The sequence below is a fragment of the Xiphophorus couchianus genome, chromosome 3 (assembly GCF_001444195.1).
Source record: "Xiphophorus couchianus chromosome 3, X_couchianus-1.0, whole genome shotgun sequence".
NCBI classification, from domain to species: domain Eukaryota; kingdom Metazoa; phylum Chordata; class Actinopteri; order Cyprinodontiformes; family Poeciliidae; genus Xiphophorus; species Xiphophorus couchianus.
Genome location: NC_040230.1, coordinates 24,008,067 through 24,079,299, shown reverse-complemented (window position 1 = coordinate 24,079,299; position 71,233 = coordinate 24,008,067). Strand labels below are relative to the sequence as shown.

At 39.5% G+C, this 71,233-nt stretch overlaps 3 protein-coding genes across 5 annotated transcripts; 2 read left to right on the top strand and 1 right to left on the bottom strand.

The window, feature by feature from the left end:
* Positions 1-1,924: 1,924 nt before the first annotated feature.
* ncam3 (neural cell adhesion molecule 3) lies at positions 1,925-10,658 on the top strand. Its single transcript, XM_028009180.1, has 17 exons — positions 1,925-2,119; positions 2,478-2,555; positions 2,671-2,868; positions 2,972-3,109; positions 4,314-4,457; positions 4,575-4,692; positions 5,852-6,006; positions 6,092-6,225; positions 6,940-7,072; positions 7,175-7,342; positions 7,448-7,567; positions 7,950-7,952; positions 8,081-8,208; positions 8,296-8,464; positions 8,563-8,755; positions 8,842-8,970; positions 9,376-10,658. The coding sequence occupies exons 1-17, from the start codon at positions 2,044-2,046 to the stop codon at positions 9,401-9,403; spliced, it is 2,112 nt and encodes a 703-aa protein (XP_027864981.1). The 5' UTR covers positions 1,925-2,043; the 3' UTR covers positions 9,404-10,658.
* Positions 10,659-25,831: 15,173 nt separating this feature from the next.
* Positions 25,832-49,827, top strand: mroh1 (maestro heat-like repeat family member 1). 3 transcript variants are annotated; one of them, XM_028012719.1, is made up of 45 exons: positions 25,832-25,982; positions 27,101-27,211; positions 27,449-27,594; positions 28,809-28,940; positions 29,043-29,205; positions 30,081-30,179; positions 30,395-30,546; positions 30,971-31,111; positions 31,209-31,301; positions 32,285-32,363; positions 32,723-32,836; positions 32,931-33,004; positions 33,466-33,588; positions 33,987-34,097; positions 34,189-34,333; positions 34,745-34,785; positions 35,120-35,261; positions 35,371-35,423; positions 35,561-35,668; positions 36,475-36,594; positions 36,679-36,801; positions 36,886-37,032; positions 37,695-37,721; positions 38,847-38,969; positions 39,075-39,154; positions 39,874-40,015; positions 40,143-40,238; positions 40,542-40,646; positions 40,863-40,998; positions 41,086-41,198; positions 41,641-41,793; positions 41,891-41,947; positions 42,844-42,941; positions 43,078-43,243; positions 43,414-43,583; positions 44,361-44,498; positions 44,691-44,805; positions 45,021-45,167; positions 45,252-45,318; positions 45,404-45,525; positions 46,268-46,417; positions 46,508-46,642; positions 46,839-46,941; positions 47,820-47,885; positions 47,970-49,827. In XM_028012719.1, the coding sequence occupies exons 2-45, from the start codon at positions 27,190-27,192 to the stop codon at positions 48,044-48,046; spliced, it is 4,914 nt and encodes a 1,637-aa protein (XP_027868520.1). In that variant the 5' UTR covers positions 25,832-25,982; positions 27,101-27,189; the 3' UTR covers positions 48,047-49,827. The 3 variants fall into 3 exon arrangements, with proteins under 3 accessions (XP_027868520.1, XP_027868522.1, XP_027868521.1); XM_028012720.1 differs by having other exon boundaries at positions 25,839-25,982; positions 27,107-27,211; XM_028012721.1 differs by lacking the exon at positions 37,695-37,721.
* Positions 49,828-59,792: 9,965 nt separating this feature from the next.
* On the bottom strand, positions 59,793-63,188 carry ccka (cholecystokinin a). Its single transcript, XM_028013633.1, has 4 exons — positions 63,101-63,188; positions 61,372-61,451; positions 60,971-61,154; positions 59,793-60,527 (listed from the first exon to the last, which is right to left on the bottom strand). Exons 2-4 carry the CDS (start codon positions 61,447-61,449, stop codon positions 60,394-60,396), a joined length of 396 nt encoding a protein of 131 aa, XP_027869434.1. The 5' UTR covers positions 61,450-61,451; positions 63,101-63,188; the 3' UTR covers positions 59,793-60,393.
* Positions 63,189-71,233: the final 8,045 nt, after the last annotated feature.

Sequence of the window (71,233 nt, the reverse complement as noted above, 5' to 3'; positions counted from 1 at the left end):
TGGACCTCTGAGGAGCATAGTGATGGGACCATAAGGTGGAGATTGATTTTTTTGTTGTTGTTGTTGGCTAGAAAGGAAGGAGCTGTTCTAGCCGATGGAAAACTGGTGAAAGTGTCCAATAAAAAATGAGAACAGGTGGAGATTTGTCTTAGAAACAAACAACAAACCTAAACAAAAACAGCAGGAGTTGTGATGGAGTGGTTTAGACCAAAACGTCTTTTTGTTTTAGCATGGACCGTTCAAGGCTGATATGGATATAAGTCATCCTGTTTAGGATGAGACAGCTGAAACAATTAATAACAAAATGCTTTATTTTATTATTTTATTTAAAAGGCCAAGACAGCGTTTTGAAGACTCTCAGGAACTGAGAGTGAGCTTACACAGAGAAAACAGACTCTTTATGTCTTCCAGCATAAGGCGAAGTTTTACTTTCTCATCAGCATTACACAAAGAATGTCTTGTCCACTTGTACTTTAAGTTACCAAAGTTCAGACTGCTCAGAGCTCCCCTTTCTAAATGAGTCCACAGCTCTCAAAGCACAAAAGCTTAAAGTTCACGATTCTCCATCCAACACAAGACTTAGACCAAAATCCAACTGAGCACGATAAGTTTATAGATGCTCTTTATGACCTATTTTGAAAGGAAGAATGGGGGGAAAAATAAATTTCTAGATGTATAAAGCTGGCTGATAAACCCCAGGAGACTGGCTGCTGACTCAGTGGAGACTTTGTCTTGGTCTGTCACATAAAATCCCTATAAAATACACTCCATTCAGAAGAAGTATCATCAAACTGTGTAAATAAATACTTAATTGGATTGAACGCATTTGCAAGGTACTACACTGTTTGTTAGATGTGTGTAAATTTTTTTAGATGCTGCAACATGAAAGAAACTCTATATTTATTTTTGTACAGCAGTGGTGCTGTGACACATCCCAGAGTCATAACGGTGTCATATATTACAGCTAGGTCAGAGGTCATAGCTAAGCACATCAGGTTATGCACTGCTAAAAGATTTTGTATCATAAGAATAACAGACAAAAAAACATAAAACAGATTAAACCTTCGTTAGTACTGATAAAAGGGGAACAACCTCTGAGAACGTCACAGAACAGTAAGCTTTGTTTGCAGAGGAAAAATCTTGAGTTATGGCACCATTATTTGTTTGGGGTGAGAAAAATGCATTTGCTGAATTAAGCTCTGCTGCCGATTTTGTTCAGTATAAAGTATGAAACAAAGAAATTTTTTCTGTACGATGTGAATTTAAACCAGAAAAAAGTGCAATATTCAGATTTTGTTTTCCTAAATTTAAAACTTCAACTAAAAGGCGATCTCAATTCTGACTCCTGCTTTGATTTGATTTCAGTTTCACGGTTACAGCTGTTTGAAATTGTCTCCTGCATTTCTTAGGGGGAAATCATTGAAGTTTCCCAGCAGATTGCCAACATTTGGGAGCAACGTGGCAGTTTTGGCATACTCTCTGCGCGCTCGGCTACACGTGTTCAAGCGGATTTTCTGCCTTTTAAATGAAACAGGAAAAAAAAAAAAGCATCTTTCGTCATCTCTCCTTTCCCCTGAGGGCTGCCTGCCCCTGCTTTCATCCGGAAGCCTGGGGGTAAGAAACTCAGGAAGGGACAAAGAGGAAGAAAGGAAGGGATGAAGATGATGCCAAAAAAAAAAGGTGAAAGTAGCGAAAACGGATTTAGAAGCATATAATGAATAGGAAGACATAAAGACAAAAAAAAGATGTAGGAATGAAACGAGTAAGAGATGACGCCGTGCTTCATGAATGAGCATCAGAACTTTGGGTTGTAAGATAGGATGAGAGACAAGAGCATGCTTTCTACTTGCCCCCTCCCTTTCCCATTTCCTCCCTTTTCATCTGCCCCAGTGCCCCTATATAACCTCTGACACAGACCATGCCTCAGTCAAAGTTGTGTGCAGCAGCACAGGAAACTGCAGCTATCTCTCTGCCTTTGCGGCACCAATATTTGAGCTTCACTTGTTTGAGTTAGTTTTTATATCCAGTTGGAGTGCTGGACTGATGAGCTTCCACCAGGAGAAGATGCTGAACCAATTAGCCATCATCTTGCTGCTCTTGCCGCTGGTGCACAGCGCAGGTAAGAACCATAGGCATCACTGGCTGTGACTTTAGTACCGCTTTTTCTGTTGTGTTAATGTGTTTTGGCATGAAACAGACCTCTAAAAGACTGATTGTTTAGATGGATGAGGAGGTCATACATGTTAGCAGGAAATAATTCAGGAAACATCCAGTATGTAATTACACAGCGGTGAATGATAAGACTGCTAAACGCACCAGACGGATGCTACTCTTGATGAGCTAAATAGTCTCACTCATTGAGTCAGGATATTACTCGTTTTGAGTGAATTTGTGTGATGGAAAAAAAAAATTAATTAAGTTCAGTTTATTTAAACTTTTACACCCAATCTACAAAACAATGCTTTTCTTGTGTTCAGGTCAAGCTACAAAACTGGAAATCATTTTAAGTAAGCAGGACTTCCAGGTAGGAGAAGAGATGTTGCTGGTATGTAAAGGTAAGCAAAACTTTATTAGACTTCCAATCCGTCCGTCCAGCCGTAAAGCTCCTGATCCATTCTTAAAATAGATGTTCACTCGCTCTTTTCTGTCGTCCCATCCTGTCTCCTGCAGCCACAAAAGAGGGAGACATGACATGGCATAAGGGAGGAGAGGAGATTGATGATGAAGACATCGTCTCAAAGCTGGACTACACCACCTCCAAGCTGCTCATCAAGAAAGCCAGCCTGTCTGATGGGGGCACGTACACCTGCATGTTTGAGTCTGAAGATGGGCACAAGGTGGATGCTCAGTCAGTTATCTATGTCTACGGTAAGTCGCTGCACACACACGACAAGCTTGACCTTGTGGCATTTTCAGCGTTTAATTTCATTCAGATTGAGTATTTTTCTTTACCTGTGACGTGTTTTCTCAGAGGGTCCGTCATTCCATGGCACCACCACCTACCATGAGTTTCTGGAGGGAGCAAACGGGGTGGTGCCGTGTCTGGGGACCGGGCAGCCAGCGGTGGACATTGCGTGGCTTAAAGACGGAGAACTAATCCCTTCTACACGTAAGATCTATAGGACCATCACCTAGAAAACGTTTTACACCCCAAAAATATGCTTTGTGGTTAGTAATTTACAACCAACTCAGAATTCAAAATATCCTCTTATTGTTGTATTTCTTTAATCAATTTCTTTAATTGTTGTATTTCTTTAACTGCCATGCTGCTGTTTTTACAACATAACCTGAAAATCTCTTCGGTCAAGTAATCTAGAGCATCAGGCATGTTTGTTAAACAGGGGCTCCAACCCATGGAGGGAAATGAGTTTTCGCAATGAAACTCATTGTTCTTCTTAAAAATAAAAATGACACTTTCCTCATAACTTCAGCATGACATATGTACCGCTGTTTAGGTAGAAAAATAAAAATAAAATCAATGCCACTCACCAGTAGGGGGTGCTATGACAGACATCAGTGTGCTCTGAAATCTGAAAGCACTATTGAACAATAAATCAAGCTATCGGCACATTTATGCCTAAAGGTTGGAGTTTTTTTTGTTTGTTTTTTTTTTTTGCATCACAACACAGCATAAACCTTTAAATGAAGCCCATGCTCTAGAAAATGTACACATTTTATTTAGAGACGCAGCTGAAGAGAATAAAAACAGATCATTTTTGATCTTATGAAAAATGTGAACGTTTTTCCAGTTTAGTTTCAAACTTTTAAGAAACTTTAAGCTAAAGACACCCAGCATAAAAAACTTGAGTTTCTGTCAGACACAGACCGGCTCATCTGAGAATATTTAAAGAGACTTTATGTTTGTTTTTTAGAGAATATTGGAAAATGTTATTATGGCCTTAGTCGAATTATAATAATAGATGTTTTTGTGGATATTATTATCAATGAGGAGTGCAATTAATTTGAAACTGTTTACATTATGTTGGAAGTAAAATGCGAGGGCAGTTGCAGGTTTTGCACTGGGGGTAAAGTAAAACTTGCTGCCATTGTTCAGTACTTCCTTTTCCTTTTGCATCAGTCACCATTGAATGTTTCTGAATATACAATGTTGTGTCTAAAAACCTTCCCATCTCTCATATTATCTTAAAAATGATGTGTGCTACATTAAGACTCATAAGTCATACTGAAGTATGAAGTTTTGTTTTGCTTACTAGAGGAAGAGTCTGATCAACTTTGACCAGCTGCAGTAACGTGATTAAAAATAGGATGTGAATAAGCTGTTAATGTGAATTTGTCTGGCTCCTTTTCTTCAGCTGGAGTTCGTGTTCGTAAGATGTCCGACAACACGCTTCATATTGAGAAAGTGAAAAGGAGCGATGCCGGGACGTACATCTGTCAGGCCCAGATCAGAGGGAGAGCAATCTACAAGCAGCTTCCTGTTTCTGTTGTCGCCAACGGTTAGTCACTTCTTTATGGTATCCAAAGGCATACAGGACCATTACAAGTAACTCAGTCCTATTTCATTTTTCTTTCAATTTTTGTAACTTTGTTTAACAATATGTCTCCCACTGCAGCTCCTCCGACTGTGCATATCAGAGAAGAAGTGAAGAAAGTGATTGCTGGGCCTGAAACCAATGTGTCATTGCTGTGTTTGGTTGATGGTCTGCCAAAACCCAACATCACTTGGACTCTGTAAGCCACCATTTTCTTATATTACTATATATACATATAAAAATTACTTTGAATACTTGAAATTCACATGAATTCTTTAAAAGCCTAAGGCTTTGATTACAAGATTGTAGACATTTTTAAATGTCTAGTTGATATATTTCTACTAACAATTTGCTTTTATTTGTAAGGCGAAACCTTTTTTTTTTTTTTTCAAAAATCACCATCTTAAATGTACAATACTAGAAGCCTTGAACATTTACTTGCAATAGAAACAGTTTTAGACCGTTTGTACAAATTTCTGCGTTAGTCTCACTCACATGATCAAGTTAGGCTTAATTACTTATTTTAAGTTAAAACAATTTAAATTGGCTGCACAGTGGCGCAGTTGGTAGCACTGTTGCCTTGCAGCAAGAAGGTCCTGGGTTCGATTCCCGGCCGGGGTCTTTCTGCATGGAGTTTGCATGTTCTCCCTGTGCATGCGTGGGTTCTCTCCGGGTACTCCGGCTTCCTCCCACAGTCCAAAAACATGACTGTTAGGTTACTTGGTCTATCTAAATTCTCCCTAGGTGTGAGTGTGTGTGTGTGAATGGTTGTTTGTCCTGTATGTCTTTGTGTTGCCCTGCGACAGACTGGCGGCCTGTCCAGGGTGAACCCCGCCTCCCGCCTGGAACGTAGCTGGAGATGGGCACCAGCAACCCTCCCGACCCCATTAGGGACAAGGGTGAACAGAAAATGGATGGATGGATGGACAATTTAAATTCTTGACTCAGATTCTTGATTCTTGTTCATACAATTCGTCAGATTGTACGAACAAAATATCTGAAAATGCATTTTATCAAACATCGCACTGATTTCTGCTCACAAGATATGTTTGGAAGAGATATTTTTCCTCAACCATTGCAAACTATCAGTTGCACTGAAATCAACATTTGCCTTAAAAACATACAAAAGGCAGGTCAATGTAAGAAACTTCCATCTCAGCCACAACACAAGATACAAAAAGCATAAGTTAAGATGGGCCGAGTAAAGAAAAGGCAGTTTTTCTGTGTTAATATTCTGCGTCATTATTTACTTTTTTCTCAAATTTTCTGCCTCCGTCTGCTGGTTTTCTTGTCGCCTATACAGTCACTGACTCCACACAAACAGGACATGAAACCATTTTTTTATTTTTCATCCTAAGGCCTTTCGAGTTCGATCAGTCCCGCCACCTCTTCAACTCCGACCGCAGCCAGCTCACCATCCAGTCCGTCGTCAGGGCCGACTTCGGGGAGTACGTCTGCACGGCCAAAAACAAGATCGCTGAGAGCAGCGCTACGTTCATGCTGCATGTCTTTGGTTGGTTTTCACATTCCGTCAATTAGTTTCTCCCATTCTCATAGAGTGTACTGAAGCAAGATGATGATGCTTGTTTTACGTACAGAGTCTCCAGAGGTGTTTCTCTCAGAAGATCAGCACAGTGTGAATGTGGGTGAGCGTGTCTCTGTGTCCTGTAACGTGACTGGTCACCCGCAGCCTGAGCTACACTGGATCAACAAGCAAAACGGAGAAGAACTGGTAATGATGCTCAAACAGTGACTCTTAAATTGCGTACACAATACAATACAAAGTTTTGAGATGCAAAGATTAGACATGTATAAATAATTTTTGATTTTTTTTCTGCATAAACATAGTTCAGGTGAAAAACAAGCAGGAAAGAAGATGTCCTTAAAAACCCTTGATGCACAAACTTGAGCAAATATTTTGTTGACGCAGTTGTTAAATTTAATTTCAGTCTTCTTCAGTTCATATCGACCATCATTATAGTTAATCAAAGTAACCTGAGCGAAAGTTCAGCTGTCCATTTTTCTGATATTTGCTCATTTGCAACCCTTATCTTAAGCCATAGTTTGCAAAGAGGTTCCAAAGAATAAAAACTTAATCTAAACTGCTGTAACAAAGTTTTAGTTTAAGGTTATGTCCATAACCTGCCAAGCTATTCCACGTTTAACTTTCCCCCCCACTTCAAACAGATGTGTTTGTTTTTCATTTAAAATGTACGGGATAATTGTCCTGTACAATTATGCCGTAAGAAACAATTTATTAAAGCATTTGCCATGGCCTCATTATTTTACATCTCAGAAACTTTTCCACTGAGTGTGTATGCCTTCCAGGGTCTTTGTTACTTTTCAATTTGACCACCATGCAAAAATTTAAAAAAGTTTTTGCCTTTTATTGTAATTCCTCACCTTTAAGTACCTGTATTTTTAATGTTTGAACCCTCTCCGCCAGGATTCGACTGGTCATATCCAGGCAGTGGGTGGCATGCTGGAGATTGAAGAAGTGATGCCCTCCGATGGCGGACGCTACTCCTGCATGGCTGTCGGTATTTCTGGAAATGCTTCGAGAGATGTCGTAATTCAGAGTAAGGTTTCCACTTCACTCGGGCATGTTTCCCTCTCGGTGATCAACGTGTCTCTAGTTGACATTATTTCTGTGTTTTCTTGTCCTCCTGCTTGCCCTCCAGCCCAGCCCGGGCCGCCACATTACCTGACGGTCACCCCGGGTCCAACCTCTGTGCTCTTCACACTCAAAACCTTCCCCATCAACGGAGGAGCACCGATCAAAAGTTTTGTTCTGCAGTGGAAGAAAAGTGAAACCAATAAGTGGGAGGAGACCATTGTTGCAGCTTCAGGTGAAAATTTGTGCTTTTATTAAGGTTTTGTGGTTGTAATTCATGTTTCACCTGTAGTGATCTAGCTGTCTAGATAATCCCGAACCTTCTATGTGCTTTTTGTAGATATTTTGGCTATCACCAACCTCAAGCCGTACACCAAGTATACAGTTCGTATGGCAGCCTTAAATGATGTGGGACAGGGACAGTTCTCAGTGGAAAACACGGTTCGCACTGAGGGAAAACGTAAGTTTAATCTACTGCAACCAGCCATCAACTTCAATGTACTTTTATTGGATTTTATGGGATTGCCACCAGAAATCCTCTTGACTCTGATAACCCTGAATGCAAGTCGTTGTTATCGGAAATCGCCTAATTAGTAAATAGAGAAAAAAACATGTTAAAAAGTTGGTAGCTTGCTGGCTAGTGTTTGGACATAAAAAAAATAAAAATAAAAAAATTCGATGTTACTAACAGCAATGTTTCATCTTCGTTTTCATCTGCCATCCCTGGTTCTTCATGTCCATCTTTCATTGAAATCATCATCCTAACATCTTCATGTCGTCATTCTCTGCCGCCCACTGATTCCGCTCACATCACCTCCTAATCTGCTGTCCTCCCTTTGCAGAAGGTAAAGTTCCCATGCTCTTTAACAAAAATAAAAACCTGCAAATGAAATATATCCTAATTGTATAAATCCCAAAGTTTTGAGTTAATTGTTATAAGCTACAGCTAAATGGTTTCCCCTCCTGATTTTAGGTGAACCAGACAGTCCAGCTTTATCCACAAGTCAGGCAGTAGTGGAGGGAAACTCCTTCTCTGTTCCTCTTCAACAAATTGAAAACGGTGGCTCTCCTCTGCTGCACTTCAACGTCCAATACAAACAGGTGAGAGACGATGTGAGCTCAAGTCTACCTGTGTTATTTCCTTTCGTCCTTGTCATTAATTCGCTTGTTGTGCCCCTTTTTATCCAGGAAACAGAAGAGAGTGAGTGGGAAACACTGCAGCTTCCCTCTGATGTCAATTCTGTCATCCTGAAAGACCTCGCCTTCGGCTCAGACTATCACCTGGAAGTCAGAGCCATCAACTCTAATGGCTCCTCCGTCCCTGCAATGCTCAACTTCACAATTGCAGAACAGCCTGGTGTGTTGCCTCTCTTGTTCTACGTTACATGACACACGTTTTAAGTTAAAGATAATAATTAAATTGATCTTTGTAATGTTTTTCCTCTTTCCCCGCAGTGAGCAGCAAGATGACCAAAGGCACTGTGGTTGGCATCGTGATATTGATCTTCCTGCTGGTGTTCCTGGCAGTGGATGCCACCTGCTGCTACAGAAACCGCTGTGGTCTGCTTATGGCCGTCGCAGGGAAACTGTCCAGGTGGAAAGACCCAAGCCTCAAAAAGGTCGAGGAAGGAGAGGGGACAACTAACGGGTGAGCAGCAGTCTGGACGACAACCATCTCAGATTCTCTTTTGCGAAGAACCTTCTTCTAAATATTCCTGCATATTGTTCCAGCAGAGATGTAACACTGAAGGGTCTCTCCAAACCCAGAGACAGTATTCAGCAGTCAGAGGTTCAGACGGTCAGCAAAGAAGCCAGTCAACTCTCAGAGGTCACCTGCGACAAAGTTCCACTCACCAAAAATGAGTAAGTTTGTTCTCCCAAACGCCAACAAGTTGCATAAATACAGTATGAACGTTATGAAAAGTATTCATAGTCTTTTAACGTTTTGGTATTTTTAAATTTTGTTATTGAGTGTGATTCCATTACAAAGGAAAGTGATTCCAAACTAAATTAGTGGCATTGAATTTTAAAAATGGGTTTTTTTTTCTGTCTCTACTTAACAACCAATCATTTTAAATCCATCACAGTGAATTCCAACAAAAATACTTAGAAGTTTGTGATTGTAATGTGCTTAAATGTGAACAAGTTAAAGGTATAAATATCTTGGCACTGCAGGCTACAAAGCAGAAAAAAATTGGAATCATTTTGCAGTTTCAAATTGTGTTTTGTTTTTATCTTTAAACGCTATTGTTTTTTGTTTATCCACAGGAGATTACACCCCACAGCTAACCTGTGAGGCTTTCTAAACTAAAGAAGAGAAAAACAAAAGTTTGCTACATGTTGTACAGAGATCCAGAGCAGAAGTCAGTGGATCCCAGCTGCTGTGGGAGAAGTCAAGCACTCAGGAGGAAATGGACGGATTTGAACTGATGGTGATAAAACTGAGCTCATCCTGCACTACGTGCCGTTAGCCTGGCTGTTAGGCTCAGTTTTTACACTTGTTTGTTCTTTAACAGGGTAATAATGACGTCTGTGTTTTACAGGGTAATAGTTTTGTTACTGTCTAATCACTATAACTGCGTTTGTGAAAGAAAAACAGTAGCATTTACTTGGCACAACATACTGTATGTTCATTAGTTTCACAGACGGAACTATCGTTTTGTCTTTGATAACTTCTTTATTGCTAACATCATGTCGGTGAGTCCAGCAGGAGTCAGCAGAATGGATTAAATACCGTATTATTTAACTGTATGCTACTGAAAATGAATGTAAACAAACTCCTGATAATATTTATTATTTTCTAACGTTACATTTATAGAAGTTAATTTGTTTTATTTGGGTTTAGACACGTCCAACACCATCTTTAACTTTCTTGCCTCGATGTGCTGCTGAGCACTTTTCTATAAAAACGTCTTGGAAAGTCAGAAAGTTTGGCACTTGTAGTTAAAGAGAACTGCAAAAGTTTTAATTAGCCACTTACAAAATGTATTTTGTTTTCTATCAATGCTGCAATATTACCAACAATAGACCAGCAAATCAACAGAACAGTGTTTCGCTTTTCTTCTTGTTAATTATTCTAACAGTGTTTTTATTTTTAATTTTTACCACTGTACATTGTGTATACATTTTTTGTGTTTCATAGACAGCTTGATGGCTCATTATATGAATGTTTTCTGCATGTTTATTCAAATAATATCAAACGTGAAGAAAATCTTTTCCTTTTTCTTCTTTCATTTTTTAAATCAGTATTTTATCCCTACAAACAAAGTGTGTTGAGTGAAACATGGCAGTGGCAGCACTATAATGTGGGGATAATTTTGATTCTACTGGCCAGGAAAAGTTAGTGAGACTGAAGAGAGCAAGGCAGACGTAACCTGCAGCTGTGATAGCAGCGACAGGCAGCTCCAGCATCGTCTCAGGGGGGCTGAATAGTTTGTTTTTAGATTTTTGCTTGTAAAATGTTTGCAAACCCTGAGTTAGTTTTCCTTCATTTTCACAGTTGTGCACAGCTTTATGCCAGAGTGGCATTTAAAATAAATACACTGAAGTTACAACAGTTTCCTGCAAGGCAGTGCATGGCTCATTGTGCTGACCAGAAACGAAAGTAAGCAATCATTTCTACAATTAGCAAAATGTTGCAGTATATGTATAATATACATAGTTGGATTGTAGCGCCGAAGGTGGTGTGGATGAGACACAATTTTACATAAACTACAAACACTTAAAATCCTCTTTCCAAACACACTGAGCTCATGTTGGTCTTTTGAAGCAATAGCCTTGAATGTCCTGAGGAAAAAACTGATGCTTAACGTTTTTTGTCCTAAAACTAAACTTTATCCTTGTTTACAAACTGGGATAAACAATGAATTAAGTTTGTTTCTTTGAGTTTGGACTCTTTGAAATAGATAAAATCAGTTAAATAAATGATTACTAAGCTCTAACCAGATGTGGATCTGAACAAGCCGTGTCCTACTTCCCAACCTCAAAAAGAAATCCAAATGTGAAAACAAGAAATGAAGATGTGGTAACAACCGCAGCACAGGAATAATAACATCAGTTCAGCTACAGACATGACCAACCCCAGCATTAGGATGGTTTAATCTTGATGACTGATAATCCAAACTAATGCATTAATGAATGGTTGACATTTTCTCGTGTAAAAATACAACATTTAGTTATAACAGCCTATCGCTACACAGAAACCTCACTCAGCATTTCATAAAAGCACTTTGAGTTATCATTGTTTATGTTCCTATGTTGCGTTTATGTTCCTGAAAATATATTCTCAAAATCACCCAGTTTTCGTCGGTCTGCTCAGCCATTTTCAAAACACAGATGCGACAATCATACTCAGTGATTAAGAATGTCTTGATGAGTTTTGTCAGATTAAAAGTACCTTTTGAAAATAATAACCTTTAAGTAGCTGTTTGGCATACATTTCTGCTTTTTTAAACGTAAAATCTTTCATTGGTCTGAGGCAATGATCTAATTTTAAATGTCATGTTTTCATGAACTGTTAGAGGAAAATCATCACACTTAAGAAAATAAAGGATATCAAACATCCATATGTGTAATTAATCTACATAATGTGTTCAATTAGTGATAAAGTTCCTGAAATAAATGAACTTCAATAATATTAAAATTTACTGGATATAATCCGTATAGCCTAAAGTATTTAACATTAATTTAACACGTCACTAACTTTCAAAGTAAATATCTTTTGAAGATGAAATTGACATGACATAAAAGGCATAAAAGAAAATTAAACCCTATGATAAGAAAATGAAAAATATTTTTCTGTTCAAGGGACCAAAAACTGATCTGGTCTTAATTTAAATTGAACTTAAACTGAAGTGCCACAAATTACTGGCAAACTGTTCAGTTATTATATGCTGCTACTTTTATTATGTTTTATTATTATTATTATTATTATTATTATTATTATTATTATTATTATTATTATTATTATTATTACAACATGCTTAATAACACAACACGGAAGAAAAAAACTCATTTACTCAACAATGACCAGGAGAGGGCGACAAAACGCAGCTATCCTGGAAGAACCACATTAACTGGTCTTGTAATGCAATCACAGAACTAAACTCAAGAATAAAATCTCCATTGCAAATGTTTTGGGTAGGGTGTCACTTTATGCTGCAGTGGTAAGAGTAAACAGAAGATCTCTGAAAGGGGCGATTCATAAAAACACAGTGAAGAGGCTGAGATGGGGGTGTTAGAAAATGAGAAAAAATTTGAAAATAAATAAATAAGGTGAGATTAGACATAAAATTCGTTGGCTGATGATCTGTTTGGTGAATCATCCTTTTCACTGAGTTCAAATGTAAAAAAAATAATGTAATTATTAGATGTTGTTAAATGTTTTCCTTATGAACAGAGCAAGTAATTAAGGCAAGACATGATAAGTTGAAGAGGATCCTCCACACTCCCAGTTCAAAATAGATCAAGCAGATGGTTTAGAGCCAGTTTCTAAACGTGACTGATGTGTGTCTAACTTCTAGAAAAATACTTACTCTCTATAAAACCTATCAAAAACACTTGTATCAATTTATTTGTTTACGAGTATTCTCATAGGTAAAATTACACGTACGTATGAGTTGAAAAACAAGACAAATGCAAAACTTACATTTATGCATTTATTGACTTAAATTCACAAATTTAGATGTCTACACATGCATTTTTAATCGACAGTAGTCTTATCTCATACATAACTCCTGGTGTTTCCATAGCAACTGAAACAAACAAGAACCTGACAGAGGTCGTTTGACATCATCATGTCATGATGTTCTCATCGATGATGTCATAAAGGTTCAAATGATTATTATTATCATTTGGAATACAAGAATTCTCAGTTTGCTTTTCAACGTCGTTGGAGGTACAACACTTTGATAGAGAGACGATTTCGGACAGTGATATTAAAAACCATTTCAACTGCAGTCAAAATGATTTTAACTATCGGTTGGGGCCTTGGGTTTCTTGTCACGAAGGGAGTAGAGAAGTTGCTGGGATATCGAATTAAAGATGAAGACATTTCAGCAGAGAGCTCAACTGACGAAAGTACAAAACACCTTGATTTTGACATTGTCGCCAAAGACAATGTAAGAAAAAGTGATGTTTCAGCAGAGAGATCAGCTGAAGATGAACGACACAAATACTTTGGATTCGAAGATTTCTTTGAAGACTGTGTAAAACACCGTGTTGTTTCAGCAGAGAGCTCATCGGAAGATGAAGGATTTGAGAACTCTGGATTTGACATTGTCGCAGAAGACAATGTGAAAGTCGATGGAATTTCTGCAGAATTCGAAGGGGATAAGACAGGAAAGTACTTGGGTTTTGACATTTTTCCTGAAGATCAGGAGGACATTGAAGCTTCCTCTAAAGTTGAGGAAGTTGCCATCAATACACATTTGTCAGTCAACACATCTGGAGACATTGCTGCTTTGGAAAACGTCTGTCTTCCTGACAACAAAACGGAGCTGGAATTTGAAATCTACTCTGGGGACACAGAAATGAACATTGATGACACCCCAGAATACTTTGACGATTTTGTTGAACAAATGGCTGTGAAAGAAAGCTGTGACACCAAGAAAAATCTGATGAATTTTGAAAAAGTCTTTGAAAATCCATCAACAGAAGAAACCGCTTCAGTTGATGTAAACTCAATGGGTGAAATTAAAAATTACACAGACCACTTTGAGAACCTGGACACTAAAGATATGGATGATTCACCTAAGGAAGTTGACTCTGGAAGCAGAAATGCTGCAAATGTTGTGTCACATTTTGATGAAGTGTCTGAGTATTCTTCATCAGAAGAATGGTCTTCAGATGAAGAAAGCTCTATGGATGACATTGAAAATGACCCTGACCATTACGACAACATTTACGCTAAGGACGTTGATGCTTCCACTAAGGATGAGGAAGTTTGTTCTGGAAGCCCAAATGCAGAGGATATGTGGACAGAGTTTGGAGAAGTGTATAAGTTTTCTTCTTCAGAGGAATCGTCTTCTGAAGAAGAAAACTCAGAAGATGGAAATCAGAACGACACCGATGATTTAGACGTCATGGATGTAAATATTTACCCAGGAATGTACTTTTGCAAATTCTCCAACTCCTTTTTTAACAGCTGGATGAATGCCACAACACAAAGCACCATGAACTTGACTATTGTCAGAAGGTTTGTGGCTCAGTATCCTGAGGAGATTTCGGAACTTTTTGCAGATACACCATTGTTTGCGAGGTGTTTCTTTACAGCAATGTACCATCCAGGAAGAGACTTTCCTCCACATGAGATCTTTGCTGTTCAGAATGAACTCGTTGAAACTCTGAAGATTAAGGATGTAAAACATAAGGACAAGCCAGGAGTCCTTTTGTTTTATATGTTGCACTATCTGGCCCAGTGTGACATCTACACAAACTCTAAGCTGTATACAACTGACTACTGTGAACAATGTCAGAAGTGTTCACGAATTATTCGCAACCTTGGCCCTGTCATTCCTCTGCCAAAGGAACAACAAAATGACACCACATCAACTCTTCTGGAGAATTATTGGAGTGGAATGTCAGAAAGTTGCGACACCTGCAAGTCCAACAAAAAGAGGGATTGCTTTTTTAATGAAACTGATGTGATGACCCTGATTCTGCCATGGCCAGACAGTCCAGACGATATCAGACGACCTGTGATACCTGACCCAGTCCTTGAGGTTCCTGTAAAAAATGGAACACAGTTATATCATCTGTCCTCCGTCATTTGCCGAAGACAGGAAACTACTTCTGACACCAGCAGCTTTTATACATATCTGGTGTGTGGAGAACTGGTGTTTAAGGCGGAGGATGAGCGGGTATCACTGGAGAATATCGACTGTGGAGCTGACGTTTGCAGCAATGGGTATATCTACATCTACGAAAAAGCCACAGAAGGACGGGACGAATACAGTGTAGGGCTCAAAGTGACAACTGACCAACAACAAAGATAGTGCTTTAGATAAATTTTGAAGGAAGTGGGTGGAACATGGCCCACACAGAGTGGGACACGTCCCTGCCTCCATTATCAAGGAGTCTGGGACATGTCCAAGGATTATTATGGGCAACGCTAGATCAGCTCGACATTTAGGAGGAATTATAATGGGACATTTTTGAGGAATTATAATGGGACATTTTTGAGGAATTATAATGGGACATTTTTGAGGAATTATAATGGGACATTTGGGAGGAATTATAATGGGACATTTTTGAGGAATTATAATGGGACATTTGGGAAGAATTATAATGGGACATTTTTGAGGAATTATAATGGGACATTTGGGAGGATTTTTCCCAAATTTCCCATTATAATTCCTCCCAAATGTCCCATATTAATTCCTTTGGGAAGATTTAATATGGGACATTTGGGAGGAATTATAATGTGACATTTGGGAAGAAATAATATGCAACATTTGGGAGAAATTAATATGGGACATTTGGGATCAATTATAATGGGACATTTTTGAGGAATTATAATGGGACATTTGGGAAGAATTATAATGGGACATTTTTGAGGAATTATAATGGGAAATTTGGGAGGAATTTTCCCAAATTTCCCATTATAATTCCTCCCAAATGTCCCATATAAATTCCTTTGGGAGGATTTAATATGGGACATTTGGGAGGAATTATAATGGGACATATGGGAGGATTTTTCCCCAATTTCCCATTATAATTCCTTCCAAATGTCCCATATAAATTCCTTTGGGAGGATTTAATATGGGACATTTTTGAGGAATTATAATGGGACATATGGGAGGATTTTTCCCCAATTTCCCATTATAATTCCTTCCAAATGTCCCATATTAATTCCTTTCTGAGGATTTAATTTGGGACATTTGGGAGGAATTATAATGGGACATTTGGGAAGAAATAATATGCGACATTTCGGAGGAATTAATATTGGACATATGGGAGGAATTACAATGGGATAATTGGGAGGAATTAATATGGGACATTTGGGAGGGATTATAATGGGACTAATGTGGTGGAACGCGAGTTTTGCATCATGGATGTGCAACCAACAGAGCTGCAGCAACAGCGTGATGCTATCATGTCCACAAGGACCAGGCTCTGTGAGGAATGTTTCCAGGACCTTGTTGGATCTACACCACAAAGGATTAAGGCAAAATCCTTCGTGGAAGGAAAAAGGGGGTTCAACCCAGTGCTGGCAAGGTGTACCTAATAAAGTGGCCGGTGGTTGTACATACTAGTTTTTTGTTGTTGTTGTTGTTGTTTTTGACAGGAAGCAGAGAAGAAATGGGCAAAGATAGAGGGAGAGGACATGCAGCAGCAATCTTAACATCAGAAATCAGAGCCCAGACGGTTGCATCAAGGATCCCAATCTGTTTGTCTCACTTACAGGTTTCAGCTCATGAAAATATCGTAAGATCAAACTATTAGGTTTCAAAAATCTTTCCTCCAGATTGGCTCGCCTCTTAAGGAGAGGCGGGTCTGCTACTTCCTCTGCATCAATACAGGTGGTACATTTCAAGCAAGAACCCGATTAACCCAAAGTGAGGCTGGAATAAGCTCACAGTGAAACTAAAGATGCTGGGTTGTTTTACTGGAATATTTAAATATTGTATATGAACAGTGCCAGCTTAGATGTGAATGACGTGAGCCGCTTACCAAATAAAAGACTTCACACTGTTTTTGGTTAGGAAAAATTTTAAGGGTTAGAATATTTGCTCTTAACACAGGTGACTGTTGCTGGATCCTGCATCCTCCTTCATCAAAACAAAAAATAACTCAGTTTATGTAATACCCACTCTAAACTCAGCAGATGGTCCTTGCTGCAAGCTGATGCTTATGATATATTCCCTGATAGAAATACTTTTGGATGCATCAGTCAAATACAAACCTTTGCATCTTATTTCCATCAGCTCCCAGAAAAGAATAAGACATGTGGCACTGTGTCTTATTCTTTTTGTTTTGTTATTGCGTCAAGAGATGCAAATACTTTGTGTTTTGCAGAATAAAGGCTGTCATTCACTCCTCTGTTCTTCCTGTTTCAGAGTTATTACTTTTTGCTCACATTTTAACATCCATCCTTCGATGATCTTACATGTTTATCCCTGTTAGGGTCATGAGGGGTGCTGGTTCCTATCTCCAGCGGTCAATGGGCGAGAGGTGGGGTTCACCGTGGACAGGTCACCAGTCTGTCTCAGGGCAACACAGAGACAGACAGGATAAACAACTATGCACACACACACTCACACCTAGGGAGAACTTAGAGAGACAAGTCAGCCTGACAGGCAACCAAGCAGCTGCTAACTGCTCAACACATTTAAATATATTGACTTTATAGACAGACTGAACTTCAACGATTTAATTATTAAAATAATAAACTGCATCTCTAACTACATCACTGTCAACAGTGTTCATAATTTAATGTGAAAAGAAACAATTAATTTCAACACATAAAACAGTGGCTGAATAAAAACAGTTTTACCAGTCATTGGAAGTGGAAATATTCATTTCATAGGCGTGGAAGTGGCACAGGCTATGATGCAGCGTGTTGCAACACTGAATGATGCACCAGCTTCTGGTCAGCAGCTTTGAATCAATGACAAAATATAATAGCTGCTGAAGAAAAACAGCTTCTGCCTTTGTGTTTTGTTAATGTTTGTGTGATGTGGCCAGCTCATCTTCTCTTGATCCTTAAGAAGATGTTTTCTCCTCCCTTTAGTCTCTTACACTGAGCTGCTTCCTCTTCCTGATGCTGAGCTGCAGATTGTGCAACACCAAGCATTTTGTCTGTAGAACTTGATACTTTGTGCTTTTCCTCCAGTTGTGTGAAACACTTTATCTGGACATACATACAGGTGGACTACAAATTGAATAAGTCCATGGAAATGAGCATATTTATGAGTAATTTTTTTGGAGAGCACAGATTTAATTGAGATTTCCCTAGTGGGGTCATGAGGGGTGCTGGTGCCTATCTCCAGCTAACTTTTAAGGTGAGGCGAGAGAAAACCCTTTCCAGGGGTTCACCATGGAGGTCGTCAGTCTGTCGCAGGGCAACACAGAGACAGACAGGACAAACACCTTGTGAATTTAAGTCAATAAATACAAAACTTAAATTTATGCATTTATTGACTTAAATTCACAAATTTAGATGTCTACACATGCATTTTTAATTGACAGTAGTCTTAGCTCATACATAACTCCTTGTGTTTCCATAGCAACTAAAACAAACAAAGAACCTGACAGAGGTCGTTTGACATCATCATGTCATGATGTTCTCATCGATGATGTCATAAAGGTTCAAATGATTATTATTATCATTTGGAAAACAAGAATTCTCAGTTTGCTTTTCAACGTCGTTGGAGGTACAACACTTTGATAGAGAGACGATTTCGGACAGTGATTTTAGAAACCATTTCAACTGCAGTCAAAATGATTTTAACTATCGGTTGGGGCCTTGGGTTTCTTGTCACGAAGGGAGTAGAGAAGTTGCTGGGATATCGAATTAAAGATGAAGACATTTCAGCAGAGAGCTCAACTGACGAAAGTACAAAACACCTTGATTTTGACATTGTCGCCAAAGACAATGTAAGACAAAGTGATGTTTCAGCAGAGAGATCAGCTGAAGATGAACGACACAAATACTTTGGATTCGAAGATTTCTTTGAAGACTGTGTAAAACACCGTGTTGTTTCAGCAGAGAGCTCATCGGAAGATGAAGGATTTGAGTACTCTGGATTTGACATTGTTGCCAAAGACAATGAAAAACACAGTGATGCCTCAGCAGAGAGCTCATCTGAAGATGAAGGATTTAAATACTCTGGTTTTGACATTGTCGCTGAAGACAATGTGAAACACAGTGGTGTTTCTACACAGAGCTCATCTGAAGATGAAGGATTTAAGTACTCTGGATTTGACATTGTCGCCGAAGACAATGTGAAACACAGTGGTGTTTCTACACAGAGCTCATCTGAAGATGAAGGATTTAAGTACTCTGGATTTGACATTGTCGCTGAAGACAATGTGAAACACAGTGGTGTTTCTACACAGAGCTCATCTGAAGATGAAGGATTTAAGTACTCTGGATTTGACATTGTTGCCGAAGACAATGAAAAACACAGTGATGCCTCAGCAGAGAGCTCATCTGAAGAGTACTCTGGTTTTGACATTGTCGCCGAAGACAATGTGAAACACAGTGGTGTTTCTACACAGAGCTCATCTGAAAATGAAGGATTTGAGATTGGATTGGAAAATCTGAAGAATTTTGAAAAAGTCTTTGAATATCCATCAACAGAAGAAACCGCTTCAGTTGATGTAAACTCAATGGGTGAAATTAAAAATTACACAGACCACTTTGAGAACCTGGACACTAAAGATATGGATGATTGCCCCAAGGAAGTTGACTCTGGAAGCAGAAATGCTGCAAAGGTTGTGTCACATTTTGATGAAGTGTCTGAGTATTCTTCATCAGAAGAATGGTCTTCAGATGAAGAAAGCTCTATAGATGACATTGAAAATGACCCTGACCATTACGACAACATTTACGCTAAGGACGTTGATGCTTCCACTAAGGATGAGGAAGTTTGTTCTGGAAGCCCAAATGCAGAGGATATGTGGACAGAGTTTGGAGAAGTGTATAAGTTTTCTTCTTCAGAGGAATCGTCTTCTGAAGAAGAAAACTCAAAAGATGGAAATCAGAACGACACCGATGATTTAGACGTCATGGATGTAAATATTTACCCAGGAATGTACTTTTGCAAATTCTCCAACTCCTTTTTTAACAGCTGGATGAATGCCACAACACAAAGCACCATGAACTTGACTATTGTCAGAAGGTTTGTGGCTCAGTATCCTGAGGAGATTTCGGAACTTTTTGCAGATACACCATTGTTTGCGAGGTGTTTCTTTACAGCAATGTACCATCCAGGAAGAGACTTTCCTCCACATGAGATCTTTGCTGTTCAGAATGAACTCGTTGAAACTCTGAAGATTAAGGATATTAAACATCAAGACAAGCCAGGAGTACTTTTGTTTTATATGTTGCACTATCTGGCCCAGTGTGACATCTACACAAACTCTAAGCTGTATACAACTGACTACTGTGAACAATGTCAGAAGTGTTCACGAATTATTCGCAACCTTGGCCCTGTGGTTCCTCTGCCAAAGGAACAACAAAATGACACCACATCAACTCTTCTGGAGAATTATTGGAGTGGAATGTCAGAAAGTTGCGACACCTGCAAGTCCAACAAAAAGAGGGATTGCTTTTTTAATGAAACTGATGTGATGACCCTGATTCTGCCATGGCCAGACAGTCCAGACGATATCAGACGACCTGTGATACCTGACCCAGTTCTTGAGGTTCCTGTAAAAAATGGAACACAGTTATATCATCTGTCCTCCGTCATTTGCCGGAGACAGGAAACTACTTCTGACACCAGCAGCTTTTATACATATCTGGTGTGTGGAGAACTGGTGTTTAAGGCGGAGGATGAGCGGGTATCACTGGAGAATATCGACTGTGGAGCTGACGTTTGCAGCAATGGGTATATCTACATCTACGAAAAAGCCACAGAAGGACGGGACGAATACAGTGTAGGGCTCAAAGTGACAACTGACCAGCAACAAAGATAGTGCTTTAGATAAATTTTGGAGGAAGTGGGTGGAACATGGCCCACACAGAGTGGGACACGTCCCTGCCTCCATTATCAAGGAGTCTGGGACATGTACAAGGATTATTATGGGCAACGCTAGATCAGCTCGACATTTAGGAGGAATTATAATGGGACATTTTTGAGGAATTATAATGGGACATTTTTGAGGAATTATAATGGGACATTTGGGAGGAATTATAATGGGACATTTGGGAGGATTTAATACGGGACATTTTTGAGGAATTATAATGGGACATTTTTGAGGAATTATAATGGGACATTTGGGAGGAATTATAATGGGACATTTTTGAGGAATTATAATGGGACACTAAATACACACGGGGTAATTAGGGAACGACAAACACCTGGGAGTAATCGAGGGGAGAACAGGACAGCACGGAGACACAGAGACACCGAAAATTCAAAATTAACACACAGAAAACACAGATCATGACATTACCTCCCCCCCGCCGCCCCCTTCAAGGGCGGCTACCAGACGCCCAAAAAACACAAGGGTGGGTGGAGGGGCGCTAGATGGGGGGCCAGAGTCCAAAACAACAACAAAAAAACCAACCCAACGGAGTTGGCGGAGGCACAGGAAGGGCCAAGAGTCCAAAAATAACAAAAAACTACCCACAGGGTGGGCGGAGGCAAAGGAGGTTGGAACCACGGAGGTGGTCCGGCGGCCGTCCGCAGCACTGGAGGTGGCGACGAAGAGTCTCTGGGGCCGCCCTGAGGCGGCGACGACAACGACGACAAGGAGTCCCGGGGGCCGCCCAGAGGCGGCGACGACGAGCACTAAGAGGCAGGGTCTCGGGAGGAGCACTAAAGGGAGGAGACTCAGGAACACTGAGGGGCAGAGACTCAAGAACACTGAGGGGCGGGGTCTCAGGAGGAACACTGAGGGTCGGGGTCTCGGGAGGAACACTGAGGGACGGGGTCTCGGGAGGAACACTGAGAGTCGGGGTCTCGGGAGGAACACTGAGAGTCGGGGTTTCGGGGGGAACACTGAGGGGCTCTGGAGGAACACTGGGAAAGTCTGATGGAGCAGAGAACCCACTAACTGGGGCAGAGAACCCACTAACTAGGGCAGAGAACCCACTAAATGGGGCAAGAGACCCTCTTTTAAATGCATAGGATTAATAAATCTAAAACCAGTTTATTAACAAGGTAGATGTTCAGGTTAATGACTAGTAAGAACTAGTCATTAACCTGAACTGTATTTGAAAATCATACTTAGAAATTGCATTACCCTTATTTTTGTCTGACCGTTATGCAGATGTTGGCCTTTTTTCTTTAAACAAGAATGAATGTCCATCTATGGCAGGGGTCTCAAACTCCAGTCCTCGAGGGCCGCAGTCCTGCAACCTTTAGATGTGCCTCTGCTGCGCCACACCTGAATAGAATAATTAGGTCATTAGCAAGGCTGGGAGAACTGGTCTACACAAGGAGGAGGTAATTAAGTCATTTAATTCCAGTGTTTTGTACCTGTGGCACATCTAAAAACTGCAGGACAGCGGCCCTTGAGGACTGGAGTTTGACACCCCTGATCTATGGAAAAGTAGACATGATGAGGGTTTTACTATTTCAGCTCACAGTTCATGAAGTGGGTCTGTCATAGTTTCAGGACAAAACACCTTTTTCTTCGCAAAGAAACAGCCTAACTCCAACATTCTGTGCTGTTCTTTAGTTTAACCTTATTTAAGTGACTCCAGAGATATTTGGGAAATTACTTACAAAACAAAAAACAAAACACTTACTTATTAGTGACGCAACAGTCACTAATAAGAGTTAATTACCAATAAGAGTAATTAACAAGGCTAAGGACTGGGATCAGACTAACCCCTTATTTATCCAAATATTTTGCACATATACATTTTGTACAGAACTACAAAATACTCTCCAAATAAATAAAGCCAATGCTGTACACAATTTCATTCATAAATATAAAAATAATTCTAAATTAATTAAGTACTGCATTGCCCATTGCAAAAAATCACTAAGCATAATATTTTGCATTGCAAATTGTCATCTGAATAAAGGTGCTGATGATACAAGTCCAGCCCCTTATAGCTGGTTAGAATATATATATATATATATATATATATATATATATATATATATAAAATAGTCTTTACTGTTTTCTTTAGAGGCTGGTTCTAGACCAAATTTACCACAGGGGCCTGTGCAGAGAGTGTTTTTATGGAGACACTTAAAAAACGAATTAAACAAAAACACAGCAATATTTCATCATTTAATAATGTGAACAAAGAGCCACTTTTGTCTCCAGAGATTCAGGTTGCAGATCTCTGATTTAGTAGATGGAAAGTCTGATCCTATCGCCATACAGCAGTTAAAAGAGCAGTACTATAATTTTTAATTCATTAAATTAATTTTTATTAAAAATAATTTTATGTATTTTTAATAATACCTTAAAAACAAAATTGTGAAGAAAAAATATCTACCACTGAATATTGAAAAAAGACATTTATTTAGTATAATTTCTTTAGAGCCCCTCTGAGCCCCCGTCTAGAACCGGCCCTGGCCTGCAGGTCTGGATCTGGTGCATTTTTGCTTAGCATGTTTTTTCTTCATTGATAGGAAGTCAGATTATCCAAACTGGTAAACCACATTAATGAAATATTAGTGAAATAATACATTAAATGACCACTGGACAATTATTCATAAAATATATCAACATTTTTTAATAAAACACACAGACAGTAATATAATGTAGGACATATTTGTGCATTTACTGTTAATCTAGTTGTATGATTTGTTCTTTAAATTGCCACTTATTTTGGCTATTGCTATTATTTATTAAATATCATCCAAACTCAATATCCTAAGCAAAGAATTAAATCACAATAGTCAGCATAACTGAATGTTCTGTACCATGTCAGCCTCAGGAGATGATTGAAGATGAAAAGACGCAGATTTCTGGTTCTGATGGGTCTGCGGTTCCTCTCCTGATCCTTTCTGTCTGATAAGCAGCAGCACACTGCGCCACGACAGACACTTTTTTTTGTCTTTTGATGTATCCATCCTCTCTGAAATCGTTCAGCTTATAATGCGCGTCTTTTCACTCACGTCTGTATTTTTAAAAGCGTTTTTGCTTCTAAGGACACTGAATCGGGTCGACCATGTTCAAGCATAAGGGTGTCCATATGTGCTCTTAGCACCAGGACACCCTGGACACAGTTCTATGGTAGACTTTGTTTTCTTCTCATCTAATCTGTGGCGGCATGTGTTGGACTCTTGGGTGAAGACAGGGGCAGAGCTGCCCACTGACTACTCCCTTGTGGTGAGTTGACTTCAGTGACAGAGGAGGATTACTGGGAAGACCTGGCAGAGTCACCTGTGAGAAGGAGCTTCAAATTTCCAACTCTGGAAGAACTTCAAACACATTTCGGAGGAAGTGGGTGGAACATGGCCCGCACAGAGTAGGCCACGTTCCTCACCTCCATTATCGGAGTTGTGGCCGCAAGGTTTTCAGCGCCTGTTTTGGGGACAGCCCTAGAATCAGATCATGGGCACCAGGGATGCTGTCAAGCTGAAAATACAGACCTATCGGCTCTTTTTGGACTGTGACACCCTGGAAGCAGCTGATGGGTACTGGCAGTCCAAGTGGCATGCAGCTCTGGTGGTCACTGAGGCACAAACTCGAGTGTGGGAGAAGTTCACAGAGGCCATGGAGAATGACTTGGGCAGAGTACTTCGATGACCTCCTCAATCCCACCATCGCTTCTTCCACTGAGGAAGTGGAGCCTGGATCAGGCTCTGCTGAGTTGACCACGGTGAGAGGCGCAGAGAAGGAGTGAGCATACTTTCTGCCTCCCATCTTGATGCCTGTATGTTGGGATTCACTCCAGTGAAGAGGGTCGCTTCGTTCCATCTACTTGTGGGGGGAGGGTTCTGACTGTTGTTTGTACTTATGTGACAAACAGCTGTTTGTTTTGAGCATTTTCAACTTTTCTTTAAACTGAATATTAGTGACTGAAAATTAAAAGGGAAATGAGAGCTTATCTAGGCTGATCCAGATTTCCTGTCATGCTGTAGTTTGCATGTGATGTTGCACAATTGTCAAATGATTTCAAGTTGCTGCACCGTCATTCAGCAGACATTGAGGATGACACAATCTTTAAAGCTCTTTGTCCAGTGTTTGTTTTAAGATCTTGGGAGTGTTTGCCTTGGAGGGAGTGGATTTTGTTCAGCTGAGTCAAACAGTTAAGCGACTCATTGAAAAATGATGTAGCAATCACTGTTTCTGGTTTAAATAGGTTTCCATCCAGCTTTTGTCTTGCATGACTTTTAGGAAAAGTCATTCACCTTTGCTCTGTCAGAATATTTTTTTATTTCCAATAAGTTAAAGTTTGAGTTGAAGGAAAAACATGAGAACAGTTGTTTTGAATGTTTTCAAGTGCATTTTTCATTATTGTTCTATTTATTTCCCAATATTATATGCCAGTGGTGCCCAAAGTCGCTCCTGGAGGGCCGGCATCCTGCATGTTTTAGTTCTCTCAGTGGTGGTGGCAACGACCTTTTCAGCATGTCAATGTTCTTCTTAGGCCTTCTAATGAGCCATCATTTGATCCAGGTGTTTTAAACCAGGGAGAGAACCAAAACATACAGGATGCAGGCCCTCGAGGACCGACTTTTGGCAACCCTGTTATATGCAGTTGTCCTGCGACAGACTGGCGACCTGTCCAGGGTGAACCCAGCCTCTCGCCCGGAACGTCAGCTGGAGATAGGCACCAGAACCCATCCCGACCCCACTAGGGACAAGGGCGTAAGAAATGGATATTACATATATACAGTCACAAAAAATAAAGAAAGAAAAAATAATTAGAACAGCTAATCTTTATTTATAACAGCAGATGGTTTTAACGTAGTGCTGTTAATGCATCTGGACTATTCTCTGATAAAAGACAAATGTAGTAACCTGCTCTATTACACAAGAGTGATTAATTTCATCACAGAAAGCAGGCAGCAGCAGCAGCAGCTGCTCTATGTTTCTAGTGCTGGGTGGAGGCAACGCCCCCGGTCAGCCTACTGCCTTCCTGCTGACAAGAAGCACATGACCAGGCGTGTTTACACCTGCAGACGCGTACTTAGTACGCACACCGTGACGGTCCCGCTGCCTGTCTGTCAAGCCAAGACAAAGATTTGACCTTGTGTCAGGACGTGATTTACTTTGGGGACGCTGTCTCGGTGAGTGGGTTATGTGTAAATTAGCCTCATTGTCTCTGGTTGTCCTCCTTGAGGAGGCGGCTAGCTTCTCTTCCGTAGCAGCAGCTGCTAGGCTAATGTGCTAACCTGTCAGTGGGTTAGGTCACTGCAGCACCTTTACTGTCCTACTAATTTAAAACTACCTCCTTAAAAAATGTTTTTTACCCCAAAATACTATATTTCTGACATAGGAGTTCACAGTATTTTTGTCCTTTAATGTCACATAGCGTTTGAGCTCCAGCAACTATATCGGAGCTGCTTGTCTTAATTTATAGGGATTTTGAATGGATTTTGGGAGAAAACCTGTGTGACAGCTGCGACGTTTTTTTTTTTTTTTTTAGATAAATGTAGTCAAACTGTAATACCCGTTTCCACTCAGTTGTTCAGTATTTAAAGTGTGTGTAAGCTGTCACGCAGGTAGCATTACCTGCTGAGTGAGCTCTAATCATTAGCAGCTGCACAGTTTTACCTTCAGCCTGGCCGCTGCAGTAATAACTTGGTTTACATGCATCTTAGCGCAATTAATAAGACGTTACTTGCTGCTGTCTTCTCTAGTTTTGCAAACTAATAAAAAAAATAACTATGTGCACAAGCTTTACTAAATCTATTATTTATATAAAACTTTAGAAAGCTAAATATCCATTTTTAACGTGAAAAGGGATGTTTGGTGCATGTTTATGAGGTTTGTAACCACCTGTTTATAAACCAGAGATCAGAATTAGTTAGTTTTCCCTTGTTCGGCTCTGATTGGTGACATGAACTTCCTCCATTCAAAGTCAGTAAAAGCATCAACCTACTGAATATATTTGGAGGCACTGTTTGCATTTAGTAGAAGCAAGGTTAGAGAAGCGGTCCGATGCATGTATGGGGATGATCTTTTGATTCCTTTAGTTTCCGTTTGATTCAGAACAACTCTCATTATGAAAAAAGGTACAGCAGATTTGTTTTTCTCTTTTGTGCTGTAAAACATTGGAGGAAAGAATAGAATGAACAAAGAAAACCAGAAATCTGGTAGCCTGGAATAGACTGATTGATGCAGCTGTAATTCTTGCCAACAATCTCTCCCTGTATTAATGGTTAGTTTGCATTTTGTTTCTCAGCTCCAGGGAGCCTCTGCTCATCTGTCCCCAGCAGAAAGTGTCCAGCTTCGGTCACTGGTTTGAGGAAGCCCGTCTTCTTGACGGCTACCATGAACGACACAGATGTAGAACGTACGTTTTCATGCTAAAGTCACAACTTTTTAAATTGAAATGTTCTGACTTAAATTTTCTGTTCTCATTTACATGTAACTACAAGTAAATGTAGTTATTTGTAGTTACATGTAACTACATGTAGTTACTACAAGTAACATGTAGGTACTACATGAAGTAACATGAAGAAAAAAAACTTTGTTTGTTTCTTCTTATGTATGAAGAAACAAACATATGAAGCTGTTTTTTAATCTGCAGAGGTGACTCTGGCTCTGCTAGATGCAGCCAATGATAAGGACTCTGAGGTCCAGGATCAGGTCAGAAAGTCTATGTTGACTCTGGGAAAACAGCAGCCAGACCGAGTGCTGGCCATGTGCCAGGACTACCTTGTGAAGAATCCCAAGGTAAAACTTCAGGATATTCAGTTATTGTCTTTAAATTTTGTTACAATCATTAGGCCTAAATTAAATGAGATGGAGCTGGATTAATTCTAAAACTTTCTTTTGGAAAATGTTAATTTGTAATTGTTTTTTTTATCTAAACTTCTGCAAATTGGTTGATGCCGATGTTTGCTTTGAGACACCTGGTGACCTACAAATAAGGAAATGAAACTGTGTCAAAGCTACTTCAGAAGCACCAGAGGTTTCACTATGTAATCTTGAAAACGGCATCAAAAGATAAACTAAGACTATAGAGTGAAGAATAGACGTGATTTGATTTACATGGTGTCATTTTATTGGTACGTAGGTTTTCAAGTTTAACAGTAATGTTTGAGGTTTAAATGTGAAACATGAATAGATTTAGCTTTGACTTAGTTTACTTTTACATTAGTTCTGTGATCTGACTCAGTTCATGACTGTACACCGTGTTCCAAATTATTATGCAAACTGGATTTAAGTGTCCATAAAGATTAAATTTTTTGTTGTGCTATTAAATTTATAGATGGTATTGTGTGTCAGGGCTCTCTGAATAAGTATAATTAATTTCAGAGAGTTCACAAGTTCAATGGATGCAAGAATTGTGCAGGTGATATCAAAGAAGGGTCCGATGTTAACATGTAACTTAGTCTGTTAAGATGATTTTGATTGAAATAGCTTTTGATTTTAGTACATGTGACTACTTAATGCTGCACATTCAAAGAATGACCGTTTAATGTTCTTTAGAATCCATAAAATGTTTAGAAAATCTGCTGTGCATAATAATTTGGAACAGTGCATTTTGAGTTTTTTATTTTTGAAGAAAATACTGTTCTCATGGGGAGCTTTGTTCAGTAAAATTTGATTTATACTGTAATAGTTCATGACTTGAAAATTATACTGACCATCATTTGCTTTGACCATTTAAGAAAACCTGAGAAAATATCACTTGCATAATAATTTGGAATACGGTGTATAATACTGATCCATCTTATCACACCACCACAGCCGTTGATCTCTCCATCTTTGGTTCACTGTGACATTGCAATCAGGTAGTTTTAACCGACATGCGCGATGCAACACACAAAGCAGAGGAGGGCATTTTACCCGACACACTCTGTATTGCAAATGTATTTCTGGGAATCTTCGCATATTTTTATGCCTTCTTCATAATCTGCTCTTCCTCGGTTTTCCTCTTGCAGCTGGTAGTGAGTCACAGAGTTGTGATTCTTCAGACCATTGAGCTGATTGTTGGCTGCAGGATAGAGGAGGTCAGTGCTCCCAGAATAAAAAGCATCATCTCCCTGGCTTCAGAGGAAATGACCAGATCCAAGGTGAAATGGCTACTCCTTTATTTTTATTTAAAATAACACAAAGTAAATAACATCCACGGACTGATAATAATGTTTTGTTATTATGGTGCCCTCTTGTCTAAGGATGTCGTTCCTGACTGGCAGCAGGCGGCCAGTAACATCTTGGTTGCCGTGGGAAACAAACACATCAATGACATCATGGAGGAGATACTGAGCAAGTTCAAGCCAGGGGTTCTACCTCACTTCTTCGTGGTTCAAACGCTGGCCAACCTCTCTGACTCAAACGGTGAGACACAGAAAGGGGGAAGAAACATTTCAATCTCTAGTGAGGTAACCACCACAGAGTGGCTCACGTGAACTAACTCGCCAGCCACTGACCAGGAAGTCACAACTCTGGCAGGAAAGCATTGAGACTCTGTCGGGAGAAGAACAGGAACCTGTTTAACCTGCTCAGAAACGTTCCCACTATTTAGTGTTTTACTAGAACGAACCGGTTCCACTGACATTAAGACTCACTTTGAGAGATTATCCTGCCATGGAAAAGGAAATATGTTATAATATGTTGAATTCTATTAAACATATTATAAAAGATTGTTTCATCTTTCTTAACACGTACATAAGTTATAACTATAAACAAAGGTTTGGTAAATATTGCAGTTCACGCTAACAGACTGGTTTTAGCAGATTTTTGCCTCATGACTAAAAGACTAAGGGCCACACAATTACTGGGCTTTCTGGGGATGTATCAAAAAAAACTAAGGGCAGCTGAAAACATCAAACTCTCTAACTATTATTTTGTGCCGACTCTTCCTGACGACTGTCACCGACGTGTGCAGACTGATGGAATTATGGGTAAAGTTGTATTGAGAGAATTGTGTAGCGAGTCCTCAGTTTGTTGTTCATGTATGTCAAATTATGTTCCATGTATTTATTGAACAATTTTATCAATTGGAGTCAATATATGCTCTCCTAGAACAGAGACATTATTTCTAATCCTCTAACATTTCACAAGAACTATTGTGAGGAACTCGTAGGAAGTCCTCATGGTTTCCTCCAAAAGCTTTCTTACAAAGTTCCAAAAGGACTCATTCCAGTGCTGTAAAAAAGATTATTTTCAGTGGTTTTGTTATAATATAATTTCTCAATATTTTTATTTTCTAGTTTATGGGATGGTGCCATTCCTGAATGCCATCTTGGGAACCATGTTGCCAATGCTGGGCATGGCCAAACAGGACAACATGAAGTGGGTATTTTCATCCGGTAAGAACCTCCCACCTTTCCGCTCACGTTTTATCTTACAGAACTGACTAAGAATTTCAAACACTTGTTCTCGGATGTTCTGTATAATAACGATGGAACACAAAGTGACACCTTCAGGATAAGTAAACTCCCCATTTCCTGCTCCTCCTCCTCTGTTTCGTGCTTTTGCTCTCTCTCCTGCTGTTTTCCCTGTCCTCCTCATGCTGTCCTTGCAGCGCTGTGTCATTTCAGTGACAGCATCCTGGAGTACCTGGCCAACCTGGACAAAGCTCCAGATCCCACAGTCAGAAAAGACACATTCTCCAGTGAAATCTTTGCAGCTTTTGACATTCTCTTCAATAACTGGTTACAAAGCAGGGAGCCCAAGGTAAAGGATACTCCAGATCAATACAGACAGTTGAACAAGATGACATGAAAAATATCAGCCTACAAACACAACCTATAGGTAGCATAACGTCGTATGTTTGGGGTGTAATTGGGAAGATTTTTATCCTGTGGAGAAGTAAAAGTCCCAAAGAAACACAAGAATCCTCTGTTGGTAATGAGTCTGCGTTAAAGAGTGCTACCGAGTAACAACTCCTCCACTGTTCTCCTTAATTGAAGTCGATGTTGGATCCATTTAGAGACTTCCTGACAGACGACCAGATCCTCCTAGGGTTTTTTTCATTTACTTTATTTAACTTGTAAATAAAGTTAGGTGTTGTCCTGGTACTCTCTTCTGATTTCCTCCCTTGCGGAGCGGTGAATGTGCAGTCTGTCTCATCCGTCACCTCGTATCCTGTGTCCTCCAGCTGAGGCTGACAGTGGGTGAGGCGGTGGGCTCTATGTGTCACCTGATGGCCAGTGATAAACTGGAGGAGCAGCTCCCCAGAATCTTCCCCGCCATCGTGTCCCTGTACAAGAAAAACACCGAGCACTACGTCATCAGTAAGGTGGGCACAAACAGTCCAAAACAGTCAGGTTGTTGACTACAACAGGACACTCTTTGAGTTAGCTTGAGGCTAAGAGTTTTCTGTTTGGTCCGAACAGAGCTTGTGCCACGTCCTTGAAGCGTCGGTCAACATGGGCAGCAGAGTCCTGGAGACGCAGCTGGACGGTCTCCTCTTGGCTCTGCATCAGCAGGTAAAGCCACGTCAATGCCTGGTTAGAGGCCGCAGCATCAGTTTGAGTGACCCTGATTGTTCTCTTTAGTGGTGTCACATGTCTTGTAATTGTAGTCATAGTCATGTGGTTTCATGGACTTTGACAACACTTGAATAATGCTTGTTATTGCAGAAATTTACCACAAATGACTGAATGGATGCGCAAAAAATCTGTAAACATTGTAAAAGGGCCTTTTTTTTGTTTTGTTTTTTGTCATCAAAGCAAAGTTGTTTGACCAGAAGTTTTTAAAAAATGGACAAAGCATAGATAAGTGTGATTGGTTTGTCATTGCTTCTTGTTCACATTATTATTGAAGAGAGAAATTTGTTGCCATTATCAGTCATTGAATTTTTAGCTTTATTGGCTGGTTTTGTAACCCAATAATCAAATCTTTGTCAAATCAGTTCCTGACATTACTTTACAATATGCAGGTTATTAATAAGCGACACAGACTTGAAGGTTGTTGAATTCGTTTCAGGTGTGCTTAAAGATGAAGTCAAATTAAGCATTGAAATATAACAAGATATTTAAAAGGAATTTTCTGAAACACGTCAATAAATACACAACTTAGTTCATTGAGGCTATAAGTAAGAGTAAGACTTAAAACAGAAAAAGAGTATAATCTGTTTTCTTATTTAATGTAATAGACAGTCATTACTGTCTCAGCAAAGCCTCCTTGCTAATTAAAGAACTAGTGAACTTTCACAGCTTGACGGCAGGAATAAAAGCACATGTTGTTCAAATTTCTTCTTGTATTATAATTCTTAAAGAAAAATCTGAATGGGTTGTGATTGGTTTAGGCACTTTGACGCAATGCAAAACAATTAAATGGAAAATTAGTACATCTTTTAAGTTCACACGTGCAAATCAAGTTACAGACACTGTTTGGATCCGAATGAGTTGCATTAAATTAGATATGATCAGATCAGAAATCAGTGCAACGTTTCCTTCGTCTCCTGCAGGTTTCTGCTCCTGTTGATTACAGCGACCCTCCTACTGTCAAGAACCACAACGAAGTCTTGCGTTGCTTCAGCTTGCTCGGTACTGGTTCTGTTTTTATTTCTACATATGTATTAAAATGGGAAGGGTGACCACAATGTCTATGTGGCAATGTTTAAACCCCATCCAACCGGCTGATCTATCGGATGTAGCTCTATGGAGTCACAAGTGCAGTAATGAGATCATGCATTAGCGTGTTGGCTCTGTCTCCTCCACATAATCTCGTTAACTGTGAAAGTTGCTCCACAACTTCTCCCCCTTCACTTGCTTGCTTGTTTTTTTTCTGGCTTTAGCTTTTTCTATTTAGTTATTTATTTTATTAATATGTTTACTTTTTTGTCAACTTTGTCCGTCTCAGTTTTTTTATTCCTTTGCTTGTTCCTGCTCTCCTCTCCCACTAGCCAGCTCTTTTCCAGACCGGCTGGTCATGTACGTTCTGCAGCGGTTGGAGAATAGCAACGAGCGCAGCAGGACTGGCTCCCTGGCTGTGCTTCGTCACCTCATAAACTCCTCCTGTAAGGAAAATGCTGCAACCACATGCCACAAATTAAATTTTTTAACATAGCTTCTATGAATACTTTCACCTTTTATGTGCATGTCGTGTTGCAGCTTCTACAATGGAGAGCAAAAAGCTTCTGATTCTGGCCAGTATTAGACAGCCGATGGCAGACCACAGCAACAAGGTAACATCATAACGGTGCAAAGAGAGATTCATTTTATTCTGGGGGACAGCCTGTCTTTTTTTCTTTTGGTCACTTTTCTTATGCAAGATGGAAAAATATGGAGTTTGAAGTGTTTTCCCTGCGTGCATAAGTATGGAAAAATATTTTGTAGACTGTGTTTCCGTTTTCATAGTTGGCAGAACAAACATCTAAGATTTAACCTGTGCCAATCACACTGCTTTTAAACTTTTCTTAATATGGAAGATAAACTCTCAGATATGGATGGATAGAGATCAATCTCTCAACTGATGATTGTAGAAATATTCAGTTCAGAATGAACTTTTGTTCTTATGTTTTTCAAAAAGGGCAGAAGGTGGGAAAAGTTTGAAATTTTGACAATGATTTAGATAATAGTTAAAAACAGTATTTCTACTGCTGCATGTTGCCTTGTGTCTGACTATCTGGATACGTCGGTTTCGCAGGTGAAGAAGCGTGTGGTCCAGGTGATCAGCGCCATGGCACATCATGGTTACCTGGAATTAGAGGGAGGGGAATTACTGGTCCGATTCATAGTTCAAAACTGTGCTCTGCACGACACATACCAGGTAAAAAAAAAAACTTGAAACATCTGTTCCAGCTTCCCACTTTTGTGGAATTTAATGGGTCCGACTTAGTAATTCATCAAAAAAAATTGTGTGGTGGATCATGTTCCACCAAAGCTGATTTGGCACAAAAAAAATAAGACGGCAGATTTACAAGCAGACAGGTGCAATAAAATAAAGCAACAAACTCATTAGTGAAGCATATATGAGATCTGCAGATAGTAGGAGATAAGAATGTACCTAATCAGCTTAATGGTCCAGCTAAGATTAAAGTTATTTAATGACTCCTGAAGCTAACTAATTAACAGTGTCTAGACAAAAGTTGCTTCTTTTATATTTTTTGCACTTTTTATGAAAGTAAAATGTATTCCTATGAATATTTGCTCCTCTGTGTCTCAAAGTCCCACCAAAGAGCAACGAGCGATCCAGAGGAGGTGACCAATGAGGCACTAAGGACGATGTGTGACAGCACCCTCCATCTCCTCACCACCACCGTTGGCCGCCTCGCTGATGTAAATGTCTAAATGTCTCTGTCTGATGTGTTCATGAATAATGAATGCTGATATTCTTTCCTTGAATTTACCTTTATGTTTTGGTTTGAAGGTGCTTTGGCCCAAGTTGCTGTACTATCTGACGCCTTCACAGTTCAGCAATGCCACAACTCCTCTCTGCAAGAGTCTCATCGTGTTGGGGAACAAGAAAAAAAGCAACCAGGAGCCCAGCTTCAAGATTGATTTTACACAGGAGGGTTAGTACACTGTTTTTACTGATCAGTAAAAAGAAATTACACTGTTATCGCACTCTGACAGTGTGATGAATGTGAGCCGTTATTTAATCAGAAAAGCAACTATTATTTATGCTGCTTCTAAAACAATGTTGATATTTACGGTTGTGCTATCTTTAATAATTATTTCTAGTCATTTTGCAAAACAGATTAACTTTTGCTGAGGAAAATCTTTGCAATTTTCAGGCTATGATTTCTTGATATACTTGATATAGTGAAATACATTTTCTCCGTTAATTTGGTGTAGGTGTAAAATATGCAAATAAGTATTGGAAGTAAATCTTCAAGCTGAAAAAAAGTGTTTCTTACAGTTTGTCTTGTTCTTATGATGAATTTCACATTCACACATTCTTCTCTTTCTATCCTCACCACCAGTTAATCTCCCATCTCCTCAAACTCTAATGATCAGACTGCTGGTAAGTCAATTTGCACATTACAAATGAGCCATATGCTCATATGCTAAAAGAAGGATTTGCATATGTTTCTTCTCGGCATCTAGAGAGTAAAATAGGGGCTGTAGAAAACTAATTATTAAGTGGTGGAAGAGACAGGGAGGAACAGATTGTGATTGAATGGGGGGAAAATTAATTGCATATTTGTCTTTCTGACTAAGTCTTGGTTACACCCTGCAGTATATTATGACTTACTTCTCTGTGATGTCAGATTTTTTTTTCCCTCCTAGCCTGTTTAGGACTCCAGCTGTAGATTTTTTTGAAACTATTTTTACAGAACTGTGTCGCTGTGTTCTAGGTCAACGCAGCGTTTCCTTTTAATAGCAGAGGCCATGGACCGCCGTCGCTCTCACTCCTACAGATCCTCAGCATCAACATTCACCCCAAAACAGAAACGGTCTGGGAGAAGGAAATTCCTCCTCTGCTTTCACTGCTAGAGGGTGTGGAAACTGTTTCTGTATTAATTTGATTAGATTGTAGTAAAGTGTGCAGGTTTTCTTTTTGTATGATCACACTTTACCTGCTTGGTGTTATTATTATTATTTTCAGAGTCAACAGCAGAGAGTCTGGATAAGAAGAAGTGGGATGAGAAACTACTAGAGGTGGGTTTTTGTTGTCAATAATAATAATAGAAGAATGTGAACTTTTGCCAGTAATTATTAGCCTTTTGCGTACGACTAGATGTTAGTAGAATCGATATTTAGCTGTCTGAAATATCGCTGTTTGAAATTGCCCCCAGCTCTTGTCTCAAACCCTGACGTCGATTGAAGATGACAAGTGGGTTTGTCAGTTTGCTGCTGAGGCAACACGATACCTCTCGACATACAACAACGCCCTGGAGGAGAAGGTATTGTGTGTGTAATAAGTTTTATTTTTGTATGTCTAAAATTAAGGCCTTGAAATATAAGTTGGTGTTAAATATGTTAAATTTTGTTGTGGCAGGATAATTTTATGTCTTTTTTATTTTTCTCACACGACTTTTCTGTCAGACAAGAAAGTTTGAGTCGCACACAAACATCTTCATTGCGTTCTGTGACTCGAGGGTAACTACCTGCTAATATACCCGTGCTAGCTAGCCAGTTAGCTTTGTCATCTTTATTGTTGGCCCAACACCAGGTTCACAGTTTTTGCTATGCTTGATTGTAATGCAGCAAGCTCTCCTGACTGTCCACTCTTTTTTTTTTTTTCTTTTTTTAGCTTTTTCTGTCTTAAATATAATTCAAGGCAACATTAAAATATCTTTAAAAGCCTTAAAGTTGACTTGCTGTAATCTACAAATACCCTGTTTGAGTTTGGGGTTTTATTAACTTCCCGTTTTGGAGAAGCTACTGACATGCCACACAGTAAACGTGTTATTCAAGTCAAAAGTTGCGGCTTATAAGATTTCCAATAAAGTCTCTGAACTCGCTACGTAATTAGTAAAAGGATATTAAAGGGTCACTAGACAAAGTATTGAAGTTCAGGTTCTATACCCTAAATGTATGTGAAAGATTTATTAAGATTACATATTTCTATTGTACAGGGCAAGATGTGGTGCAAAATATGTTGACGTCTATGATTGTGCAAACTTATCAGTGTCAAGGGTTCAACATTTAACAACATTTAAAACTGTCTAATAAACAGTAGAAAACAAATCTCTTTCTGCTCTTTTAGAGCTTCCTGTACCGATGTATCGGAGTGACTCTACAGCAGTGTTTCAATAAGGAGGTTGTGAAGAAGCAGCTACAGGAAGTCCTCCTCGCAGCGCGACACAATGATGCAATTGAAAGGGAGGTAATTGAAACATAAAACAAAACAAGTTATGTCCATCATTAATTCCTGTTTTACATCAGTCTAACTTTTAACTTTGCTCCTCAGGGAGTGGCGATGGGTGTCGGTCTGTGTGCCAACAGCCATTTAGAGGGAGCGTTAGCCAAGCTCGATGAGTTTGGCAAATCGGACGCGTTCAAAAAGTCGCCGAGCATCTTCAACCTGCTCAAAGTACAAACTGTGAAACCCTCTCAAATGGGAAATGTTTTGTCCGGGTTCCTGCAAAGAGTTTTACTGTCCGCTTTCTTGCCACAGGAGCGTAATGAAGTTGAGGTGGAGAAGGTGAAGAGCACATTAATCCTGTGCTATGGCCACGTGGCGCTGAACGCACCTCCAGAGAAGATTCTCAACCGGATCGATCAGGGCATTTTACGCTGCATCAGTAAACACTTCAACACCAAGGTACGGAGCATGCTAGGAGAAAGAGGCAGCGATTACGAAACCAACCGCCTATGCAGATAATTCGGACAACTTCCTCACTGTGATGACAGTAATATTTATTATCAGTGAACAGTGGCTTTGTCTAAGCTCCTTTTTATTGTGGGAAGTTCTGCAGGTTCACTTCTGTGCTGCTGAACTGAAGTGACAGTTGATAGCAAGCTGTTGGTTGTTTAGATAAAGATTTATATTTAGAAATAGTCTTGTAGCATGCTTGTAATAAATGCAGGACACATTTAGTGACTAGTTTTGCAGTAATATAATTGCAATCATTGCAAAAAACAAGGGAAACAATCTTGAAGCTGGCCTGTAACATCTGACCAGCATCATAATGTGATTCAGATCAACGTTTAGTTTCTGTTTAGACGGATATTTCAAGTCCATTTTTTCTTCCCACCACAACTAGGTATGCCATCATTCATATAATCCTTCTCTTGTTATGTGTTTATTCAGCATAAGATGTCATGATCAGTTTATAAATGTAGTAACGGTTTGTTTTTGTGCTGTTTATCATTTATCCCATCACACTTTGGGTTATTTCTGATCATGTCACCTTTCAGCCTAAAATGCATAGAAATTGAGAATTTTTATATGAGCTCATTACGTTGTCACCTCTTTTTATACAGGTTCTTGGGATTAAAGTAGAGACAAAGGTATTGTTACAGGGTTTAAGGGTTTTGTTTTGTTTCTTCTGTTTGTTTCATCTTGCTCCTCCTAGTTTTCCTCTCTGGGTAATTTTGCTACATACTTGCCTGACGGCTCTAAAGTCAGAACAACGCAGCTTGATCTTAATGAAACAAACGCATTTCCTTTAAGCTTTTGCTGACTTTGCTTAAAATTTGTGCAAGGTCCACAGTAGCAAATTATTGCTTAACTAAATCATGTGTGGTTGTAGACCTGATGATAATTAGAGACATGCATTCACATCACGTGAACTTTATGTACATCTATTTATTTTGTTTGACACCAGGTGTCAATAGAGTGATGAAGGTCTTCATTGTTATTAAAATCTAACTAAATTCAATTTAGAAGATATTGTGTCTCCACTTTAGATCATGTACAAAAGAAATAGCCAGTTATTGTATCATTTATCATCACTTTGAGCATTTTATTTTTTTAAATCATGATAGTAATTGTGATTTGTTGTGACAATATGCTCTAATAAGATGATGTTTACAAACCCTAAAGCTAACAATAAGCTTACGATTGGAGTTAAATGCAGTCAAAGCCATATTGACAAATCAAACTGCAATGCATTTTTTAAATATGTATTCTTTTACATTTATTATTGCTTCAATAGAAACCTACATCCCTCAAATCTCTTATCACATCTCATGCCATTCTCAACCTTATCTCATAAATATCTACATTTCTTCCTTGATTCTACTCTTTCTTTTTTTCTTGGTAGTTGCTTAAAGGTGGACTGCTCTTAAATTACTCATCAGCAACTCACCCTCGGTGTGAATTGCTCTTGTAATTTCCTAACTTTTAATTTCTCTGAGGCTTTAGGCTCACCCGATGCTTTTTAGACGGGGAGCCTGGTATTGATCTGTTGTTTTTCCAATCACTTCTAAATCTGCAACTAGGATTTCAGATTTCTCTCCATCTTTGGGCATGGAGGATCAATCTTCAACAGCATTTTGGATTGATTAAAATGATTGCTTTGCTGGGTGCTTTGCTCTTATGGTTGTGTTCACTATCAATAAAAATCAGTCTGCTGGAGTAGTTCTTGCATTTCATTCCTGTGCTTGTTTTTGTCGGTCTTTGCCTTGATTCAGGACCTGACTATGAAGCTCAGTTTGATCCAGAGCGTTGGGCTCATAGCTAAAGCCATCAGTAGATGTGTGAAGAAACAAGGCTACATCTTCTCCCGCAAGCAGGAGCTCATCACTGTTATGCTGGCCAGTATTATTACTATTTACCAGCTAACTTGTAGTTTCATCGAAATTACTGTAATATTTACCTTAATTCTTTTTTAATTCCTGTCTTCTGATTTCACTGATCAGGATTTCATCAAGTCAGAGCAGTCTGACTCATTAAAGACTCCAGTACGCCCCCTGGTGATGACAACTTGTGCCAACCTCGTGTATCCTTTATTTCTCTAAAGCCTCTGGGCTTTCTGTGTCGTGTTGCAGAAATACGATTGAATGATGATCCAAATTTTCTAAAATGTTAAACAGCAAAAGGCTGGCATTAACACATTCACATTTACTACTTTTGTTTAAATTCACTTGATGAGTATAAAATGTAATAAAAAACACTTGGTAGGTAATAAATAAAGCTTTAACATGCTTGACATAAAACCAGTCATCACTGGTTTACTACATGAACGTTCAGGTGGCTGTTGTGGTTTGCCACATGGCAAAAAAATTATTCGTTTTTTTTTGTAAAATCATGATTTTATTACAATAATTCTACATAAAAAAACTAAACAAAGGGCATTCCCAATGCTGGTCACATCTGCACAGCTGACACAATGTGTCGCACGATGCGGCTTTCATGATAATGTTGTTCTGGAGCATTAATAGTAACTGTATTATGTTAATTATATATTATTGCCATGTTGTTTATTAAAACCAGTAATCATTTCCTCCCTTCAGTATGAGCCAAAGGAGGAAAATAAAACTGAAATGTTTGAGGTGGAGAATAAAACTAAATTCATAGATTTTGTCTCCCAGATGATCCCACAGTCTCTCTTCATTGTCAGCAATTTCGGATCCTTCATGATCTAATATTGCCATATCACCCACAGGTGTTTGCCCTCGCTTTCTTCCAGAGTTTAATCTTTAACTTCAAGTGCTTCAGGTCCCTGGATCCTCCGCTAAGTGAGAATGAGAGCTTTGACTTGCTCAAGGTGTGTGTAAACGGCGTGTTCTCCCTGCCACCCGACACACACACTCCAGAGAAAACTAAAGACGAGGAGATCCTCGACCCCAAGCAGAGAAAGGTGACTGAAGGATGAAATGTCCAGACAAACGCACACTGTTTAGGTTGATATTGGTCTGAATCCGTCACTTTATGTTTTATTTTCATGGCAGTAGTCGAATAAAAACGCTCTCGTCTCGTCCCTCTAGGTTTTGTACAAAGACACACTGGCTGCTTTGCAGGAGCTTCTGAGGAGCATACTGGCCAGGGATCCCAGTCCGGACGGCTTGCAGGGTATCTTTAAGGTGGAGCCTCATGTCTATTCTTATGAGATCATCAGTGCAGCTTAATCTTTATGTATTCATGCTGGTGGTGTGTGTCTATTCAATTTTGAACTTTTGATTGGCTGACTCTGTGGTGGTTATCCTTGTTTAGACAATACAGTTACAAAATGAACAGAACATATTTCTTTATTATGGCCAGTCAGTCAAGTAAATGATATATCCACCTTCTTTTGTGTTTACACATATGTTTAAAGTTTGTGTTGTATTGTTTTTGTGTGTTAATTTTACCTTCAGAGCCAAACGTTTTGTTTTCATCCTTTGCAGCACATTGAGTCATGGCTGGGCTCTGTACATGACCACGAGAGGGAGAGGGCCATTACAGCCACCTCTAACCTGCTGGCTTACTACCTGGAGAACCTGACTGTCAAGGTACACATTAACACATCACACAGAGGGCCAAATGCATCTTTAAACCTCACAATAATCAAGACTTAAGTGATCTGCCATTTCTTTAGACTTCTTTTTATTGCACAGCCCACATGTTTTTGTGATTAAAAATTGACTCTAATATTGTTTCTCTTTGGTTGAACTAATAATTGTTCCAACTGTTTCATTTTGCTTGTTTATGCCTCCCCATGTCTGCAGTGTATGGTGTCTTTCCACAACCTGGGAGCCCTGCTGGGCCGGCTGTCTCCCCGCTGCTCTGACCCTCTGCCTGCTGTACGCGCCGCGGCTGTCAACTGCATTTATACGCTGCTTTCTATACAGCTACGATACGAAGGTACCCACACTCACCCTTATGATGTATGACAGTTTTACAGAGGCTTAAGGGATTTGCACTGTAATATTTTTGTTTTGTGTTTCCCAGGATTCTCCTTGGACTACAGAGATGAAGGTGTTGAAGGTCTGCTGACTCTAAAGGAAGCTCTGGAGAACCCGGACCATTCAGTGCTTTACAAGACCTGTTCAGATCTCACAAAGGTGAATGTGGATGTTTTTCAAGAGCAGTGTTGTTGTGCCATGCAGTTAATTAAAAACAGGAATAATAAATAGTTCTTGTTGTCTCTTTGGCTGGCATTATCGCAAAATATGTTACAACTTTGAGTCTACAACCACCCCTACTGTATTACTATTATTTATTTGAAATGTAGCTTAGAGCAGTTGGTTGCACCAGGTTTTATTTACAGGGATGAATGCAAATGTGTGATGTACTTTCTCCTGCATTTTTTTTTGTCCTCTTAATTATGCCAAACACATACATTGAATTTTGGGATGTTAATGAACTAAAGTGTTGACATTTTCCTACAGTAATAAACATATCATCATGTTTTCATCACAATGTCAGTTTAAGATTCCTACTAAGTGTATTATGACCCTGAAAAGCTCAGCGGTGTGTAACTGCATGTTCTCCTGCGTGTGTCAGGTGATGAGTAAGCGTCTGCCTCAGCAGCAGCTGACGACGCTGGTCTTCATGTTGTTTGAAGGGCTGGTCGACAGTCAGGCCAACTGCTGCAGAGCTTCGTCCGTCGTCTTAAACACTCTGCTGAAAAACAGGGGAGCCGCATTACAAGATCTGGTAAACACACGGGACACACACGCTCAGCCACATTAGGGCTGCTGACGTCTAATATCGCGAGGTGACGTAACTCGTGGCGTGTGTGCTGGCTCTGCAGGTCCCAGAAATGTTGGAGGTTCTGCATGTGCGTCTCCAAAGCATTACAGAGGAGCAGGTACTAACTTGTGTTACATTTTTGTTTTTGTGCACTTGCTTTGTGTGTTTCCAAATATGGCTTGCCATAACATTAGAGCCTTCAAGAAAACGATTGTGTGCTTAAATGTCATTTTATCAATGAATTTCTGTATTTTGCCAAATTGCATTAATGTGTACAAAAAAGTCTGATTGTTTTACTTTAAGAAGATCTCACCGAATGCAGACACCCATTTATTTATAACAGTTTAATTTTGTAGTTATATTGATATATTTTTGGCACAATTGGCTCTTTGAGTACATAATCAGATCCACCTGCTTGGATTTGCTATTGAACCATAATAAATGAAACACTAACCAACATTTTGATGTGTAATGACGGCACTTGGCAAAATGCAATGTTTCAGTTGTTGATGACTTTGTACTTTTTGTGTTTTCATGGTGTAAGGGTAAGTTAATTTTATTTCTACAGCATATTTTCAGCAGCAAGGCAATTCAAAGTGCTTTACCTGAATTCAAATGAAATACAAACACAATAACAAACCAAAGGATAGAGCGAAAGAAGAAAAATAATCTAATAATGTTGATCCAAAGTATATAAACTAGATACTCCTGTTCAGGGTTGGTAGATAAATATAAATAAGTCTAATTTCTTTTCTGGGTTGGAAGAATATGAGTCTAAAAAGTAGTTGCTAAGGTAGTCTTTCTTTATTCTAAGTTTGTTATAATCTCTGTTCTGGGTTGCAACAGTAGGTAATCTAAAAAGGATAATACAGCACTTTGAACTGCCTTGTTCCAGAAAAGTGCAGTTGATTGATTGATAATCTTAATGTGGCCTGAAGTAAAAATGAGTTTGGCACCTCTGATCTGAAATCATGATGAAATGTTTGCATTGTGCTTGTGTTTTTATATTTAAAGGTGAGAGTAGCAGTGGGACAGACTGTACTGATCCTGGCTTCTCAGCATCTGCAGACTGTCATCAACACTCTAGTTAACCAACCACTTCCATATGACAGGTACACAAAACCACCTGCAGTAAAATGCTTCATCAAACTTCTTCATTCCTCTAAATACTCATGTTTTATTTGTATTTGTTTCACCCTTTTATTTTTTGAATTAATCTGCTAGTGCTAAATGTTTCTGCTTCCTCAGCTGGACCAGTGAGATGTGGATGGCGATGGGAGCGGATCCCATTGTAGCCAATCAGATCATGGAGATGGTGATGGAGAAGCTCGTCATCACAGCACCCTATGTTGACAAGAAGGAGTCGATGATGAGGGGAGGCATGACAAAAGTGGCCACCAATCAGCCACTGGCAGTAAGTGGGACATTCAAGCGCCTTCAGTTTGAAAATATCCCAGTGCTGATTGATATAAAGTCTAAAGCAGATTATGTGGTGTGAAATTAAATCTAGTCTAGAGAAAAATAGAGTCGACTTTATGTGTAGGAGACAAAGGTAATGTTATCGATGCATGTTTATGTGTCCAGATGACGTGCGGCCTAAAGGAGCTGCTGTTGAACGGTCAGTCTCAGGAGCCAGCACTCAGCCTGTTCCCTCAGCTCTTCGCCTGTCTCACCGTCAGACTGGGAGCGAGCGTCGGAGTCATGCCACCCAAAGACAACAACCATAAACACTCTAGCTCCCTGCATGTAGCAGGGTACGTAGCTTTGGATTGTTTTTATTGGTGTATTTCAGGGATCGGCTGCCTGTAAAAATCCAAAGAGCAATTTTACTTGTCTAGAGATGGAGGTAAACCAGCCTTCCTTGTGTTTTTTTATGTCTATACACCTATTTAATCTTTTGGTTTTATACATATTTACTATAGTACATTTTTTAATTGTGAATTGTTTTTTCCTTTCCTCACTTTTTTTTTGCAATATAACAAAATAAAAAAAGAAATTTCTTACTCACCTCTCCACCTACTCTTTCCAATTTATTCACATGGTAAGTTGGAAATTCACTGTATAATTTTAGTTTCAATTCATTCATTCATTTTCCTCTAATAACATTATCAATGGCACTTCCAACGTAAAAAATAAGTCACTCTCTTTCATATGAAATTCTTTCACATTTAGTAGAATTTAATACAGAACGTTTTACTGGGTTTTAATTAGGTTTTGGTTTTAAAAACAAAGAAAAACGACACTTTTTTTTTTTTTTACAAAAAAAGGAATAAAATGCACTTTTCTCTAGAAAAACAAGTCTAATTGAACCCTCCTGATGAAATAAAGCATATTTTAGAGCAAGGTCTCTTGTAATATTATCATACTGCTGTGAATAGCCTTTTGCAGTTGCATCATATTTATCAATAATCTTAATTTATTTCTGTATATTGTTTGGTCAAAGTTATTAAGCGTCGCCGTTGGGGCTGAATTGCAACACGGTGCTGCAGACTAGTTGTTTTACTTTAGTAAAGATATATTTTGTGTTGCAGGGTTGCAGCCGAGGCTCTGAGAATCCTGTTGGCCCGAGCTCAGCTGGATGAGGTGATGAAACGACTCGATGAAGACGATGCCTGGGATGCAATGAAGGAGCTAAATACACACGTTACCGGGGTAACGCTACTAGCAAGGTAAACACACAGAAACAAAAGCTGGCTGGACAATATAAAAATAAAAAGAAATCTAAGCTACACAGAAGTACAGTAATGTTTATATGTAGACCTTTTATTACATACAGAGGATGCAGATGTGAAATTAGGTCATTTTTCCACTCTATATTGTGTTCTGGCTTGTACTTTTGGTTATGCTTGTCTTGTTTATAGAGCAATGGCGAAGCATGCTGGTCCCAGACTGCCTGCGATCGTAGAGTGTCTCTGTCCGTACCTGAACAACATCTACGAATGCCAGAGGATTACCGTCACTGCTTTCTTTTCTGAGGTGAGAAACTGTTTGTAGCAAGCGTGCTTCCTAACAAGCATGCTAACTTAAAACGCCGATGCTTTCTGCTGCTGTAGCTTTGATGACTTGGCCAATAGGAAAAACAATTTAACTAAAGACGGAGAATCGCGTCGCAGGAAGCTCTGATCCCTTTTGTTCAGTAACAGACGAAGTTTGCATTCGTTATATTCCTCCGGCTCATTTTCTGCGCCCAGCTGCTGAACCATCATGTGGCGACTGAGCTGATGCTGATAGACGTCCTGATGAACAACATGATGGAGAGGATATCGGATCCCTGCTGCACCGTTCGAATGCTGGCTGTGCGAGGACTCGGCAACTTAGCAGTGGGATCGCCAGGAAAGGTGCACCAACATATGAAAGGCCAACCAGGCCACCGTTCGCACTCTGAGGTGGCTGTAGCCTAACTCGTCGCTCTCTCCTGTTAGGTGAATAAATACGCCAAGGAGCTGCTTGCAGCCATGAGCTCAGGAATGGAGGAGAAAGACGATCCAGGTGAGCAAATAACAACAGTTTGGTGTCAGAAATGTTTTGTTTTACTTTTGATTGGAAACTGACTGGTTATTTATGGTTTTCTCAGGTAAACTGATTACCCTGGAGGCCATGTCTGGTCTGTCTAAAGTTCTTCTTCACCTGGACAAGAACAATGTCCACTTACTGGTGGTCTACATCTTCATGAAGATTAGACCCTTCTTAGAAAGTGTAAGTTAATAAAATCCTTTATGAAATAGTTTGTTTTTTAAAAAATGTTTCCTTTAGCTGTGTGATTTTTTTTTTTTTCTTTTCCCCTTTTGAAAGATAATAAAAAATGTGGTCATTCTCCCCCATATGCAGGATTTTCTCCTGTCCCAGTCAGTTTAGGTTTATATTCTCCTTAATCCATATCAGATATGAATTAAAGGACAAACATTATTATCCCTAAAAATAAAAATTCCCTTAGCTTCCCTTTCTTACTTTATTATTAAAATTGCTCATTAATTTTGGACATTTGCCTCATTCTTTGCATAATATTTTACAGATTTTTCAAACAATCCTTTTTAACATAATTGTCAACATTTATGTCTGTTATTACCAGTGCGGTAGCCGTGTTATTATTTTGCTTCTTTATACTGAACAGCATAATTTTTATGAAACATGTCACTTAGAGCTGCACAGTGATAGAAAAATGTATAATAATGATACTATTTCCTAAATATATTATTGCTATGCAGAAAGTGAAACAGTTGCAGTTCAATGCATTGTGCTGTTGTAATTTTTTACACTAAACATGGCTCATACTTTAGATCTTGGTTTTAAGATATCTTTTCATTCTCCAGTCCCAACGATGTGTATTTTCTCCTGAATGATCACCTGTGTAAGCTGAAGTTTTTCAGACCTCAGCAGGTTTCTGCTCTACATCGAGGCCCATGATCTAACGGATCCATCTGGCCGCGTGTTTGTGCAGGACAATGACGATATCCGTTGCGCTTCCATCCTCCTAATGGGCAACCTGTCCAAGTTTGGCTCGGGAGAGCAGGTTTTCAAAGACCAGATCCACAACGTTCTGGTCAGCTTACTGTTGCACCTGGTGGACCCAAACGCTCAAGTGGTGAAGGTACAGGAGGACCAGGAACAATTTAAGCTGCTGCTTTAACTTTTTCATTCACGAATCTCCTCTGCTGTCAATCGATGTTGAATTTTTCAGGCGTGTAAATATGCGATGCGAGTGTGTGCTCCTGTCGTCGGGTCGGAGCAGATCACAGCCATGTTTCAGAACCACCTCCACGAGGACAAAAGTTTGCACTACGGAGAGTTCATCAACGATCTCACAAAGTACCTGGTGAGACAGATTTCAGCCGCTTTTATTTAGAAATATTTGTTTCTCTGTTTGGAAAAAAAAAAAAAAACATAAAGTCTTTTTGCAGAACATTCTCTTGAGTTGCTCTAAAGGAGTTGTTATGACGTTGTTGTACCAGCAGACAGTATGTTTGTTGTTGTTGTTGGTTATTGATCAGTGCTGCTTTTGTTGCTTGTAGATTCAGGACTTTCCCGGCATGCTGAACTTCTACCACATCTCCGTCGTCCAGTTCTTCAAGAGCAACTGGGCTGAAGTCAGAGCTGCAGCGGCCATGTTTATAGGTACAGCAGTTTTCTGCAATACCTCTTTCACTATAAACCTTAGTTCCTAACAGTGAAACAAAACTAATTCAGTTTTTGTTCATGAGGGAAATGCCTGTGCATCTCAGTTAAACAGAATATCATTGAGAAGGTAAATTATTTCTGTTTTCAAATGTTGATGATTGTGGCTTGCAGCAGATGAAAACCCCAAACCTGGCTTCAGAAAATTAGGATATTGCATAGATTACATTCCCTCTGGGTTTTAGGTGAGTAGAGTTTGCAGGCCAGTCCAGCACAATGATTTCATGTTTCTGTTGCCAGATGATGTGGCCGAAAAACGTATCACAATTGAAGTGTCTTAAATCAGTTTTTCGATAATTATTGATTAGTTTTTGTTTTAAATATTTGAAATACTGCAAAAATGGGTGACGTGACCATTCCTGTTTCATCCACAGTTTCCTCTCAAGCTCTTGTACTGATTTTCTCCTTCGATTTCATGCCGCCATTTTGTATTTTTAAGCACTTATGGAGCATGCTGGTGAAGCAACATGTCTGTCTGCAGGTTTCCTGTGAAAGTCTCAACCAAAGTTTAAGGAGCTTCAGTATAAAGAAACACTTATCAGTGGAACCTATGCTAGATAATGTCATGAGATTAAAAACTCTACCACACTTTTTCCTTCCATTCAACTTTCCATTCAAGTGCTTGTACACAGAACAACCAGCTGGCGTTCATCGTGTTAGACCTCCTTAGATTAGTTCTGCCTATTCAATGAACCGGTGATGGCTAAAGGCTATGACAAACATCAGCTTATGTGTGTTAGTGTAATTAAAACCATTATTCCGGTCAATCTTGCTTGGATTTGCTTTTGACATGTTGCAATGACGATGCACACCATTAGGGTTCCTCCTGGGGAATATTCAGCAGGAGCACCTCTCTCACCTCAACATGGGCACCATCTCCAAAGGTAAGTTCAGCAGTTGCCTTTAAATCAACGGGGTTGGTTTAAGGGTTGTGAACCCTCACAGGTTAATTGTGTCTCTGCACACAGGTTTAGTGGTGCTGCTGCAGGATCCAGATCCTGTGGTGAGGATAAAGGCAGCCGAAGCTATGGGACACTTCCACTGACACCTGGACAATCAGCTGTGGAAAAGACTGAGAGGTTTTTCTTAAAAAAAAAAAAAAAAAGAAAGAAAAAAAGAGTGCAGTGGTCAACTACATCTGAGTAAATACATTCAATACAATTTTTTTTAAAGAGCAGGAAATAAAAAATTTTAGTTTATAAAACAACCTGTACACCGTAAATGTGTAGCCTTTATATAAAGCGATCCTTATAACTTGATCTCAACATCTATGAAAACCAAACTGGAACAAGACAGAAGAGAACAAATAACCAGTCTTATTTATATGATCATATCAACCGATGAAGAGAGAAAATTCACTGTCATAAAAAACAAAAATGCACATTCAGTTAAGAATCAGCAGCTTCTTTTGTTTCATTATGATACTTGACAGACGTGATATATATAAATGTATTTTAGCGACCAACAACTGTGTCTATAGTGTTTACTGTTCAGTGTGGCAATACCAGAAATACGTTGTGTTCCTAACACTGAAATATACAATATGAAGTTATTCCAAAGGTGAATGTGTTCAAAAATTAATATTTTATGTAGTATCTTTCAATATTACATCATCATGCAAGTGGTATTTGTTTGCAGATGATACTTTAATATCAGTTTGGCTTGTAGCTTATTGTTGTCACCACGAGTAAAACAGATGCACGATTCAGAATTTAATTGGTTTATTAAAGTTCTGCTCTGTGGTCCATTTTCAGTAGGTATTACATTATCCAGCAATAACTAAACAACAGCTAACCAACGGCTGCTTTTTTGATAACTAGCATGCTTTTGCTAGTTATACATTATGGGTTTGTTTAGAACAGACATGTTGGGCCAGCAAGATGTTGAACATTTTTAGTTTCATACCCTCTGGTTTATTAATGCCCCATCGCATTAATAAGCTAGTTGCTTTTAAAACGCTACATCTGAAATCCCTGTGGAACGTCTTGATGCTCAGGTTTGTTTCCTAGAATCAGCCTTATCAGTTTGGATACAGTCTGTTATTCTGTTTCAATCCACACTGCCACTTTCTGCACACATTTTCCAACGATCTGCATAACTCGTAAGCACACTCGGTCATATTTTTAGATCATTACATCTGAGCCAGATAAAACGAATCATTAGCAACTCTTAGCTAACCGCTTCGTGAGACAGAATATCCCAGCGTAGCCATACTCTCACCTGTGCCAAATGTCTGTTTTTTTCTTATTACATTAAAACTGTAGAAATAATCAAAATAACTTCCAATCTGATCCGGGTAGTTTTCTCTAATTTAAGACACTTTTTCCTTCCTGGTAGTAAATTAATTAAAGTGTTAGAATGAAGAGAAGTACATTGTTTGTTGTAAAGTATACCTCTGAATTATCTGTTGCACTTTGACCTCTGGCATGCAGTTCCTGATCTGAGAGCTTCCTGGCAAGCTGCCATGAAATCCCATTAGTTACAAAGTAAATGAGCAGCTGCTGCTTTCATCGTTTCTACGTCCTGCTGAACAGAAGAACCTGTTCTTGATATCTGTGGTAAAACCTGAAGGACCTTTTAGTCATCCGTTTGTTTGTTTGTTTGTTTGCCACACCACTAACTTGTCATAATGACAGCAAGCCAAATGTTGATTGGAATGTTACATCTCAAATTTTCTTCAAACCAGGACTCGTGTCTTAGTACTTTTAACACTAGGGTTTAAGATCAATTGTATTTTTTTGTTTTGTCGTGTTTTTTTTTTTTTTTAACATGTGATGGTATGATGTAATGATGGTACTATTTCAAATAAATAAATATGCTGATGTGTGGATGTCTTATTTTTATGTGCTACAGAAGAGCGAGACGACAATGTCGTTTATTGTGTTAAATATAAAGGGGCTAAAAGATTCGAGTGTGTTACTGAGTTTATGTTTTTTGCCATTTTTTGTTGAAATTTTCACTGAAATAACGTGAATTTCTGCAGCAGCAGAGATTAACACACTATTTTAAATGTCACCATGAATTATAAGGAACAACCATGAGTGGATTACAATGTAAAATTGTTAAATTGTCCTTTTTCTTTCATGTATTTGCTACAGTTATTGGCACCACTGGGACAGCTGTGCTAAACCTTATTACATGAGTGTTATGAAACCTTGGTGGACTCATGATCCCACTCTGAAGCTTTCCAAGACTCTGAAAATTATTTTCTGATAAACATCAAGTGATGTCCTTTTTAGCTGAATGATGTGTTCTTGTCTCTTTCCCATATTTCACATGAAAATAGGAATATCGTATTGCAATGTTCTTTCCTCATGACACCATCTAATTTATTAAGTAAGTGCACCAGTCCCTCTTGCAGCAAAACTCAAAATGATGCTGCCACCACCGTGCGTAACAGAGTACGGTCTTCTCAGGCTTGTAGGAAACAAATTTTTTTTCTCCCTAAACTTGACAATGATCTTTATGACAAAAACATTTTAGCTTTTGTTTTATCAGATCACAAAACATCTTTCCAAAAATTAAGATCTTGGTTCCTGAACCGATTTCCAAATCACAGTCAGGATTTTTATGTTGCTTCTGGAGTGATGGCGTTTTCCTCTTTGAGTCGTTTTACAGTTATGATGCTTTCCTACCAGCTCCAGCCACCATCTTCCTTTGGGCTCTTACTTTTCTTCTGCGGCTCGCTTGCACGTTTAGAACCGAAACGCGTCCATCATTGGGACAAAAATTCATCCCCTTTCTGAACATGCATGGAGATTTTCATGTGTTTATACCTTTGACGTTGTTGCCAAATAGTGATGCAAACACTCAATTATTAATGTATTTATTTCATGACCCTACTGCCAATTACGATGACACCATTACTGAATAGCGTGAAGCTTTTGCTAAATGGTGAGAGGCTGTTGCTAATCCTGATGCTATTGGTGATTATTTATTTTTTCATATTGTGACGCTTTGCAGAATACTGCGATGCTGTTACTGAATAGTGTGATGCTATTCAGTCGGACGTTATAAGACGCTGTTGCCAAATAATGAGGTGTTGTTGCCACAAACACATTGTTGGCAAATGTATTGATGAATATTTATTTAAATTGCAACGCTACTGCCAATTATCATGACGTCCTTGCCAAATAGTGACACTCTGTCAGCAAACGCATTATCATTTATTCATTTATATTGTGGCGCTATTGCCAATTAATGTGACTATTACTGAATAGTGTGATGCTTTTCCAAATAACTAGACATTCCTTTACGCCTTTTAATATTTTTAATGTTTATTCAGCGCTAGTGACCTTTATCAGCCTCTGATGAAGACAGATGGTGTTAAAATATTCATCTCCATGAAGTTTGTAGAGTAAAGCTGGTCGGTAAGTACCAGTCCTACATGCTTTTGCAAGTTTTAAAAAAGATTTTATTCATCGCTATGGACTTTAATCTGCTGAAACGCTATTGCCAAATAGTGACACGCTGCTGTTAGCGTAGTGGCATCTACCGTCCAATGAGACCCCAGTAGATCTGCCTCTGGATATCAGCCTTGATACAAAGCGATGCATTTGCATTCATTTCTGAGGTCACAGGAGGATGAACTTTATTTAGACTTGCATTGAATCAAAAAAGATTCTGGACATCTGTGTGAAGTTAAAGCAAACCGAGGTTGTGTGCTGTGAACTGCTGAAAGCGTTACGACTCCAAACAAAACGGAGTCTCCTTTTTTTGACACCAAAGACGGTGAGAGATTCAGACATTCAATAAAATGCTCCAGAAAAATTCCAACTTTTAAGGTGAAGGAGATATTTTTTATATTTTCAGCAATTTGATGCAATTGTTCTTTATTCTGTGTGGAAATCATACAAACCATCCGCTGTCCTAAGTGGTAGCACTTAATCTGTATTTGACTAGATGACTCCACAAAGAACTCAGCTGATTTCAGACAAGATGGAGCGTCTGCCTTTAATGAAATGATTTATTTTGAGGAAAAATACTGCATTCAATCTTTCATATCTATCATTATCTGATTTATTCAGCAAGTTGTCGATTGATGCCAAACTCAATACAGTGTTCTAAATCAAGTGTGTTGTAAAACTGGAAATCACAATGTGGTGCTGTGGTCGGTGACTGGGTCGCGGGAGAAAGCCAGCTGGTCCATCACGAGAAGAGTTCATCCTTCTCTGCATAACTTTCTCCATCCAGCCATCTAAGTCTTTTTCTTGCGGGGGAATTGCTGAGGCATGCCCCAGAACAACAAGGGAGGAGGGACTGGAAGAGATCAAACACATTGAGTGATGAGGACTCATCCTATATCTTCTACTTTGCTGATAATGATGGTAATGACTTGTTCTGTTTCCATTTCTGTCCTTAAACGTTCTGCAAGAGCAGTGAGCTCAGCAGACCTAAAGAGGGAAGCGGACACAGGGAGACGAGGGAGGAAGTGATGGAGGGAGGAGGTTTGGTTAAAAAGAAGCGGAAGAGACGGGGAGGAGGAGGGACACGGCAGATAGTGGGATACGGGCTCAGCGTGAATGACGGTGGACTGCAGACGGACGGACGCAGGGAAGAAAAAGAATCACCGGACGATGAGAGAAAGATAAACAATTGAAGGGAAGGACGTTAATAACCCCAGCTTATCGTTGTCGCCTTCATTCCTCAGAGAACTCACTTTGCCTGTGGACGAGTCTGTCCAGGAACGTGGGTGGGTTGTTTGCATGTTGTGGAGCATAGAAATGGTTGTGATGGCTGAGGGGGTAGATGGAGTCATGGTAGCGGTGCAGGACTGACGGTGGCACTGGAGCCGAGCGGACCCGGCACCTCCGGTTGGGCGACGGAGCATGGAGGCTGTTTGTTAAGTGAGCCATGCTCTCAGCTCTCTGGGAGAAGAAAGGAAGATGTACAGAAATTTCTTTTGAATTTAATTCAACTTGATGCTGATTTTCTTTGTGTGCCACCATGGAAGTAACCAGGGCCCAAATAGATGTTTTTCTTATGTCATCCTTTCATGTTGGCCTGTCTAGTCACAGTGTGTTGAAGTACTCTGATTAAAAAAAAAAGTTCCTCTTTTTTGTGACTTATGGTGTCAAGGCGTGTGTGTGTCTTACCACCAACACTGCAGGCAGACTCAGGGAGCCACTGGACAAAGCAGCCAGGATAACACACACATAGATACCTACATTCATGACTGGATACAAAGAAAACAGAACATGAACACCACACAGTTACATTTGCTTCTATTAGGAAGAAACGGATGATTTGAGTTGAGTTAAAAATAGCAATAAATAATTTTATAATTTCTAAAGAACAAAGCGGGGAGAAGAGATTAATGTTTGATGAAAATACGGCAAATATCATCTTGTCTGTTTTATACACTCTGGTTGAGTGATGGAACATTTTACTGTTCAACACACACACCCCCCCACACACACACACACTCTGAGTGTGGCAGTGTCAGCGATGAATAAATCTCAAAGGAAATATGATAATTATCTCCACATCTTAATTTGGTTCTGCGTTTTGCTTTCTGGGTCCAGATTATATTAAAATGAACTCACTGAGGGACTAAATCATATTTGTTTTTCCTCGTCTATAATTACCTCTTTAAAGAAAATTTCCTCTAACAAATGATGTCAATGAAATATTTCCTCACACTCAGAATATCACTGATAGATTATTATTCTGGAATGCAATATTACATCTGGGAGGCTGATTTTGCTCATTTTTCACCCTGGTGAGTAATCTTCATTAGATGTGATGAACGGTGCTTGGTATTAGAAAACTCTTCCAGAAGAAAAGTCCAATTAGATCAAAACAACACCAGTTGCTTAGAGGCTTTCAATCTGCAGTAATTGGAAAATCCCACTGTCTCCATTTGCATCTGGGCTGGTATTACAACTCAACGCTCTGCAGACTTCTGTTTACCGTTACTGAACATGTAACAGTAAACAGTAGTCAAATGTCCATTTCAATAATTTTATAGAAAGTGGCCCAGTGGTGCTGTTAGCAGTCATTCTTTCAATGCTAATATAATTCCTGATAGCAGCTGGTCGTCTTTCATTCATTATTCATCGGGCTGATAATGACGTGCTGCTGTGCGTGAGAACCTTTTCCACAACTCTGCATCACACATTTGATCACACACATTTTTTATTTTTATTTTTTTAGCAGATTGTAAAAGAGCTGATGTTTTATTTTAATCATGTTTTCTAGTCTTAAGTCATTACTGAAATGCAGAAAACAAAAAACAAATACAAAATTGGATTCAGGTTAAGAATAGTTTGGTTTTTTTTCTCCACTGAAATTGTTCACATATTCAAAAACAAAAATCCCTTGAGATCAAAACTTGGTTCACAAGGTTGACCTGGCCAGGAAAAGCAGCAGCACACGTCATGATAGACTAAAACAGAAATAACAAAAACAGATATTAGAAATATATAAATGCCAAGAATTTGACAATGAAGAGTAGTAATTCACGACACTGATTTAAAAACTGTCAGTTTGAGATTTAAAACACGGGTGTTGTTGTCATTTCCACCACAAATCTACAACTTCTGAGTTCTTAAAGGTGAAGCATTTTGTAAAATCAACTTCTTTGAGCTTCATATCATATTGTAATGTCATCCCTTCATTAGAAACAAGCCTGGAATGTCGCTTTGATTCCTTCATGCATGTTTGAGAAATCCTTTAATTTCCCATGGCAACCATTCAGCTGTGCAAAACGCCTGCGTGGACCTAGCTCCGCCTACAAGGCACAACCCCTCCTTGGAGTTTCTTCTTTCAAGCTTCTAAGCTCACAGAGCAGCTCCTTCAGACTAGCCAGCAGCAATTAGCAAACACCTGGTGGAACGAGCTACTTCTCAGTTCAATGCTGGTTAAAAACATTGTTAAAGGTTAATAGAGGAGCCATGTTGTGATGACTTTCTGAAAATTTCAATTGTTTTAACTGAGGTTATGACAGTTTTTTATAGTGCTATAAAATGGCACTATGTGCCGGGAAAGAACATAATGTTTTCCCTTTAATCATTTAATAAAATCTTTAAAACCTTGGGGGGGACAAACTAACTTTATGCGTCTTTTTCAGAATTTTACACTATTTAAGGAGTTTGTAAGCTTAAGTAGCTCTGTTTTTACAAAATACATAGTTAAATGACTAACCTCATGAATGATGTGTATTTCTTACCTGCAAACCAGAAGAAGAGAATCAGAAGATGCAGAGTTTTGCTTCAATGCCGAGGCGGAGAGAATGCGAGGGACAGGACACCATATGTTATATAGACTCAGAGGGAGGAGCCTGTGCTTGTGGGAGGAGCCTGTGGAAAGCACAGAAACTGACTTACTGAGAGCTGAGCAATACATTAAAAAATATTTTGTGCAAGTGGTGTTTGTTTGCAGACGATACTTTAATATCAGTTTGGCTTGTAGCTTATTGTTGTCACCACGAGTAAAACAGATGCACGATTCAGAATTTAATTGGTTTATTAAAGTTCTGCTCTGTGGTCCATTTTCAGTAGGTATTACATTATCCAGCAATAACTAAACAACAGCTAACCAACGGCTGCTTTTTTGATAACTAGCATGCTTTTGCTAGTTATACATTATGGGTTTGTTTAGAACAGACATGTTGGGCCAGCAAGATGTTGAACATTTTTAGTTTCATACCCTCTGGTTTATTAATGCCCCATCGCATTAATAAGCTAGTTGCTTTTAAAACGCTACATCTGAAATCCCTGTGGAACGTCTTGATGCTCAGGTTTGTTTCCTAGAATCAGCCTGGATAAAAGTCTGTTATTTTGTTTCAATCCACACTGCCACTTTCTGCGTACATTTCTTGGAATCCGCTCACAAACAATTCCCAGGAATCTGCGTAACTCGTGAGCACACCCGGACGGGCGCTGGGTGGTCCATCTTCTTTAGCAGTGTTTCCCAACCCTGGTCCTCAAGGCTCACTGCCCTGCGTGTTTTAGGTATTTCCTTGCTTCAGTCCAGCTGATTTCAATTGATGACTGACTAACAGGTGTTGGAATAATTTTATGTGTTTTAAGGTTTATCATCATCCATTTGTTTCACCGTTGTATTTACATTTTAATGGTGTGCTTTGAGTGTTTGAAAGTGTTTGCAGAACAGGAAACTGTGAGAAGCGGCCTGCTGAGAAGCGAAGAGGAGGGTACCATGAACCGTTCCAGCCGTCATGACCTAGAGGAACTGCAATCTGACATTCTTATCTTATGAAATATGCTTTTGAAGATTGTATAATTAAGTCGTGTGCATTTGAGTGTTTTGAGTGCTTTGCTCCCCCTCCCTTCCGGGCCGCATACTGTCGTGTTTCTAATTCTAATAAAAGCAGGGCAAGACTCAGTTGAAGCTTCAGAGCATAGGCCGAAATCTGTAACTGGGTTTCAACTGTGTTCTCCCTGCAGGTAAAACCAAGTTCTGACTCTTGCCTCTTCTTTGTGTCTGTATTCAGGTAATTTAGACCTAAAAACAGGCGTTTGTTGAACTGCAATCAGTTGAATCAGGCACATTAAAGCAGGGAAACCTCTAAACCTCTAAAGTGCAACTAGAAAAAAAAGTTAACAGCAGGTATCATTAGGGATGTACAGAAGTGCACTGCAGTCACCATAAAAAAAAAAAACATAGGCACCTTATCTCATAATTACAAGATGCCTGGAAAGTTGCCGTTTAATGCCACTGCCTGGTATTCTGTGTCGCTCTCGTGGCCAGGGTCTTCAACAGAGAGCCAGTGTGTTTATTAAGTGATTGATTTTCATTTTCTGACTGTATGTACATTAACCAACGATGCAATATAATAAACCAACTGTTTGTGGAAGCCTAATGGCCCCACTTTAATTTTCAGAGTCCATGAGAGAGGCGAGTGTGATCTGAATCTTGGCCAAAAGTCATCTTAAACTCCTTAATGAGTTCCTGAAATGAGCAGGCAAAATGTGGGTATTTGTGAAAGCGGGATTCAGCCCACATTAAAGTCTTACCCGCCAAAAGACAGAGTAAATAAGAAATATTTACTCGTACAGTAGGAACCCCCCACTACGACCTACGTCATCACCAAACCTCTCGGTTGACCTCACAGCAGGGAGGTGATCTGAACGGCCTGGGAGATGGAGCATTGGGGACATCTGCTGGACGAGGAGGAATTTTGAAGCCAGGCGTTGGATGGATGTATTTTGTTTTATCGATGAGGTTTCTGAGGTCAGCATCATGGGTTTGTTGCTCTGAAAGAGCCAAGGTGTCTGGGTCGTCCTGGCCTGAGTGTTCTGTCATGATGGTGTTCAGCTCTCTGACCCGCATGCACAGACGCTCTCAGGAGACGAGAGGAAATGAAAGACAAACAGGGACCTGAAACTCTGAGACGAGACAGAGTTCAATTGGTCCTTGTGTCCTTCAGATGTGCGTTCAAGATGAAGGGTTTGACTGCGTCCCAATTCTCCACATCCGTCTTAAGCCCCGCCCTTTTTGGGTCCCATTTCCGCACTTCTGCTAAGCCTGCATCCAGGTGGACTTCAGCAAGTACGTTACCCACAATTCATTGCTGAATTTCATTCATTGTTAAAAGATAGAAATATGGCAATGTTCACAGAGGAAGCTGTATCGGTCCAAAAAAAATATATCAGTTTTCAAATATAAGGTATTGAAATAATTGTCATTTCACTCTACATTATATTTACAACTACAATTTTGCTCTGTATTCAACAAGTCATAACAAAACACATTTGTACACCCAAATAGCTCCTGCAATGATTTTGGAAAGCAACAATACATCTATTGTAAATTTAAAAACGATTTCTTGTTGCAGTTGTGGTTTTTAGAAGCACAAATGCCAAAATAGCGACTGGTCCGCCATTTTTGATGTCGACGTTGTGGCTCAGAGGCCTACTGTCCCAATTCTCACATTTTTGCATCGTAACCTGCACACTCGAACCCTTAAGTCCATTTCGATTGAGTACGCACTTCATGTAGGGGCGTAGGGTCCAGTCCGAGTACTGGGACCGGCCGGACTAACACTCAGGCATCGGAGGTCGTTCAGCCAGCTCTTCTTATCCCGCCTGCTGATGAGCGTGAGGGGACGCAGGTGCTCCTGAGGACACCTGCTGGTGTCCGCCCAGGCGCTCCATGGCGCCCTCAAGTGGTTCCTGAGAAAGCAACACCACTGAAGGAACACAGAGACACAATAAACCACATTCCTGAGAGTTTTAAAGTTCACATTTTGAAGCTTGGTGGATTGTTTTATAATGACAGAATGAAATTGTTGAATGATGTGGCGACGTTTTCTAATTTCACACCACAGAAGAAATCCAGTGTGTGGCGCTCTTATTTTATCTTTGAACAGAACCATCAGCTGCATCGACTCTTTTCAACAGTGCAGTAATGAACAGTGAATAACCAGGGAACGTTAGCCACAAGCCTAAAGATGGATCGACAGCTCAGTTTTTGTTCACACTAATTCATAATTTAGCTCTTATGTTACAAAGTCCTGGTGAAAACCATTTAATGCTCACAGACAAACTGTATGTTTGTGTTTCTGGGCTGACGCTGGCTACATGCAGTCTTTGATATTGGCCTTGATACAAAACGATGCATCTGCATTTTTTGCTGACGTCAGAGGATGGATGAGCTTTATTTAGACTTACATTGAATGAAAAAGAAAGTAGAAACTGAGATGGAGAAACGCCTCTTCCAAATCATAGCCACTGTTATTGGACAACTAATTTGTGATGTCTGTCGTTCTGGGCATATTATTACTCTGATAAAAGAGGACCTATTAGGTTGGTGCCTCTCAATTTCTATCATCAGTAATAAGAGCATCAATACCTTTTTCCCTAAACTGGACAATTACTTATCCTGTAGTTAATAACTCCATTTGAATTTTCTCACAATTTAGGAGATACTTTGACCTTTTTGGAGTTGTTTCTGAGGGGTGGAGCTACCTGCTGGAGGACACAAAGGTTTCTTGAACTTGCTGGTGCAACACTTGATTCTTTTGAGGTGGAAGGATGCTGCCACACCCACATCCCAGCAACACACTTGATTAAGGTCCAGTTTAAAACTGGAGAATCTCAGATGTATAATGAGAGGCTCAAAAAATACATTTTTATCAGACTTGGCAGTCTTTTCTTCTTTTCTTTAATCAACCGCCTAGAATAGCTGGTTTCTGGTAATACTGGTTGATCTGGTATCGTATAGCTACATATATTGTTTTGCGCTCTTTGCACAGTACTTAGATGGCAGTGAGGGCCGCGCTTGTTTGTTATTATGAGGTGGGTTTTTTAGTAGTATTTTTTTTTCTCTCATTAGTAACTTTGGTACGTTTGTATATTTGTAATGAAAACCCTTCAACAAATAGATTTGACACTAATAAGTCAGCAGAAACATGCTTGTTACAGAAACTCTCCAAAGAGAAACACTTTCATCATCAGCTGCAGAGAAGATATGCAGAGTTGGGTGTGACGATGGGATGACGAAGAGCCGATATCCTAAAAACCTTTGAAACAAGCTCTGGTCTTTTCACTCTGTCCTCCCAGATTCAGCCTCCGGCAGGGCGGACCGGAGGTGTTCCCCTTTTCAGCTGCTCTGCGTCATTCAGAGTGACGCCACGCTCCGGATGCAGATGGTGGGGCATAAAAAGATGTTCTCTCTGGACACCTGTGTGAAGTTAAAGCAAACCGAGGCTGCGTGCCATGTGAACCTCTAAAAGCGTTACACTCCTTTCTTTTTTTTTTTTGGACATCAAAGACGGTGAGAGAGTCAGACGCTCAATAAAATGCTCCAGGAATATTCCAACACTTCAGCTGAGTTGAGATATTTTAATATTACTTTGACGTAACAGTTGAAATGAACACCTTTTCACAAAAGTGTTAAGCAAAATTAAACTGACATTAAAATAACTTTATCAGTAAATACTCATACTCCTGTGCGACACAGCGCCGTTTTCAGCAGGTTGATGCAATTGTGCTTTTATTCTGTGTGGAACTCATATAAACTCTCCACTGTCCTAAATACCAGAGCACTTAATCTGTATTTAGTAAACATTGAAATGAATCCACAGAGAAAAAAACAACAACAACAAAAAAAAACCCAGCAGAACTGATTTAAGACATGATGGAGCTTCTCTCTCTTTAACGAGATGATTTATTTTAAAGAGCAAATGAAGTCATTAGATGGAAAAAAAATACTGCTTTCAAGCTTCTTGATGTCTCTTATCTGAATTAAAATATATATTACTTTCCCATTTATTAAGTACGTTTTGTCGTTTTTATGCTAAACTCAATACAGGATTCTTATTTAAATGTGTTGTAAAAGTAAAAAAAAATTGTAATGTGATTCTGCTGGTTTAACTGGGGGGTGATGGTGGCTGTGACAGGGGCCGGGTGGTGAAAGCCAGCTGTGGCTTCACGGGGAGTATTCATACTCTTCTGCACTGCGTCTTCCAAAGTCCATCCAGCCGAGGTAATCTCTGTCCTCTATCCTGTGGCTGGGGGCCAGGGCTCTGCTGCTGAGGGAGGACCTGATCTGGAAGGCAGAACCTGCAAGAAATCAAACACACTGAGTGATGAAAACTGAGTTGTTGTTTTTTTTACATTTTTTATTTTCTACTTTGCTGTTAATGATGGTATGAACTGCTGAAAAGGAGCAATTTAACCTATTTTGACTTATTCTGTTTCTATTTCTGTCCTTTTGCATTCTACAAGAGCAGTGAGCTCAGCAGACCTAAAGCAGACACAGGGAGACGAGAGAGGAAGTGATGGAGGGAGGAGGTTTGGTTAAAAAGAAGTGGAAGAGACGGGGAGGAGGAGGGACATGGCAGATGGTGGGATACGGGCTCAGCGTGAATGATGGTGGAGTGCAGACGGACGGACGCAGGGAAGAAAAAGAATCACCAGACGATGAGAGAAAGATAAACAATTGAAGGGAAGGACGTTAATAACCCCAGCTTCTCGTTGTTGCCTCCGTACCCCAGAGCCCTCACCTTTCCTGGGGATCAGTCTGGCCAGGAGCTGGTTCAGGCTGTTTGGAGCCTCTGCGTGCTCACGGAGCTGGCTGTAGTGGGCGAACCGGTCTGATGGTGGCGCTGGAGCTGAGCGGACCTGGCGTGTTCGGCTGGGCGACGGAGCATGGAGGCTGTTTGTTAAGTGAGACGTACTCTCAGCTCTCTGGCAGAAGAAAGGAAGATGTACGGAAATTCCTTTTGAATTTAATTTAACTAGGAAAAAGTGTAGATGATGATTTTCTTTATATGTGCTACTTTTAAAGCACGGAAGTAAACATATGTAATGTCTCTCATATTAACTGATTTAAGTTTTTTGTGACTTATGGTGTCACGATGTGTGTGTGTGTGGGAAGGGGTGGGGGGGTTGGGGGGGGTCTTACCACTGACTGTGCAGGCAGACTCAGGGAGCCACTGGACAAAGCAGCCAGGATAACACACACATAGATACCTACATTCATGACTGGATACAAAATAAATGGAAAAGAGAACATGAACGCCACACAGTTAAATGATCAAAATCTTTTGCTTCAATTAGAAAGAAATCAATTAGCTTTACAGACAATTTAAGTTAAAAATCTCAAACAGTTTTATAATTTCTAAAGAACAATACGGGGAGAAGAGATTAATGTTTGATGAAAATACGGCAAATATCATTTTGTCTGTTTTATACACTCTGGTTGAGTGATGGAACATTTTACTGTTCAACACACACACCCCCCCCCACACACACACACTCTGAGTGTGTGTGTGTCAGCGATGAATAAATCTCAAAGGAAATATGATAATTATCTCCACATCTTAATTTGGTTCTGCGTTTTGCTTTCTGGGTCCAGATTATATTAAAATGAACTCACTGAGGGACTAAATCATATTTGTTTTTCCTCGTCTATAATTACCTCTTTTAAGAAAATTTCCTCTAACAAATGATGTCAATGAAATATTTCCTCACACTCAGAATATCACTGATAGATTATTATTCTGGAATGCAATATTACATCTGGGAGGCTGATTTTGCTCATTTTTCACCCTGGTGAGTAATCTTCATTAGATGTGATGAACGGTGCTTGGTATTAGAAAACTCTTCCAGAAGAAAAGTCCAATTAGATCAAAACAACACCAGTTGCTTAGAGGCTTTCAATCTGCAGTAATTATGAAATCCCACTGTCTCCATTTGCATCTGGGCTGGTATTACAGCTCAACGCTCTGCAGACTTCTGTTTACCGTTACTGAACATGTTTACTCAGAATCATGTTTGAGACTTTTCCAGCTTTAGGTTCTTTGTAAAATAATCCTGGTAAGGTGATGGGGTTGTTTTGCAGCCATTCCCTGGTTATTCACTGATTATCTCATATAATCTCCTAACACCAGGAGTTGCAGATGAGACGTGCAGCTCTAGTTTTAATCTCAATTACATCAAGAATTGATCTGTAATTTCATCACTGGCGCAGAAAACAAATGTCCATTTCAATAATTTTATAGAAAGTGGCCCAGTGGTGCTGTAAGCAGTCATTCTTTCAATGCTAATATAATTCCTGATAGCAGCTGGTCGTCTTTCATTCATTATTCATCGGGCTGATAATGATGTGCTGCTGTGCGTGAGAACCTTTTCCACAACTCTGCATCACACATTTTACAATTTGCGTAGCTTTTAAAGAATAGCTCTGGTTTTTACTTTTGTTTATCTGCCCTAGCATTTACTGAAATGCAAAAATAAAACATTCAAGCTAAAAGCAAAATTTTCTCCACTGAAATTTAAAAAAAAATTCTAAAAGTATAATATATTTGACTGTTAACCAACTTTCAAATTATGTTTCGTAAGTGGCAAATTTATATTTACCATTATTGTTTTAGCAATAAACAACTGACTATTAATAGTCATCCTCACTTCCTGTAATTCAGATATTTCTGATCATTTATGATCTACCATGTTGAATTTCTCATATAATCATTTAAAATAACATTTTAAAAAATTGTGGGGAGGAGAGAAGCAAAATAACTCTAGCCCTCTTTTTAAAATTCTACACCATTTAAGGGGTTTGTACCTTTAAGTACTTATCTTTTTGCAAAATTCACAAAGTTGAATGACAAAAAATTATGTGTATTTCTTACCTCCAGTTGTCGGCAAACCAGGGGACGAGTATCTGAAGAAGCAGAGTTTTGCTCCAGTGCTCAGGCTGAGAGAATATGGGAGAGAGGGAGGGGATGCTACCCTTTATACAGACTCAGAGGAAGTGGGAGGAGCCTGTACCGGTGGGAGGAGCCTGTGGATGGCGCAGAAACTGGCAGCACTGACGCCACTGAGCACGCAAACGTGCACACATACCGCAGAACACACACCAACACGAAGACAGATAGTTTCAGCTGTGGCAGCTTTGATAGTGATGGCTACGCCTGACTCACCTGGGTTACAGAGAACAACACGCGTACGAAGAATGAGTTTATTGACACAATCAGAGGACTCAAGTGGAGACAAGCTAAAAGGCCCTATTTAGCCTGAACTACAATAGACTGCAATTGAAGCCATTCATCGTGCAGCTCAAAGGGAAATCACTCTTTGCTTTTAAGAGCGGAAGGTATTGTTCAGGTACGACAGGCTTCGTAGCTCCATAAAAAGGCCAAATTTCAATCCACAGCTTTGTTTGCATGCACCTACCAATAATCTCCACAGGAGTTCTGATAAAGCCATTGTGGGGATTGTCAAAGAGTAATTCAGAGAAACTTTTAGTGCAACTTTCATTTTTGCAGCGGTGAAACAGTGGAAACAGAGAAGGTGTGTGTGATCCTGTTGGTCACACAGATGGTATTTAACACTGAAACAAGTAGGAACTGATCAATGCCTCAAATTTCAAGCAAACACCCAGATCCATGAGCTGATAGTGTCATTATTAATTCATAACGTCCTGCAATTCTTGAGGTAATTCGGTGTTCAGATGATCATAATTTTTGCATTTTTTGAGAATAGATTTCTTCATTCGCTCTGGAAATAGTGTTTGACCTAATCCCGACTTTCTTGAAATCTTCAATTATGCCATTTGTTCACATTCATGTTTCCGCACAATGCCACAAATCTGCATTTCTCTCCTTCCAAACACAGTAATTGCATTGAAGACAGGTTTGTATGATCGCTTTTTTGCTGCGGCATTCTTTGCCGCCAGTCCGGGTTTTGGTGAATGTGCTGCCGCCTTCCTGAAGATTGGCACCAAACTCTCCCTGCGTTCTTGTGGGCTGATCACTTCCTTTCCATATGATCCAGAAAAATTACAATTCTTGCTTATCCAAAAGCTAGCTTTAGCACCGCAGCACTGCAGGCCTTAGCAGAAATTTAGGAAAGTAGCAGTTTAAGTCCTTTATTAGCTTTCAAGAGCTCTCTTACTGTCAAAACTATTTTTCTAGAACACACCGAGTTTTTCTGAGCAAGAAATATTGTTAAATTTGTTTCCTACGTTGCATTTTACCAGAATATCTATAGAATATTTAGAAAATTTAGAGGAGAATTGAGGAAACATGTTTTTTTTTTAAAGAGAGGCATTAAGTAGATTAGAAAGGAAATGGCAAGAAACAGAGATAGAGGGGGAAAACACGCAGCAAAGGTTTCGGTGGGGAATCAAATAACAGCCATAATATATGGGAGGCTGATATACCTCTACACTTCATACATTGCCACAGGACACTTATGTTTAATTGGCTCTTTTGTCGTTTTTTTAAAAGGAACTGAAGAAACGTTGAGTTCTTTCTTGGCTTGACGAAAATCTTTTGAAACTCTGTTGGAAGGAAAAAGTTGCTTCATGAGCTTCTTTTGTCAAAAAAAAAAAGAAAAGAAAAGAAAGAAAAACTGGCTGAATAAATTTCACACATTTTATTAAACCGCAACCCAGAACATCAAGAAAAAGCCGTCATCCAGCAACTTGCTCGTAAAAAGTTGAATCACCAAGTTTTATACTTTCTACAAAACCCACCGTCTTGACTTTGCCAAGTTAAGTTGTTGATTCAACTCTTGCTGAAAATCGGATTTGTTTGTTGGGGGAAGTCATTAAAAACTTCCCAGCCGTCTACCTGCTGTGAAGGTCACTCCAAGGTCTGAAAGCGTCTTTATTTACTTCATTCTTGAGTCTTTTGGGCCTGAAACTTTAAATCCCCCGGAGAGATTCTGACCCTGAGGCTAAAATGAATAAAACTTTGTTATGCAGGCTATGTCTGAATTTTATCAGCTCATACGTACGCGCAGCTCTGGACCCTTTACCAACACATTTGAAGTGATATATAAACTTCTGACATAAGCACCTCACTTTGTACAATGCATATGTACAAAGTGAGGTGCTTCATAACTTTGTCCCTGGAGAACCTGAAGGTTTCAACATCAGGAGAATGATCGGATGTATGTTGGTCACAGGTGACTTGGACTTTAAACCATGGCAAAAAAATAAAAAATATAATATAAGGGAACTTAGTAATTAAATAATCAATATTCTGTACTTAACAGTGAAATCTTTATTGAGGCTGGCACCCAATTCACAGACCTCCTGACTGAATATGTTCAAATTTGTAACATGGATTGCATTTTCACAGATTTTACTTATTAAGAAAGAAACACATTTTTTTAGTTATTATTTTACTACACAGGTCCGCATTTCATTCGTACACGCCGTTCTCTCAGCATCAAAGACTGCGGTCTTCATGTCTCTGCGTCTAATTTGTCGTGTCTAAATCCTCTGGTCTTTCGCTCAGACAGACATCTGACTTGAAACAAAATAATCCGCCCTCCTCCCCCAGGGTTTCATTAGACAAGCAAAGCTGTCACCTCGTTAGTCAAGTCCTGTCCGTTATTTTTGGGTGAAGGAGGAAGACGGATGTTAAAGTAGAAAAATAGCAAGTTAAATGAATGAAGGCCATCCACAGGCAAAGAATGTCAATCGCAGAATCATTTTCTCAAATTAAATTCTCAAGGAAATTGCAAACAGATTTCTGCTCTGAAATCCCGGCCAACTCTTTCAGTCTGCGGTAAATTCACAGCTTTTGCTGACGATGTTTCGTGTGGAGCAGCTTTTTGTCGTGCCTCATTATCATAAAATAGTTCAGCTCACCTTTCAACAAAACCTCACTTCAAGAACATCTCAGCTTTCTCTTTCATATCAGTCATACGGATGTGAGATCAACATTTACATTTAAAAGCTTTTACAAAGCGTTTGAGCTGCTATTTTTCTACTGCATTTTTTTCATTTTATTTGGGAAACAAATGAAAATGGCTTCAGCCAATCAGAGGCACTAACACATCCTAATGTGATAGTTTGCGTCACATGTATAAATTAGCATGAACAAGTTACACTCTTTTTTCTAACAATAATAATAATAGAGCCTTAGAGATCTTAGTGCATTGTTCTTTGAATTTATTCCCCTGAAGCCTTTGTGAGTCTTTAAATAAGTTTGTTTGCTTTTACTGTGAAGGATGACCTAGTGGAGCTTGTATTGTGTTCCAAATTATTATGCAAATTGGATTAAAGTGTCATAGAGATTACATTTTTTGTTGTGCTATTAAATTTAAAGATGTTATTGTGTGTCAGGGCTCTTTGAATAACTTTAATTAATTTCAGAGAGCTGGGCTGATTAGTTTGTCTGGTGAGCTCAATTAAAGGAAATCTACCTAAGAAGGATGTTCCACATTATTAAGCAGGCCACGGGATTCAAGCAATATGGGAAAGAGAAAGAATCTCTGCTGACGAAAATCATCAGATAGTGTAGTGCCGTATGACAAGGTATGAAAACATTAGATATTTAACAAAAACTGAAGCGTTATCATTGTACTGTGAGGAGATTTGTGGCTGATTCAGAACAAAGATGGGTTTGTACAGATAAAGGCAAAATGAGGAAGGTTTCTGTTAGACAAATTCATCGGATTAAGAGAGCAGCTGTTAAAATGCTCTTACAAAGCAGCAAACAGTTAATTGAAGCTGCTGGAGCCTCTGGAACCTCAAGGTGGAGGATCCTCCAGAGGCTTGCAGTGCATCAACCTACTATTGGGCCGAAATCATGGGGAGAGAATCATTGGTCAGCCCCTTCAGAGTCCCTGGAGGTGTGAAAATGACCTCAGCAAAGTATATGGACTTTCTGACTGATCACTTTCTTTCATGGTACAAAAAGAAGAGCCGTACCTTCAGTAGCAAAATCATCCTCATGCATGACAATGAATGCTGCAAGGAATACCACTGTGTCATTGGCTGCTATGGGCATAAAAGGGGAGAAACTCATGGTGTGGTCACCATCCTCCTCTGACCTCTGACCTATTGAGAACCTTTGGAGTTTCCTCAAGCAGAAGATCTGAATGCAGTTCATATCAAACCAGCAGCTCTGGGAAGATATTCTGACATCCTGCAGAGAAATTCAAGCAGAAACTTTCCACAAACTGACAAGTTCAATGGATGAATAATTGAGCAGGTGATATCAAAGAAGGTCCGATGTTAACATGTAACTCGGTCTGTTAAGATGTTATTGATTGAAATAGCTTTTGATTTTAGTACATGTGACCACTCAATGCTGCATATTCAAAGAATGACCGTTTAATGTTCTTTATAATCCATAAAATGTTTAGAAAATCTGCTGTGCATAATAATTTGGAACAGTGCATTTTGAGTTTTTTATTTTTGAAAAAAATACTGTTCTCATGGGGAGCTTTGTTCAGTAAAATTAGATTTATACTGTAATAGTTCATGACTTGAAAATTATACTGACCATCATTTGCATTGAACATTTAAGAAAATCTGAGAAAATATCACTTGCATCTGGAACACGGTGTAAAAAACAAGATTCAACATTTCCCCAGTCGCTGCCTCTGCAGGTGGAGAGGATGTTCCGCTGTGCATCAGTCCTCCCTACAGCTAAGACATTCAGGAAATGGGGGATTTTTTTCTTTGATCATGCCAGAGTTTTAAATCTAACTTAAGCTTTACTTTAACATGCATTTGCTGTTTCTTGTTTTGTTTTTTCATTAGTCTTTTATGACTCTCCACTCTTGTTTGCCCATACATGCTGACTAAACTGCCCGCTGTTAGATGGATGTAGCTATTTTTCCTGATGCTAGGTTGGTTCTTAATGCGTACCTATGCAGTGATGAAACATAAGTCGGGTTTCACTGCTGGACTCAAATGGTTCCCCTGACGCTGTTGCCTATTTCGTTTTGCATCTCTTGTTTGTCTCCAGTTCTCACTATCATGTCGGGACGTTTTTCATGTTGTCTTCACCTGATGGCTTTGCTCTTGTAATCGTGGGCTGTTTTGCATTACCAACGTATTTATGTGTAAAATGATTTTTTAGGAAACCTGATTCACGTTTTTCCCCAACAACAAATAGACCCATGGGTCAATGCTTCTGATTTTTAAGACATTACCACAGCTACTTGCAGCTGCTTGCTTTATCAACCTGATTTTGTTCAGTCAGCATTAAAAAAAACAAAAAAACATTTGCAGCATAAATTTCATGCTCCTGATTTCTTGCCTCTACTTTTCAGATCGTCTGTATAGCTTTCAATTTGGAACCTTATTGTTTGCTTGAAGCATCTATTGCAGATACGTTGACAACTCAGTTGTATGTATGTATGCTACGGTAGCTGCGAGGGCTAATTAATACGCTAATCCTAACACACAGTGCAAATAATGACATTGTTTACTTATGTGTCATGAATTTCTTGATGAACATATCCCCCGCCCCCAAACAAGCTTACTAAAACAAGAATAAATAAATAAACCTTACGCACAAGACTATCCATCTGCTGGAATGAAACGCTCAGTGTGTGTGAGAAAACCCAAACAAGGTCACACACACAGATCTACCGCTTGTGATGACGCGACTGTTGTCCCAGAAAACGTCGTACGTGACATGAAGACAGCTTCTTACTGAATACATTTGTGTTTATTGTCTCCGTTTCTCCTCCAAGTGATGAGTCATGGTGCTTGAGTTAATTGCAGTGTTGTTTTGTGTGGGTCAGAGGCCTCTTCAGTAGATGGGGGCCTCTGCTCTGCTCCAATCAGCCATCATGGTCCCTATTGTCGCGCTGAGCTGAAACTGGTGGCTGAGTGAACACACTGAGTGTGTTGGAGGGGAGATCGTACAGAACAGTCAGACCAATCCATATTTATGCTCATCACTTATTCACAGCTAAAATGCAGCTGAGATTAGAAAAAATATTAAAAGGCAGACAAACTTTTTTTTGCAAATTTTCTGGCTCTTTAGAAAAGGATGTGTAAATTTGCAGGTGTGTTTTTTTTATCGTTAACATGGAGATCGATATGCATGTAGAGATTATTTTTTAAAGAGGGGCTTAAAAGGGAGCAAAAGGTGGATTTTTAAAAAAATATTATAGAATAAATAGTGTGTTTTGGGGGGATTTTATGTGATGGATCTGCACAAAGTGAGGCATAATTGTGAAATAAATCTAGGAGGAATTGATGAGGCAGTAGAATATAAAACCAAATCAAACCAAGGTAGTTAAAATGAATCATAGAAGAAAAAGCAAAGGACCAATTGGTAAAATAAATAAATAAACAAATAAATAAATAAATAAATAAAGGTTGAGGGTACTTTAGAAAAGAGCTGGGAATATCGAACCTGTTAAAGGACATGTTGGAACGAAACGAGACCGCCAACCTCGCTGTAGCTCACAGATGGAAAAGTCTCTTTATGTACTCTATTCTGCTACTTCAGAAAGTCAGGAGGTGATATCAAGAATATCCTGGGAAATCAGAGCAAAAGAAACATCCTTCTTCCATGTGGCCTGTCCTCTGCTGGCTGTTCGCTGAGCTGAAGCTGGGGGCCGAGTCAATACTGCTGGGGGTCTGTCTGCTAAACACCCAGGTAACTTCAGACATTAAAGTCTGCTTGTCATAGCAGGCGCTTGTATTTTAATTGTGGACTAAATGAAGGTTTGTCTCCGCTGGGCTGATGAACCTGGAGAGTTGAATCACTTCCAACTTCATTTTGTTCCTATTAAGGAAGAGGACTAATTATCCAGACTGAGCTTGTATATGTTCTCGGTGTGCATGTGGCTTCTGACGCTTTTTTAATAATCATGGCATCGTTTCATGTGCAAAATTGTGCTTTTGGCCATGTACATTGTTTTGTTGGTGTAATTATTGCACTGAGACGTTGCATTTCAGCTGTCTGTAAGGGGGGGAGCTGAACAGAAAGCAGCTTAAACACCGAGCCCCGAAATTTATGACATTCAATGCCACGATGTTGAAGCAGGAGGACGACATTTTTCCTCGACTCAAATCCTTCACTGGCCCTGCATTGAAATCTGCTTGTTCATCATTTTTACCAAGGCATGCCAGCGTTAGTTTAGCACTTCAGCAAACTGATTCTGAACATTGTAAGCAGGAGCAGGAGGTGAATGTGTTGGAGCCTGCAGCCCGAAGCGTTGAACGGTGTGTTGGGTGGCTTGCTTTACAAATTGAGCTGGTTACAATTATAAGATCATTATTTTATTAGCTATTTCAAATGCTTTTATAATGTAACTAATTGCTGCAAGTTAATTATTTTTAGAGTATTTGAGGTGGTGTTAATTGAAGTTAACGTGTGATGTGTGGAGTGGCAGAGTTTTCTTTGGTTTAAACTTGTTAACTTAAGTAAATTTTTTTATCCCACGCTGTTCTAAGCCCAATCGTAACCTTTTAAAGACATTCCTGCCATGTGGCTTTACATTCACAAGTTATAATTCTCTCTCAGTGACATATTCTCACCCACATCTCGTACTGCATGAGAGCAATCTGCAAGTTTCCTTTCATATAAGTACATGTGCATAAGTAATATCATCTCTGCTGGCGCGTGGCCCTCGTCTGCCCCTCATATTACGCCGTTTAAATCTGCTTGTGACAAAACAAATCCTTGATACAATCAATTAAAAATTACAAATACCACAGCTGCCTGTTGTTACCCCATGTTGCGTTACCATGTCACAACTGACCCGGTGAAACTCCCGCTGGCATCGAAAATCAAATATGCTGTAGTGAGTGAGAGCAGTACTGATGAAATATAGTGGATTTACACTTTAAATCTGCTGTATTTAATACGTATGTGTTGATTTTATTAACTTTAATGCCGGGAACTGGGAAATGGGATCGCCGCATACCTTGAACTAACTTGCTCGAGTAAACACGGGAACTCTGAGGGATTTTTTGAAATGTATTTTTAACTAATGAGGGCTCCGCTGGCGGCCCAGTTGCCTTGTTGGAAGAGAAGAAGGTCCTGGGTGAGGCT

Excerpts from the sequence above, each read along its gene's own strand:
- mroh1 (XM_028012719.1), top strand. The coding sequence starts at position 27,190 with ATGAACGACACAGATGTAGAAC. Across the intron at positions 28,941-29,042 it reads AGGAAATGACCAGATCCAAG|GATGTCGTTCCTGACTGGCA; the intron begins GTGAAATGGCTA and ends CTCTTGTCTAAG. Across the intron at positions 35,669-36,474 it reads ACAACGCCCTGGAGGAGAAG|AGCTTCCTGTACCGATGTAT; the intron begins GTATTGTGTGTG and ends CTGCTCTTTTAG.
- ccka (XM_028013633.1), bottom strand. The coding sequence starts at position 61,449 with ATGAATGTAGGTATCTATGTGTGTGTTATCCTGGCTGCTTTGTCCAGT. Across the intron at positions 61,155-61,371 it reads GTCTGCCTGCACAGTCAGTG|AGAGCTGAGAGTACGTCTCA; the intron begins GTAAGACCCCCC and ends TTCTTCTGCCAG. Across the intron at positions 60,528-60,970 it reads CAGACTGATCCCCAGGAAAG|GTTCTGCCTTCCAGATCAGG; the intron begins GTGAGGGCTCTG and ends GATTTCTTGCAG.
- ncam3 (XM_028009180.1), top strand. The coding sequence starts at position 2,044 with ATGAGCTTCCACCAGGAGAAGATGCTGAACCAATTAGCCATCATCTTG. Across the intron at positions 6,226-6,939 it reads AGCAAAACGGAGAAGAACTG|GATTCGACTGGTCATATCCA; the intron begins GTAATGATGCTC and ends CCTCTCCGCCAG. Across the intron at positions 8,465-8,562 it reads CACAATTGCAGAACAGCCTG|TGAGCAGCAAGATGACCAAA; the intron begins GTGTGTTGCCTC and ends CTTTCCCCGCAG.